This window comes from Bos mutus, chromosome 9, assembly GCF_027580195.1.
Source record: "Bos mutus isolate GX-2022 chromosome 9, NWIPB_WYAK_1.1, whole genome shotgun sequence".
In the NCBI taxonomy this organism is placed as follows: domain Eukaryota; kingdom Metazoa; phylum Chordata; class Mammalia; order Artiodactyla; family Bovidae; genus Bos; species Bos mutus.
Genome location: NC_091625.1, coordinates 43,945,169 through 44,017,257, shown reverse-complemented (window position 1 = coordinate 44,017,257; position 72,089 = coordinate 43,945,169). Strand labels below are relative to the sequence as shown.

The 72,089-nt window shown below is 41.3% G+C and overlaps 1 protein-coding gene across 5 annotated transcripts; it reads left to right on the top strand.

Annotated features, from left to right (window-relative positions):
- Window positions 1-35,021: 35,021 nt before the first annotated feature.
- Window positions 35,022-57,709, top strand: PRDM1 (PR/SET domain 1). 5 transcript variants are annotated; one of them, XM_070376532.1, is made up of 7 exons: window positions 35,022-35,158; window positions 37,091-37,339; window positions 43,720-43,839; window positions 47,350-47,602; window positions 52,643-53,763; window positions 54,232-54,360; window positions 54,706-57,709. In XM_070376532.1, the coding sequence occupies exons 1-7, from the start codon at window positions 35,039-35,041 to the stop codon at window positions 55,276-55,278; spliced, it is 2,565 nt and encodes an 854-aa protein (XP_070232633.1). In that variant the 5' UTR covers window positions 35,022-35,038; the 3' UTR covers window positions 55,279-57,709. The 5 variants fall into 5 exon arrangements, with proteins under 5 accessions (XP_070232633.1, XP_070232634.1, XP_070232635.1 ...); XM_070376533.1 differs by lacking the exon at window positions 35,022-35,158 and adding an exon at window positions 35,184-35,474; XM_070376534.1 differs by lacking the exon at window positions 35,022-35,158 and adding an exon at window positions 36,649-36,814.
- Window positions 57,710-72,089: the final 14,380 nt, after the last annotated feature.

Sequence of the window (72,089 nt, the reverse complement as noted above, 5' to 3'; positions counted from 1 at the left end):
CGTGTATTTAAGGAAAGGATTGTATACTTTTCATTCTTATAATCCTATGATAAATTGTACTTAGAAAACATGTATAAAAATATATTTGGGAAAGGACAATCATAAAATCTTTACATCTGTTTGAATGGTTTTGCTGCTATATCTATAGTGTTGTATCAGTTTTCTAAAAAAACAAAACAAAATTTTTTTCTGGAAAATTCAGACTCCATCTGTCAAAAGACCACAGTGTTAACCATTTAGTTTATATATTTTTTTGCCTTTAAAATCTTTAGGCCCAACTGAAAAGAAACTTAAGAAAGGTCAGAAAGCAAAAATATCTCCTTGATTATACCTAGGAGTAAAAAGCATGGTAACAAGAAAATGTGACATGTAATATGGCCCTTGTTAATCGTTAACTCTTTGAGTTGAACCTAGCTCCTTAAGCAAACATAACCACGGTGGGATGGGTCCTCTTTCCCCTGTAGACCCAGGCTTAGGGACTAAGCTGGAGGACTGAGGAGGCCTCTTCCCCAAACTTAGAGAGTGGACTCTCAGCAGGAGGGCTTTCACTGTCTCTTCAAACAGGAAGGGAAGGAGTCATGTTACTTCAACTGCTATTTTCACATAAAGAAGACAGAGAAGGGGGACTGGTTTTGTAAATGTCTTTCAGATCAGAGGGTAGCTGACCTGGCTTTCTCAGCTGTTATTTTGCTTGTTTAAATGACCCGTTGTCTGAACAGGTGTGTGGTACAGCAAAGGGTTGCTTAGGATAGCTGGCATAACTTTCTTTTCCGGGCTAGAAGTAGACCACAACATGGTTGTCCAGGAAGATTCTGGAGTCTGAACTCTTGAAGGGGGAAATGATGCTGAAACCTGAATTTTCTTTATAGAAGGCAAAAATTATTTTTGAAGAGGTGAGTGGATGGTCTGTGATGGTTATCCTGTATTTGGGAAATGATATTGCCTTTAAGTTTTTTTTCCATATATAAATTAGATAATTAAGATTTACATTTTTTTAATTAACATTATGCTAAGTGAAATAATCAGACACAAAAGGACAAATGTATGATTCCAGTTACATGAGTTACCTGAAATTGTTTGATTTTCAGAGACATTAAGTAGAATACAGGTTACGAAGGACCGGAGGTGGGGAGAAATGCAGAGTTGGTGTTTAGTGGGTTTGGAGATGATGAAAAAGTTCTGGAGATGGAGAGTAGTGAAGGTTGCATACCAGTGTTAGAGGCCTAATACCACTGTACACTTAAAGATGGTTAAAATGGTAAATATTATGTATCTTTTGCCCAGTTTTTAAAAAATAGGCTATCATAAGTATTGTTGAAAGACATTTTTATTATAAGACTTACCAAAGGGACTCTGGAGAAGTTTGGTTCAGTGACATGGAGATTAACATGACTAAGACATAACGAGCGAGTTGCTTGGTTTTGTTTTTTAAGTGAACCGAGTCTTTGGGTAATTTTTTTTTCTGTTTTGTGGAAGCTTTTGCACATCCTGTGTGTTAAAGGCATGGTCGCCTTGAATTTCTAGTTAACAGATGCCTTTTTATCTCTTTTAGGCTTTATGTGCTTTACATTTAATTAACAATTCTAAAAATAATTGTCAACTTGATGTTAATATTTACCTCATCAGACTGTCACAGTAGAATACCCAGCATGTTAAATTCAATAGTTATTTTGGATCCTCATTATCTCCTGGTTGTTAGCCATTGATGATGATTTGGTGGGATGGCAGATTTACATTCAAACACTTCTTAACTAGGTGTGTTTAAATCATATAACATTAAAAATTCATGGTGATCATCTAGAAGTTATTAAAACTTAAAGACTATAACATATTATTATTTTCTACAATTTTACTCCTTAATTTAAAGGTATTGTTTAGAGTGAAATTTTCTTTTAATTAAATTTGAGTTTTAGAATAAATGTATTCCTTATTTTCTTCAGTTTAGGCAAACTGGACCCAATTTCACTTCCTGCTTCCCCCGGTGATTTTATTCCCACCGGTTTTAAGAGCATGGAGGCTCCCTTCTTCTCTCCTCTCCCTCTCTCCCCAAGAAGAAAAGACTTTCTGCACTCTAGGATCAAATAATCTAATTAAATTTGTAGTCAAAACATCTTTGAACCTGAAAGAAGTAAAATCTGTTACTAAAAACTAAAACAATTGAAAATTAAGACAGCCAAATGAGAGCAGAAATGCTAAGTCATAAGTAATTTCTTCTGAGTAGCAGTCTCCTCTTTACATGTGTTTTTTTTCCTTGCACTTCATTTACAATTTAAAAAACAGAAAACACTGTTGCAATCCAGATTATAAATATATATTCTATTCTATTGTGTCCTGATTCCTTTTTATATATGCCTTTTATTAGCACCGAAAGATGCTGACAAAACTTTAAAAGTGCTCTAAAATTTTGCTCTAAAGAGGCTTGCTTGTTTTCACTGAGGCCTAGCTCTTGAGTGAAAGGGTTGAAGTTAAAATTGGGTTCCCCGCCTGAGAGAGGCTTCCTGAATAAAAGTGTCTTGGCTAATGTCCTTTTTTATGGTTTATTTTAGCAGTAGCACTGGGCCTCCCCCAAATGTTTACAGTCCCCTGTTTGGGTAGAAAGTTCAAGCCTCGGAGCATCCTTAGCCCCTGGTTTACAGAGTGGTGGGGTAGTTTGAATGAGTGTCTAGAGTACAAAGGTTATGAACTACTTGTAACAACTTCCAGAATAAAAGCCCCTCTGGGGTTTCGCTGCAGAGCTTGATCATTGGGTTGGTCTCTTTTTTTTCATGGAGACTAAACTCTTGGATCATAGGTCACCTGCTGGAAGCATCAGTCTGCCTCCTGCTCGGTGAAGCAGCCGACCCCAAGACTGATCGTGTCTGAGGTGGCTGTCATTATTCTACTGAAGCAGACAAACAGAGAACAAGTTCATCGAAAAGTTTTGGCACAAACAATTATGTAGAGAGAAAACCGAAGGAAGATACATACTCAGATATTTTACAGAGAAGGGTTTTAAAATGCTTTTTTGCTTCAAGTAAATGAACGCCTCTTAATTCTTCTCATAAATATTTTTAAATCTTTTGTGTGTACGCCTGGTCATGTTTTTGCCCTAGATTGAAAATCAAATTGCTTCTTGTTCCCTTCTGTCTGTCTTAATGTCTCTCAGTTAAAACTAAGTCTGAATTGTGGGGAGGGGAGGGGAGTGTGTCTTTGGCGCTATTCAGTTTTCTTTCAAGATACTCTTCCAAGAAACTGTCAAGTATTTAAAAGACTATTAGGTGGGTAATAAGCGTAGCTCTTCAACTTTTGTGCTTTGCACACCAATATATGAAAGACTTGTACATTTCAGTGTCAGATAAATATATAAGCTTTAAGAAGATAAGGACCATGTGCATTTTAACTTTTTCAGGTAGAGCTAAGAATGTGTGTGGCTTAATCAGTTATTTTATGGTAATTGTAATGAATCATAGCTGTACTTTCTGAAGAGAAATGAGAGAAAAGCTTAGTTTAATCCTTTTCAAACTTTTTTATGCCAGGAAAACGTGTACATTTCTTTTGTCTTTATGGGATGAATGTATATGTGTTCCTTCATAAGCAAAGAGACATTACTTACTGATCTTTTGACAGAGGGGACATACATTTTGAATTTGTAGTAAAGATAGGGTTTTGACCTTTCTATACACACCATTTTACTAAAGATATCACTACCATAAATATTGGCACATAGTTTACACCCTTGGAACAAAATATGTTGAAATGATAAATACTGCTATTGGATTTGTGACCTGGGTTTCATCAACCAATCAGCACTTCTCAATGTGATCTGTCCTGGATGATCTGAGCCAAGAAAGGAAACCATTCATACCCAGCAAGTCTCCGCCAGGGGCTTCCCAACAATGAATGTGTTAGGACTTGGTTCACCACACCCAAACTGCTCACCCTCCCTTCAGTGGGGGTAACTTTGCAGAAGGGGTTGTCGTGAAGGATAACTCTTCCCACTCAACATTTCTTGATTCAAAACATGCCATGGAGTTTGGACCCAAGACTGTTCAACAATTATAAATCACTGCCAGTTGAATTTTCCTAGTACTTTGGCTGGTAGGAGACTGGGTGGATAGCCTTAAATATATATCCAGTAATACCCTACTCTGCAGTTTACTGAAACAGCAAGAAGACTTCGTTTCAGAAGAATATTTCTTTTTCTTTCATTTAGTTATATTTGTGTGAACAAAATGCTGTCATTGTATCTAGAGGATACATACATACCCTGCATTACTATATACATGAGACATATTACTAATCTGGTTAGCAGCCTGATTCACAATTATACCTAGTTGTCTATACATCTCTTATGTTTTATTTACTTGTAAGAACATATTAAGTGGAAAATATTTGTCATTTGAATGTCTGAAACTCAAAAAAAAAAAAAAAAAAATATGTGTCTCTGTGAAAAGCCTGCAGGTTAGATTATCAGCACAGCTAATACTTCAGAGATCTGTGTCTCCCTCATTTGCCAATATCTATTTGTTGAGTGTTGCAAGAGTTTGCTAATTAAACAATTCACAAGGTGTTTTGAGCAGTGCTTGTGGACATTTCGCCAATTAGACAATTTATTGCTGCAGTTGAAAAAAGTTAGTTGCTGTTTATTAACTAACTTTCTTGCCATGTTTATGGAGAGGCATGAGTGCAACTTCTGGCCCCTGACTCAATTTTTAAAGGGCTCATAGTCATTATTGGCACTTTAGTTGCCAAGGTGCTTGTTATTATTCCAAGACACAGCCATCACTTTGCTGAATTTGCAAATTTAAGTGAAGTAATAAGACTCTAAGCCTAATAAAATGAAAGCTGTATATATGGGAAGAGGATTGGGTGAGAGTTTCATTCTTAAAACAAGCATCACATTTTTCACTCAAGGGAAAAAACTCATTGTTATAAAAAGGTAGAAATTGAGGTGTTTAAGATAAAAAGAAAACCTTTTCAAGCTATGAATTTCCATATCATAATTCTTAACAGATGAAGCTACAAAACACTTCTATTTCATTAGGTAAGTGCAAACTTTCATCACCAGCTCTTTGTTGTCACAGCCCAGCAGAATTTAGGGTGCTGACTTCCTACTCTGATGTGCATTGAGCGCTCAGCAGAAAAGTGGAGGAAGCACAGGGCATATGAACTGGGACCCACAGACCCCTAAGTGGATAAGGAAGGGCAAGTTTTGGTCTCTCCACCTTCCTGCCACCTCTCCTGGGCAGGTGACTGAACTCTAATTTGACCATTCCTAAAATGCAGTTAGTAAGAATATTAATCCAGCCTTGACAAAAGTGGAAAAATTGCCTCACTCACCAGATACCATATCTAATCTCCAAGGTGTATACACTTGCTTAGGCTTGAATCCCTTAGACCCAATAGCCTGTTTCATCAGCCGTACATGAACCACTCAGAAGCAACAAGAGAGGCTCCTGCGAGGAAGTGGGTTTGAGTCTATTTGCCCTTTGTTGTGGTCAGTAGAGGAACTACTTGTGCTTTTTAATTACAAGGGTGGGACCAGAGTCTTCTTAATTGCAATTTGAGCTATAATGTAAAGCATTTACAAGAAGAATTTAAAAAAAAAAAAAAAGAAATTCATTTATGTTCTCTCCTTCTTGCAATCCCTGGCCTTTTCTTTGAATGACTTCTCATTTTACATGTTTTACTTAACCCCTTCACCAGAATATATTCAGCTTTCTCATCTCTGAATATGTTTCTGAAGCTGCAACACTGCTTGTGTTGCTTATTAACTTGAGAAGGTGCCCAAAGCGTGCAAAGCCTTGGCTGGTAAGGATGCAGAAACACTGGGTGTGCCCTTTGTTTTTGGAATAGAGACTCAAAAGTGCACACAAAATATGAATTCAGCCATGCACATTTAGAATAGCCAGAAAGGGTTCATCAAAAATTGCAGACAGCTGCTTGTGCTAAGTAGGATTTATCCTTAGAACTAGACAAGGAAATTTGTATTTCCTGTTTTAATTAGAAGGGACTTTCACAACATAAGAATAAAAGGCATGGTTTGCCCCAGAGACACACATCTGCTTTATATAAAAATAAATGCATTATAAGTGTGAGAAATTGCTTGAAGATGGCCATAATATTGAGAATATGCTGTGTATTTACTTTATAGCCATCTGAGGTTTTCTTTTCCAGTAAGGTTAAGAACCTCAAGAATTTTTATGAGTGGTGTAGAGAAAAGCATGTTCAAGTACTCTTGTTAAAGTTATATTTGCACAGAAAGGTGAAAAGAAGCTTTTTACCTCATACACCTGCCAAATATATTCACATAAATGCAGCTTTTTCTTGTAGACATGAGAGGAGGCAATGTTCCTCAGTTTTTCACCACAGTTGTTGGTTTGAGATGCATACTGAATAGAGTATAAGTTGATAAGAATATATGTGTGTGTGTTCTGAATTTGTAGAATAATATACTGGTTTACTGCACAATGTTAATTGTCTTTTTAATAAATCAACTCTACATATATCTATGCCAAATTCACTGTGTGTCTAAGAAAAACATGTCAAAGAGCCATTTAAAATCACTTGGAGTGACAGGATTCCTACCAGAACCGTAAATCATCTTTTAAAATGAAAAAATATAATAATCATTTGACCCTTGGTTCTTACTTTATATAAAACCCAGTTTTTGTTTCCGTGCTTCTCTTGCTCTAAGAAAATGTGACATTTCTTAATTTGTTTTCTTCTTAAATAGACAAATAAATATAAAGGAGATGTGAAGTGCAGAGGTTGCTGAGGCCCATGATGACCACAGTTTGGTGCCTGGGAGGGTTCTCACAGTCCTCTCCTAACTCCATCCTTTGAGTGGTGCGGCTGTGGTCCATGCACAAGGATGCAGGTGGTAGGGGCAGTTGCAGTAAGCTCCTCCCATAGTCACCCATCAGCCATGGACCAGAGTCTTCTTTCATGTGAGTCTCTTCCCCTTTTTCTTGCTGCAGTTTTACCCCAGCCCCAATTCAAAACCAAAAATACAGTGAAATATAGTTAAGTCAGAAAATAAGGAGAACTCATAGTTCAGCTATTGCTGTTAAAAGTAGGTAGACCATGAGGCAAATTAACCTGTGATCCTCCTCTCTTGCCCCATGCTGGTTCCTCTTTGGGCAACAGCACTTCTGGGTTGTATAGGTTTACATTCTTAAACTGCCTTGCGACTTTTCCTCACTTTGGCCCCTCCTTACATGACATACCATCCTGCAGCAATATCTGGCAAAAGTTCTTTTCCACTCTCAGATGCTTCTTGGAACAGCCTCAGGGCGAGTGATCCTGACCTCTGTTTGCTTCCGCTTCAGCATTCTCACATGAGTAGCTGGCACATCTCTCTAACTTCATCTTCATCATGTCAGTGGCCCTGATCAAGAGATCACTGTCCTTAACAATCACTTAATGAACCAAATTTAAATAAGTAGCATTCAATTTCTCCATCCACTCATTCAGTAATCTTTGTCCAACAAATATTTGTGGAGTACCTACCAGTAGTACCAAGCTTAATTCTGAGTGCTAAGGACTATAGGTAAAAAGACAAAAAATAAAAACAAAAAATATATTCTGTAATCTTAATGCGGATTACATTCTAGTGGGAGAGACAGATTAAGTCAATAAGCAAGCAAATTAATTAATGCAATTTCAGGTTTTTCTGAGAGATAGTGAATTAAAACAAGGTAAAGTCCCAGAGGATGATGGGTTCTGGTGCTATTTTATATAAAGGTAGATAAGAAAGGTCTCCCCGAGGAGATGGCATTTGAGTATAGACTGTAATGAAATGAGTGAGCAAATCCATGTAAAATCTGGTGAGAAAATAGTACAGAATCAAGGTAAAAATGATTTTGTCTGTTAGAGAACAGCAAAAAGACAGTGTGGCTAGAGCCTGAAGAACCAATGGGATCATGAAAGGAGATGCGATTTGAGAACTAGAACCCTGAAGGTCTTGAACCATGGTAAGTAGTTTAATTTCATTCTAAGGATGATGGAAAGCCCTTGGCAGGTTTTATCTTTGGAATGATGTGATCTCATTTATGCTTTAACCGGCTCTCTGAATGTTGGGTAAAGAATGGATGGTGGAGGTCAAGTCAGAGAGACTACCAGCTAGTAGAGTCTTTCAACAGTCTAGGCAAGAGATGATAGTGTCTGGGGCTAGAATAGTTCTGGCAGAGATGATGAGATGTGGTTGGAGGACCTGGAATATATATGAGACGTAGAGCTAGTAAGACTTGATGATGGACGGGATGTAGGGGAAGGAACAGAGAGAAATAGGGAAGCATAAACAGTTGATTATTCCTAAGTTTGATATTGGTGAGTGGAGGTACCTTTCAGTGAGACTGGAAGACAGAGAGAAGAGTAATCTTGGGAGGAGAAATTCTATTCTATTTTAGATTGTTAAGATGTAGATTTCCATAAAACATCCAAATAAAGACGTCAAGTAGGTTGTTGGTTATAGAGATCTAAAATTGGGCGTTCTCAGCATATAGCTAATTATTTAAATCTAAGCATTAGATGCTTCAGCTGAACCCTAGTTCACTCCACCTCTTGAAGGAGGAAGATGAGAATTCAACAAAGAAGACTAGAAGCAGCGGCCAGTGAGACAGGATGGAAACAAGAGTGTGTAGTGCTTATAAATTAAAAGGATTTTCTCAAGAAGGACGATTGTGTCAAGTGCTGCTCAGAGATAAATATGATGAGAATAGAGAATTGCTGACTCATTTGGCAAGATGGAAGCCACTAGTGAACATGGTGATTTCAAGTGCAATTCTGGGAGTGAAAACTTGATTGCAGTGGATTGAAGAGAAATTAGGATGAAAGAAAGTAGAGTTGGAAGACATAGACACCTCTCTTGGGTCCTGGAGTTTGGGGTAAGCATGACAGAAGTGGGACTATGTAGTTGAAAACAATATGCAAGGGAGACTAGATCGTAGACTCAAAGTTGGGTAACAAGGGACGTCAGAACAGGAGGTAAATATCAGACAGTGAAAAAGTAGGGCGTCTTGTCATTGGACTAAAAGATCTGATGTGATCCGAGACATTTCCAGAGTCAGGATAGTAAAGTGAATGTGCTGGGAAGACCAGAGAAGGGGAGATTGAGACAGAGGCTTAGAGGAAGGATGTTGCATGGTGCTTCATGATGCGATGTCATTAAGTGGACTGGGAATGGTTGATTGGGGTGGAGTGAAGGGGAGAAAAGATCAGGGGATCAACCAGGAGGGTCTATGAATGATGACAGCAAGCAGAGGTGTGACATATGCATGTGATGTCCTTCAAAAGGAGGAACTGAGGGTGAGGAGAAATGATCTAGAAGCAGTCACAAGAAGCAAAAAAATCTTAACCTCAATGCCAGGCAATCCGCCGCCCTACCTTATTCCTTTTTTTTTGTTTGTTTTTCAGCCGTTGTCTAGAGATTTAGCCAGAATAGTTAACTAGTTCCACTAACTCGGACCGAATGCCTTCCAGTAATTCATATCCACCTGTCCTCTAACACCTGGCTCAAGTGTTACCACCCCAGCCAGATGTCTGAATTCATCTGCCTTGGTCATGATAATTGTGTCCCTCAGGTCAGTGTTATTTCAAATCTATTTCCTACTATGCAGTTAGATTCTGAGTTCCTCTACTTCATTTCAGCCATCTCTAGCAACAAGCACTGTGGTATAAAGATACACTATTTCTTGTTTGAGTTGAGGGTCTTTAATAAGGAAATTGAGACTCAGAGACATTGAGTGATGGGCTTGAAGCTTTCAGCTAATTAGGGGCAGAGGTCTTCATACATTTCAGAGGCCTTGGGAGACTTTAATGCTATCTAACAGGGAAATTCAGCCCTGGTCCATCCATGATCAGTTTCTAGGTTTTAGAGAAGGGATTTAGAGTATACATCTGTCGAAGAAGAAGTGATGTGGACAGGTTTTAAAGCACATTTACAACATGTAGTCCAGAGAGGATCTATCCTGATGGACAACTAACTCATCCCATATCATTTTGCTTATCAGACTGGCAAAGACGATTGCTGAAAAATGCCAATATAGGTAAGGGCAAGGGAAAAATAATGATTGGTGAAGTTATAAATGCATTCATCAGTATTGTAGAGTAAGTGGGACATATATATTACAATAATAATAAAAACCTCTTGGCTCCATGTCTACATATCTTGTTTTATAACTCGGGATATTTATAAAGAGATTTTTGATCATTTCAAATTTGGACCTAGCTATAGCATCTTAAAAACACATTTTTGCTTCATCTATTGGAACACACCTCTGAAATGCAGTGTTACATTTTATTCTTAAGATCTAAGTATTGAGTAATTTTCCATGTCTTTTTTCTTATAGCATTCATTTTCAATCTATTTTTCTTGTCAAAGGAAAGGAAAACGTGTAACCTCTTCTTCCATGAGGTTAATCCGTAACACAAAAGTTTAAATCTTAAAAGTGATTTTTCCATGAATTTATACTGCAAAACAGTTTGAGATGGATTTCCATTGCTCCGTACATCACTGCCAACACAGTTAATGTTGGAAGTACAAAAAGCAGAATCTCAACAAAGTACTTGCAATGTGATATGTACAAAAAAATGTTGGCTACATCTGGCCATTTCTAAGAGTGGACTAGCTTTTATATGGAAATATTCTAACAGAAGTTATTCCTGACAGAAAAAAGTTAGGAAGAGCTTTTCAAATGTTTTAAAGCTCCCAACCCCCAACATACATATCTCCTCTAATTATGGGTTTTGAATAAGTTGTGACTTGCTGTGGTTAATAGGATGGCTGCTAATGTGTGGGGCCATGTTGATTCTTCCCCAGTTGCCCTACAAGGGTTTGGTGGGGGGCACTGGATGGAAATGAATAATCACTGCTGGCTTCTGTTTTTCAAAGCCAAAGGAAATGGCAGGCCCCCTCCTTCCACCACCCCCCTCCTAGAAAGCCTAATGAAGATGGATGGATTCCCTCCCTCCCAAAGGGCACAGAGGATGCCCTCCATCTGCAATAAGAACGGTGGGGTGATTCTTGGGTCCCCGCAAATGCAGTCCTTTCCTTGTGCTGTTTTCCTGGGGTTTCCTGACTGTGGCTGCTGCTCGGCTCTTAAAACCTCTACCTCCAGGTCAGGCTGAGGTTAATGTAAACTAACTCAACACCTCCTTTCCAGATCATTCTTCAAATGGCAAAAAAAAAAAAAAAAAAAAAATCCAGGGGAAGTAAAGTGCTTGGATTCTCAAAAACTGCCTTGTACACCAAGGACTTCACCTCTTGGTTACAGACCAGGTAGTCTTGGCACCAACTAGAATGACCTAAAGTTGGTAGGGTTTACCTGATCTTAATCTATATTCTGCCTATAAATGTCTCGCAACCCCACCCTTGAGAAATGAGCAGTCACATTTTAAAACAAGGACATTAATTGCATCTAGCGTGAGTTTTCTCCTCATTTTGGGGTATTTAGGTATCAAGTTTGATTGCCTGCTTTGTGGGACATTTTTTCTCTAAAGTGTAACATGCTACATAAAGATAATAAATCAATTTAGTAATTCCTGGTTCCCTGAAAAATAATTTCTAAAAAATATGAAAAATTGGCAATATGATCAAACCCCCCCCCAAAATGTTTTTTGGTCAGTTCTGGAAATTTCATTTTAAGTGTACTGCATGTTGAATCAAGTTCTTGATCAAATCATTTGTTAGCCTGAGATTTAAAAAAATGGAGTGAGGATAGTGGTTGAGAAGGGTAGAAGGCAGAAATATGTCAAGAAGCTTTTGTTGTTATGTTGGTTAATTTCCCCCTTATGTGCTAGTCTTATTTAAAGTAAAGGATCTTCATGATTGCATCAAGAGTGTAGCTTGTAGGGATTTAGCCTATACTCTGTTGACTTTCACAGTTTAAAAGAGTTCAGTATAGAGGGTGTAGCTTTGAATTGAAAACAGAAAATTCTAAGCTCACTGACTTTACAAAGGGTAATAAATGCCCTCATATTAAAATTTTACCCCAAATCCAGCATCTGGGAAGGACCTGAATGCAAGAGGATGTAGATGTCTCAAAGATAAAAGGGAGAATTCACTGTCCTGTCTAAAAATAGCATTGTGTCTTCCACCAGTTACTATCAGTTAGAGGAAGGGTTAAAGAGTAGTTGTCTAGGAGAAAAAGACAATAATTGAGTGTGACTGATTCTTTTGCAAGGCGGGTGCAGGTGGTGAAAGTTAAGTATTGTCATTCAGATAAGGCTCAAAAAAGTTTGCCTCCACATCTCTTTGACTCTTCTGCAAAATGTCCTCTCTGGGTGTTGAGCCGTAGACAGACACAATCCAGATCCATTCAAAGGGGTCCCATGGCAATCGATTGCTCTCCTGGGTTCTCAGTGAGGGGCTGAGCTGGAAGGGAACTGCAGGACTGTTAAAACACATAGGCAGATGTTTTTGTTATGGATCTAAGTCCAGAGACTCAAAGAGTATTTGCCAGGTGACTTAAATCTGATATTCTGAGGGACATCTGGGTAATTTGACTCCTGAGTGAAGTTGGAGCAGGGAAGCAGTGCAAGAACCAGGGACTTGGCTTCTGAGAGCAGACAGGCAGTGTCCATTTATCCTGACCTCTACGAGCAGGAAAATTCTCTCTAGTTTTCATGGCAGTGGAAGCTTAAGTTGGGTCCTGATGTTTCAGATGTTCCCAGAGCTGGTTCTCCTTAGTGAAAAGGAAAAGAAAGCACATTTAGCCAGAGTTCTCACAGATGTGGGATTAAAGCTAGCACTGATCAGGGAACTTTCCGCTGGGGTGGGGTGAGAGGGACAGCAGAGGGAACTGGGTGCCTCACAAGTGCCAGTGGGTTCTCACCACTGAGTTCAAATCGGTCTTTAAACTTAGGACAGTTGCCTTATTGAGTCAGTGTTTCCTCACCTGTGGAAGGGAGATGATGCTTTCTGCTATTGGCCTATCTGGTCCTTGGTAGGGCATCAGCCAGCCACAGCTGCTGTTAATGTGACAGACCTTGCACAGACTGCAGGGATGGCTCAGGAGGCCCATCGAATTTATTCTCACTTCCACATGCCTGGAGGATGTCTATGGTTTAAAGGTTTCTGTCGCTCTTGTCTCTTATTTATTCAACAAGTATTTCTTGAGTATCTATGGTGATTAGACCTGTCCCTACACAGATCAGTCCACAAGAGCTAGACCCTAGAAGACAATACATTTTCAGGGAACATCCTATAACTCAGCTCCTTTTACAATGGCTTGTGTTGTTAATAAGCAGAAATGAATAGTGGCTAAAATTCTCAAAGGAGGTTATGGTAACCAACAGTTCATTTCCTATGTGTATCATTAGTATCATGCATCATCCATAATGTTCAGGTTACTGTAATTATATACGAAGAGGGCTATACTTCTGCTATGCAAATAGTTTCAAAAGTCTGTTTTTAATTACTGCACAAATGTTCATTTGTGATTAGGCTGCCTGCCCAACAGTATCATAGAAAATGACTATAATGTCATCTGTAGTTTATCAGTTTATTTTAAACAAAAACTGGGTCAACAGACCTTCAGATAAGAGGTTAGGATAAAAGAAGATTGAGACTTCATTGCTTCTATAGATTGAGTCTTTGACTTCCAAAATCGGGGGCTGCCTAGTAATCCTAATGGATTGACTTCCAAAATTCCTTAGATTTGCCCTGTCGGACTTGTCTCTCTGGGGCTTAGCCAGATCCCTGCAGATAGATATTATGGTTTATATACAGTAATTCCACTCAGTCCAGCTGTAAATTTAAGTCTATTGTATTACTACAGCATTGAACAGCAACCTTGTTCATGCCTGTCTTGCAGACATGTTGAACAGAAAATCAAGGATTTTCAATTAGTTGGTTGGGAGGCCCTTGGAGAAACAGCCACTCTGCCTCACCACACATTAGCTATGGTTTCTGCCTGCTCCTTCTAAATGGGACAAATGAAGAGATTCTGTGCATGGTCATTAATAGGCAAGCTTTGGTGGGGGCTTTGTTCTTAAACGGGGCTTTATTTTATCCCTGCTGGCTAAGCTCCTCCACTCACTCCTCACCTGTCATATCTGTCATACATTTAATTCATCACGCTGGGGACAGGAGCTAGCTGATCATGTCAAAAGGCAGGAGGGAGCTTGAGGAGAGTGGCTTGGTCAAGTGAGTCTTAAAACTTTACCGTCAAAGACGATTAACAGATCTTAATACAAATTTGTAAATAGAATGTTAATTGTAGACAGTTTTGTAAAGGAGAATTTTCTGCTTCATGATTCTTCATCAAAGAGGAATCTAGAATTTCTGAAGTGAGGACAGCAAAATCTGTTTAATTTTAGGAATCCAAATGAAAAATGTGGTGGGTATTTAAAAAACAGCTCTCCTATCCAGTATTTTTAACTTTTTCCCCTAAATATAAAAGTAATATTCATTTTTAAAGATTTTTAAAATCTTAAAAAATGCAGGGAAAAACATTGTATTTCTACCACTTAGTTATAATTATCAATATCTTATGTATATATTTTCAGTTTTTTGGACATACATACACATTTCCACCCAAAATCATTATAGTAATGCTAGCTATAAATCCAAGTATTTCCTCCACTTTTACACATCTTCTGCAAAAGTTATTTATTATAAAATTAGGACAAGCTTATTGTAAAGTATTCTAACCATATGTATGGACATGTACTAAGCACATTGTATGTGCCAGGCTCTCTTCCAAATGTTCTATGCACATTAACTGGTTTAGTCTTTACAACCTCTCAGTAAATATAGTGCAGTTATTATTTCCATGTTGCATATGAAGAATATGAGAAGTAGAGAAGGTCATTAATGTGACTAGAGTCAGATAGCTTGTAAATAGTGGAGACAAGATCTTAACCCAGGCGGGATGCCCTCATAGTCAATTCTCTTAATCACCGCCCTGAACAACCTCATGGACTTTGCTTTTATAAGTAATACATTTATTCTATCCTATGTGATTTAATCATTTGGCTTGTTTCTAATTTTTCAAATTTATAAACAGTGCTATGTTCAATAACCTAGTAGGTAATTATCTGGGAGCATCACAGTTACTTCCCTAGAATAAATTCCTACGATTATAATTTCTCTACTAAAATGTACATGAGTTTGCTTCTTCAAATAGCTAATCAGAGTTGCCATATGACACAGCTATTCTTCTCCTAGATATATACCCAAAAGAATTGAAAACAGGGACTCAGATACTCGTACGTTGATGTTCAGTGTTATTCACAATAGTCCAGAGACAGAAACAACAGGTGTCAATCAACAAATGAATAAGCAAAATGGTATATACAGATGGATAAACCAAATGTGGTAATATCATACAATAGAATATTACTCAGTCATGAACAGGAATGAATTTCCAACAGACACTACACATGGATAAACCCTGAAAACATTATGGCAAGTGAAATAGTGAAAGAAGCTAGACACAGAAGGGCAAATACTGTTGCTTTTTACTTATATGGGAAATTAGAATAGGCACAGCCATAGAGACAGAAAGGATAGAGGTTATCAGAGGCTGGGAAGGGGACAAGTGGGATGGGGATGGGAATTAGGAGTTATTGCCTAATAGATACAGAGTTTCTGTTTCAGGTGATGAAAGTTTCTGGAAATAGGTAGTGGTGATGGTTGTACAACTGTGTGAATGTAATCAATGTCACTGAATTATACACTTAAATAATTAAATTGTTTTATATACTTTATTGTAATTTAAAAAATGTGTAAGTTTGTCAAATTGCCCTGAGTCAAGATTTAGCATATCTTCAGCAACATTATTTTTAAATATAAAGCTATATATACATATATATATAATATTTGATCTATTTTGCATGAGTAAATACAGTCCCATGGTTCAGAATTCAAAAGGTGACAAACATGTACAGTGAAAACTCTACACACACAGTCAGCCACCGAGTTCTCCCCAGAGGTAGAGCCTCCTGTGTAGCCTTCCCTATGTATGTCTGTGTGCAGTGTATATATTCTTCTCCCTTCCTTTTCCTGTAAATTGTATTTCATAAAGCATTTTTGTAAATTTGTATTTATGGAAACCTCGCCCACTTCATTTACTTTTTAAAATCCTGATTAAGTTTCCTCACTCCCATCCATAGTCAAGCAATTGAATATTGTTATTTCCCAGATATGTTGAGTTGGGAGTTTGGGTCAAGAGATGGACCCCCTTGTCTGGAAACATCATGCAGTCTTGGGATAATCTTTCCAACTCTAGATGGAATGATAGCCTCATGGCACCTCCTGTAAAAAGAAGATAAGCAGCCATTTTCTTTCCCTGCAATAAGATGAACGTTATGCTCTCTAGCTTATTTCCTGATGAAAACAGACAAGTTCTTGAGGAATTGGTGCTTGACAAATGTTCTCTACTTGAGAACTGTGGGATGTCCCCCACTTTTGACCATTATTATGTCAGCACAGACAGAGCCTTCTTCAACTGCACGGGACTTCCCGTCACTCCCTGGTCTCTGCGCCGTGTGGCACGGGGTTGCAAAGAGTGCACAAGGACACGGGAGGAAATACCTCAGCTCTGGCACCGGCTCTTCTGCCGGCTGCCACCCCTGGCAGGTCACCTAGCCTTCCTCCTACAACGAGAGGGATGACAGTAGACTCACTTGTGGCAGCTAGAGCCTACTAAGTGTTGATTTGCTTGGCATAGGATCCAGCCAATTAAAAAAAACTTAAATCAGTAACTTGATTTTATCTAACTCCTGATAATGTCTATATTTAAAAGAAATAAAATCACAGTTCCTCAGAATGTATATAAAGTGAAAGTCTCTCAGTCGTGTCCCATGGACTATACAGTCCATGGAATTCTCTAGGCCAGAATACTGGAGTGGGTAGCCGTTCCCTTCTCCAGGGGATCTTCCCAGCCCAGAGATTGAACCCAGGTCTCCCACATTGCAGGCAGATTCTTTACCAGCTGAGCCACAGGGGAAGTAAACTATAATTCAACAAAATAAAGAGAGAGATTTAGAAGCAATTAAATTTGAGGCCCTGAGCAAGAAACAAATCTATCAATAACCAAAATCCTGCCCCTGTGAGCCTAGAGTGTCCTTTTTCTCTTTAGAAAGATGGACACAGAAAGTATTAAAAAACATACAATCCAATAAATGTACTGCATTTCTAGGAAACAAAAATACAAATAATAAATAGAAATCCATGTGATTAGCAATTCTATAACCAGTTCAGCCCTAAATATAGCAGTCGGTTTTCGGATTTAAAGTTTGATGTCTACTTCTTAAGGCATTTAAAACACTGAGGTGATAACAAGACTGTTAACTTTAATTAAACCTGAATGTATATATGAAGGTCCTAAAACTGCCTTATGATGCAGAGCTTTTTTTGAAATCATGGTTATCAAAAATTGTTTATAGACTCATACAACTCTAAAGTGATGTTCAGAGGAAAGAAATGGAAGCACCTTTAGAATGTAGGGGAAACTATTACAGGGTTATGCTTACAATGGTGATAGATAGCTATCTATCACAATAATAAAAGGCTAGCCTTTTATTATTTTATCAGTCACGGAAAGAAAGGCAAACTGGAAGCAGAGTAAAGTGTTCCACTTATAAATTCAGATGACGCTCTATCTTACTCCGTATGAGTGACATTACTCTTGCGATGGTTTGGCAGCCCTCTCTACTGCTTGGATGCCATGGAGAAAGAGCGACCAGCTTCTCAGATATTCCAAATGACGCGTGCCAAACACGTGGAAGGTAAATCCCCTAATTCAGTCCGTTCTTCCAGCATTCTCTGGCAGACAGCCAAGCTAAATATTTCTGCTGGATAAAAAATACACTCTTGTGAGCTACACTCTTAACTGGTTGCCTGATTCAGTGGAAGGAGTTGCCTTAGTGAGGAGAGTAGGAAATAAGGAATTGGCTTCCAATGCCTGTGTATGTTTTTTCACCTTAAAAAATTTCTCTAAGCTATTTATGGGCTGTGATTGGATTAACTTATGGTTGCAGGAGGGAGGAAAATTGGAAAACAGATTTAATGCAATTCTTCCTCTTTCCCTCCCTCCACCTCCCCCTCAATTTGCTTTTAACGATTATCTTTTCAGATTTCCTAGGTGGCTGTCATTTTGTGTCTGTTGCCTATTTTTTAGCTAAATTAATTTTCAAAGGCTGTTACATTTGGTTGACTAAGAGGCCCAACATATGGACCAGCGAGTGCGTGTCAGATGGGGATTATAGTTAATTGTAATTTATGACAACACTACTGACTTCATTAAGACTAATTAGAGGAATAGAATTGGAAATCAACTTTCATATATACTCTTCTAATTGTGTGGATGTTTTTGTTTTACATAAAAGACAGGACACTTTTAGTAGTTGTAAAAAAGAATACACATGGAATCATATCATAGTACAGTTTTGTAGCCTCCTTTTTTCGTCCATTTGGTATATCGTGAGCATTCTCTCACGCCACATTTACTTAAAATCTGTTTCAATGGCTGCGTAACACTCATCACGTGGCCATATTATAACGTATTTGGCAATTTCTATAAATATGACTATTCAGGCTGTTTTCACTTTGTCATAATTCTAAATAATATTGCAACTAATATGTTTACATGAATCTGACTCTTCAAATTATTTTCTTGTCAGTATATCTCCATAAGTATAATCATTTGACGAAAGGTTATAAATCTTTAAACCTCTTCACATATATTGCTAAATTTCATTCCAGAAAAGTTATACCATTGAAATATAGTTTGCAAATAATTGGACATTTAGATTCAACTTAAAATGTCAAGAATCTCCATATTTTTTTATCTACGTAAATATTGATGGCATTACTGATATTTGAAAATTTTCCCTGTGGCATACATGTTTATTGTTTGTTCATTTCACAAACATATTGGACTCTGTCTATGTTCTAGGCACCAGGCATATCCCAAGGAGTAAGTTTGGCTGCTTTCAAATATTTATTCTGAAAACAATTTTCCAGACTGTTTCTTTGAACAATCATGATTTACATTGATAGGTTTGAACCTTCTACATTAAGAATGTATCTTGCTATGACCATATAGTCACCTTTTAATTCAGACTATGACCAGAATATAGTTTGATAAGAGCAGTAATATAAAGATAAAAAAAATTAATACAAGAAGATTACAGTACTGACCCACTTTCAGTAGAATGCAGAATTCTGAGTTGATTTTCTGGTATTGGGTATTGCATTGAAATTTACTTATCCACACTGTTGATGGTAGTTTCCTTTTCCAGCCACAATATTCCCCCATAACTGGAATTAGGGGCACAATCTGTGGCCACAGACCCAAGCCAGCCTAAAGGACCCCTGTGAGTACAGAACTCATGTCCTTGGCCTCATTGCCCCAGTTCTTTGCTAATCTCAGCAGCAGATTGTTTGTTACCCGTGATCACCCCAAGCCATACATTCAGATGCCATTCCTGTGAATGTTCCACAACCGTGGTACATTTTGTTTGCCAGAGGAGGGTTGAAGAAGACAAGATTTTAAATGCAGATTTAATCTAAAAGGTGGGCATCTGATTAAGTAAAGCATTTGGTCCCCAAACTTGGCAGCATATTGGAACCACCTGTGTGTGTGTGTGTTTGTCTGTGTGTGAGTGTGCTCACTCATGTCTGACTCTTTGCGACCCCGTGGACTGTAGCCCGCTGGGCTCCTCTGTCCAGGGAACTTTCCAGGCAAGAATACTGGAGCAAATTGCCATTTCCTTCTCCAGGGGATCTTCCTGACCCAGGGATCAAACCTGCATATCTTGCCTCTTCTGCACTGGGAGGCGGGTTCTTTAACCAGCTGAGCCATCAGGGAAGCCCTAAGGATCTTTAAAAACTAGTGCCAGCTCCAATGCCAGTATTCTGATTTAATTGGTGTGAGCTGTGACCTGGTCATCAGAATTCTTTATTGCTCCCAGCACCATTCTAATATGTGGAAAACTTTGAGTACCACTGAGAGAAGGGTTTTGTGGGGCATTTTTTGGGGGGTGGGGGAGAGGTGGGGTAGCTCCAGGTCTTAATGCCAGCATGCAGGGTTTTTGATTTTTGTTGGGGCATGAAGGGTCTTTAGTTGCAGCATGGGGACTCTTAGTTGCAGCATGTGGGATCTGGTTCCCTGACAAGAGGTCGAACTTGGGACCCCTGCATTGGGAGTTCAGAGTCTTAGTCACTGGACCACCGGGAAGTCCTTGTGGAGCATATTTTAATGACCAACTATCAGTACGTTCCAGTCACTGATTCCCTGGCCTGGGCCTTTTGCCTTTATGTCCATACCAAGTCATAGGCATCCATCTTCTTTACCTACCGCGATTAAAAGCTCTCCATCATACTTAGTTATTTCTTCGGGTTCAGGAAAAGAAGAGAGAAGTTGAGGAATAAATTCATGGTCTAAAACGAAGCAAAATACTGCAGGCATATTTGGGGGACTAATATATGAGTCTAAAGCAAGGTTTCAGATTCCAAAGGAGGCAGTTCTGGAAACTGTGACCTTTGCTCTCTCTACACTCAAGTACAGCACATAATTGGGTGCCTCGTCTGCAACTAAGGTATTTCATATTCCCCATGCACAACTCTCCTATGCTTTGCTGTAGAGTTTGAGTATTGCTTCAATGCAGAGGGGAAGCAGAGAGAAGGAACAGTTCCCTCTTCTGTCCCACAAAGTTAGTCCCATGGTGAATCTTTTCTCTGAAACCCAGTTCTAATAAAACTCAAGACCGGATAACCAGATTTCAGAGTGTTCTATTTGGGAGCCTTTACCCAGATGTGTGAGTAGCTTCTCCCGCCGTCTGCGGTGCCGTCTGCGTGGGGGAGCTCCGGGACAACCTTCTAACCATTTGTGTCAGGAGCCCTGAGTAAATGAGAACAGAAACACGATGGGGTGGATTTAGCCCTTCCCTGGAAAGGGGATGGTTTCAATACTCTCATCCCACACAGACTTCCAGGGGATGCTTTGAAGGGAGCCTTATGCCAGCAGGCCTTTGAGCTTCCCCGGAAGACGAGGATTGTGTTGTGTGCAGATTTGATTCCAGTGGGCCGAGGAAGGGGAAGTGGAGATGACACGAGGGCGAGGAAGAAGGATGAGAACTGGCTGCTGGCTGTTCTCTTCACCACAAGGCAGCCGGGAGCAGGCATCTTAACTCCCAGTGGTCAATGAATTTGTGGGCCTGTGTGCAGTGTATCATTCTAAACCCACCATATCTCTCTTTGAATTGCTTATATTAAGAGCAATATTATATCCTAGCATTTCAGGATCTTTTTAAATCTAGAAAAAAAATGACAAAGCCATTTTATTGTCCCTGTCTTCAAATCAGTTGAGCAGTATTAATGAAGTATTATTTTTATTTATTGTTCTGCCTAGATAATGTGTGGCTAAATATCTTACTGTTTAAAAATTATTTGTGACTTTTAAGTTTGCATAAGAAGAGAAAAGATTCAAACTTTATAACTGACTTCAATTAGTATCTTTGTTGAGCCATGGTCAGTCATTTTATTAATAAACATCCGTCTAGTCAAAGCTATGGTTTTTCCAGTGGTCATGTATGGATGTGAGAGTTGGACTATCAAGAAAGCTGAGCACCAAAGAATTGATGCTTTTGAACTGTGGTGTTGGAGAAGACTCCTTGGACTGCAAGGAGATCCAACCAGTCCATCCTAAAGGAGATCAGTCCTGGGTGTTCATTGGAAGGACTGATGCTGAAGCTGAAACTCCAATACTTTGGCCACCTGATGTGAAGAACTGACTCATTTGAAAAGACCCTGATGCTGGGAGGGATTGGGGGCAGGAGGAGAAAGGGACGACAGAGGATGAGATGGTTGAATGGCATCACCAACTCGATGCACATGACTTTGGGTGAACTCCGGGAGTTGGTAATGGACAGGGAGGCCTGGCGTGCTGCAGTCCCTGGGGTTGCAAAGAGTCGGATATGACTGAGCGACTGAATTGACTGACTGATAGAGTCACAGGCCCAGGGACCAACTGAGGAAAGTGATCTGGCTCTGGAATTGACCCTGGGGTAGGTCCCACCCCTTTATGGACATCTCTCAGGGCCAGGTGTGATTTGGACTTTGGAACTGCTGAGAATTTAGAGAGGTAATATTGATGCATATCCACTCAGTGAATTTTTCTGATTCAAACATTAGTGTTTCTGCAGCAGAAAACAGCATGACATTTCAGTAATGAGGCAAAAAGAAAAGACAGTCTTAGGTCTGCAGCAGCGGGGGCTGTGCAAGGGTCTGGGCCAGGGAAGGGCCTCAGAGCACTAATTCCAGTGGCAGTGATGTTGACGAAAGTTCTAGTGAAACTAGAAATGGAGAAAGCAATTAGAAGACCATAGTATCTTGGTGATGAGAGTAGATACATGGTAATAGGAATAAAAAAGTGAAACAACTTTCAATTTTCAGAGCTGTTTGGATTGAAGACTGGCAGATAAGATATTATGGACCTGGCACCAGTAACTAGGATCAAAAGAAAATTACTCGCTCTGTCTGTGTCAGCTTTTTTCCCCTATAAACTTAGTAAGTTAGATAAGATTTCTATGGATTATAACTTTCCATGAACTGAATGCTCCTGAACTTTAGACTCAAATTGCTAATTGCCCACAGCATTCGGTATAATAGTTTTAAAATATTGTAAGTTTGATGATTAATAAAGCATGGTATGATATACTTCATGCTCTACACTTTAGAATACTCTATCCCAGGTGGCTCAATAGAATATTCTAAAGTGCATATTCATGGCTTATTAGTCATTAAATTTATACCATTAATGTTTTTTTTAACTGTTATAAGAATGCTATGGACAGTTAGCAATTTGAATCTGAAGTTCAGGAAATTCCATGGACAGAGGTACAATCATGGTGTCGCAGAGTCAGACACGATTGAGTGAGCATACATCCCAGGTGGCTCAGGGTAAAGAATCCACCTACCAATGCAGAGGATAAAAGAGATGTGGGTTTGATCCCTGGGTCGGGATGATCTCCTGGAGGAGGAAATGGCAACCCATTCCAGTATTCTTGCCTGGAGAATCCCATGGACAGAGGAGCCTGGCGGACTACAGTCCAACGGGTAACAAAGAGTCGGACACACTGAGCGACTGTACACACACAGAGCAATTAAAGATGACACAGACATGGGAAGATATTTCCAGTAACAGCTGAAAAAAGTGGGTTATGAGACTATTTACAATAGGATGTCGTTTAAAAATGATACTTGGATAGACTCAAGAATCTACAGAGTAATGGTTAACAGTGATTGTTTTGTTGGGGTTTACTTGGTAGCTAGGAATAATAAACCCACCTAAACTGTCTCAGGTATAAAGCCTTTTGTTGAAGATTTACGAATGGGGCACACCAGATAATTTCATGGCCATCTGTCTGAAAAGCAATGCAGAAAAGCTACTGTGATATTGTAAGCAATATTCATTTCTTTTTAATTTAACCATGAGCATTGATTACTTGTGTATTAAAAGGGTAATTTATTTTTAAGTTTTTAAAAACTACTATTTCCTTTATCAGCATCACTGTTGATTCAGTTCTCAGCTAGCATTTTAAGAAACATCTTGCTTCTGCTTTGAGTTCTGCTAGTAACTATTTGTTGTCAAAGCCAATGAAGGCATCTCATAACTCTACCTCTACCAGTGAAAACAAGGACATATTTTTTGTGTGATAACTCTCTTAACTAAGCATAGGCTTTATAGTTTTGTATTATATATACTCTTTTGCTTTTTAGATCAGAATGTTTATTTTATGGAGTCAGTATTTCCAGTTTACTAGTTATTAAAAATCATGTTTCATAGTTGAGAAGAAATATGGGCAATATGAAAAGTGAATAATATTTTAAAATCACAGCATCTTCTTGGTTATACTTTATATTATCGGTTGCTTCAAAACAATTTATTATCCCAAGTGGAGTGATTTAGAAAAATTCAATTATTGGCTGACCACCTAGAAATGCTGTTAACTAACCTCACTCAATCAGCTTGCTGTGTGTCTTCATATTCTTCTTGTCCTCTGTAAACACACTGACTTTTTTATTCAAGAATAAAAGTCCAAAGATGTTTATTGCATTGTTTATAATAACTCCAAATTAGAAACTCATTATTCATCAAAAGGAGACTGCTTGAATAAACCATGGTTTATCCATAGCATTCTTTTTTAGAAATTTTTATTGGAGTATAGTTGCTGTAAACACACATTTTACTCCCATGCTTCTCTATTTGACCCTTCTCTGACATTTCTTGAGACTTTCTGCTTTTTATTTTTTTATTTTATGCTTACCAAGAGATGTTTGTATATGTTCCCAAAGTTGATGGTGCTAGTTGGAATCATGTAATTTAATTAAATATTATATAAACAAATGAAATATAAGTATTAAGACTTGGTTCCATTAAAACCAAGTAGAAATCTTTGGCAAGACTTGATAAATACTAATTGAAAAAATCCTATAATTGAAATAGATGTGGGTGAAACAATTAAAAAATATTGGGGAAAGTGTAAGTCTAAGAGGATTTTGCCTTCACCTTTCTTGGACTGAAAAGCACTGCAATATGTGAGGATGTATGCAGGAAAGACACTGGAAACTTCAGAAGGAAGAGGATCATTTTGAGACAAGAGGCCTTGGCCCTGTATCAAAAGCAGAGAAATTGTCATTCATTGACATATCATCAAATACAATGTATAAGGTTAGTATTTATTGTTTTTTTGTGAGTCTCTGATTTAACTCTTTATATAATTTTAAAAATTGGGGAGGGACAAGATGGGGTAGGAGGTTAAGAAGAACAAGCTATAATCCATGTTTTATAGTAACTATAAGTGGAGTATAATCTTTAAAAATTGTGAATTACTATGTTGCATACCTGAAACCTACATAATACTGTAAATGAGCCATGTCTGTGCTCGAGCTCAGTCGTGTCCCACTTTGCAACCCTTTGGACTGTAGCCCACTAGACTCTTCAGTCCATGGGATTTTCCAGGCAAGAATACTGGAGTGAGTTGCCATTTCTTCCTTCAAGGGATCTTCCTGACCCAGGGATCGAACCTATGTCTCCTGTGTCTCCTGCATTGCAGGCAGATTCTTTACCTGCTGAGCCAATGGGGAATATTGTAAATCAATCATACCTTGATTAAAAAAATTTATAGAAAAAAATTTGATCCCAGTTACACTGAATATGAAAACACCAACTGCATTGACAGTCAACTAAATTGAAAAAAAAAGTAATTTTGACTGTAACAGAACTTGATTTGCATTATCAATTTCTCTTAATATATCAACAGATCTCATTTTAATTTTTTTTTATAAAACCAAAGTTTTACAAAGTGAGCCATATTTTAAAAGCAGGGAAAATTTGCTATTTAGAAGAATCCTTCAGTGACTTCATTTCTCAAGCAAACTAATTAAAAAAAAATCATGATTTCCTATACTAGATTAGATTTCTAGAAGCCAAAATAACATTTTAGTTATTTTTTTTTTTTATCTCTAGCTCTTCACCAATTCTATATAATTTGAGGCAATTGGATTTTTATTTCCAGTAATCTGTGTCATTCAGAATAAAGACCCGCTACTTAGCTACAATGGCTTCTTGGGAAATCCAAGAGATAAAAAAAGCTTATATTAACCGTTAAATGTCCCTGGTTCTGATAAGTCTCTTCGCTGGCCCTCAGAAGCTATTGTGTTTGTTTTCCTGTAGGGTTATCTGAATTTTAACACACTGAGAATTCTATTACTGTCAGATGCTCATCCAAACTTCTAGTGGAAAGGAGAGTTTACTTTTAATTAAATATAGACTTTTCCTTTTCAGGTGTAGTTGCAGAAAGCTTCCTTCATCGTTATGTTCTTATTCTAAAAGTCAAGGGAGTTGGTATAAAACTGTCATAAAGATCACGACAGGAAACAGCAAATTAAAGTATAAAGAACTCCACATATATGCTTGAAATCTTATATGGCACTAGTGTTGAATAATAGGCAAAATGTTGGAATTATGCCACATTTTTGGTGTACAAAAAAAGATTTTACAATGATAATGACTGGAAAAAGAAGTAGACTTGAAATCATAGTATTTTGTGTAATTTGAAAGTAATATGGATAGGACCTGGTGAGGCTGAATAGTGACCGAATGAAAGGTCCTAGGCGATAGCGTTGCTTAATGGACCTAGCTTGGGTGACTAGGTCAAAGCAAAATCATAACCACACTTGAATAGTGTGATCCCCTCACTGATCCCTTTTAAATTAATATGGCACACAAGTAAAGTATTTTGTGTAGAAGCATTCAGGAGATTGTATCATGTTTATAATCAATCTTCCGTTTAAAAAACACATAAGAGCTATTTAGTAGAAAATATGAGGCGTTTGTCTCAGGATCATTTAAAACTCTGTAACACTGAAAAAAATAATTTGATCTGAATATTAATTGAAGAAGCCATAATGCTTAGTAAAATGTAGCTAAAATGTAATGGTAATTTTAGACTTCAAATTTAAAATATGGAATTGTGTTTCCTACACACAATGGATTATATGCAAAATAGTTGCATAACATATTTATCTTTCTTTTAAACTGCTTTGTACATCCTAAAACAATTTTGCAATCAGAATTATCAGCCCACTAAGCAGCAAGGAGTTTGTTTTGTTAATTGCTCTTCTTAAACCTAATTACCATGGGGTGGAGTGGCTATGAAGGGGAGGAATGCCCAAAGACCAGCAAGGAGAAATTTTAGGGAGAGGTCCAGTGTGGCATGAGTGGACAAAAGCAGACCTCAGAAGACTCTGTAAATCACTTAGGTTTGGGAAACTGTTACATTTGTTTTTAGCCAGTGAAGTTATTTTCAAGTGCTGTTGTTAGAGGTAGGTTCCTCCCTTCTTCCATAAATACGCACATTTTTATGTCTGTGGGTTCTGTCCAGGAACATTTTTTAATGTTCCATGAACTTAGGGCTGAGCAACTTTCTCTAGACAAAGAGCCTATGGCTGTGCTTCATTCACAGGTGGGATCCGAGAACCATTTTTTATCCATTCATGAAATGCACATTAATCAGCCATATACGCTCAGCACTGTGCTGAGTGGTGGGTGTTCTAAGATGCCTGGGATTGCTTGCAGGCAAGTAGGTAGCAGATCTTAGAGACAGGTCCTCCCTCAGTTCATGGGTAAAACATGAGCCAAAAAGTGGTACACATGAAGAAATGGAGCCCAGGGACACAGCCTGGCCTGGAAGCCAGATGTCCTAGCCACGCCTGGCACTCCCATCCTCCAGCAGCTCTTTAGCAAGGAGTACACTTCAGTAACCCAATATCCTGTATGAACTGTCATGTTAGTCTTCGCCAGTCGGGGATTCTGAAATTAAAAATGTTTTGAAGAATGTCTGGAATCATATGAATGAATGTGTATATTTCATATGCCTCACAATTTGAAGCGTAATGTCTCACACTGTGTTTTTATTTCTATTTTGGAAAAACTCCTCTCCTAAGGAAGAGAGGACATTATCACCGGAGAAAACTTTAATCTGGCAGAACCTTTTTATATTAGCGTAAACTAGATGTTCATGAAATAGAGGTCAATAAGGAGATAAACCTTTGATTTGTTTAAATATATTCTGAGTAGGACATCAAGACGAATTGGTGTCACTTGTCTGATGAGTGAAAAGCTTTGGGAGAACATTGAACTAAGCAGTGAGGTAGTTGCGATTAGTTCTTTCTTGCTGGGTAAATGTGTTTACGTTTTTCCACTGGTATTTATACTAGTTAATGTGTTGTACCAGATAAATCTACTTCCTGAGTCCATCTCTCAGCTTGTTCTCCTCTCTTTAGAGCTGACAAATGATTTGACTTTGACACAGTTTATCAGTTGAGCCCCTGTGGGGTGCTGCCAGCCGCTGGCTCAGAAGAAAAAGTGAGTTTTCTGCAATATTTTGTTCCCGGTTCCTCTACCTAGAAGTGCATGACTCAGGGACTGATTTTGAGGGCTATGAGCTGTTTTACCTCCTGTCACATATTTATGTTTTCAGCCCAAGACGCGCTCTTGATCATTTCCTGGTGGGGTCACCGTAAAGCTGCATCGAATGAGGCACAACTTTCAGTTTTATCATAAGGCTGAAATCAAACCGAGTTGGTGACTGTTATACCTCTGAGGCTGAAGGGCACTAAAGATGCCTTACACATGCCGAACCATCAAAACCAAAAACTCGTCCCCCAGAACGACTGCAAGCCCAGAGGCCGCATCTCTTGACAGGGCCAGGAGAGCAAGCAGGTGCCTTTTTCATTTTGTGTCAATGTTTCTTCATGTGCATTCACATGAACAGAAGGCAATAAACTTGAGTTCAACACCATGGGTCAGTCAGGCAGAACTTTAAAAGTTTAATTTTTTAAGCTTTTTATTATAAAATTTTGTTTACAATACTAAAGAACATATTATAATGCACCCTTGTGACCCAGTTCAACTCAAGACCTGGGTTGTTTCCTCTGTATCCCAGCATGAGGGGTTTTGACACAAATCCCAGAAGGCACAGTTGCACACATCAGTATTTCAGTGTGTATATCTGAAATGCAAGGAATTCTTTCAAAAACCAAAAAAAAATTATTGTATTTTTAAGAGACCGATTACTATATGTACTGTTTAGGATACTGAGTAAGGCAAGAAGAATACATGGTTCTAATACAGATTTTCAGCATTCAAAATAGAACCTAAGGGCTAAAACTGTATTGCAAAGATAACTTTGCCTTTGCTCCCTTCCTAAGATTCTGAAAGGAGAGCATGCACACGCAGGCGGGCACCAAACTGGCATTTAAAGCTCTGTTGTTGAGATAGAATTATATGCTTTGTGGTGCTGGTTGAGAATGAACACTTTCCTCTAAGTAGTTGGTGGTGGCAGCATAATTAGTGAGATGTCAGCCACAAATAGAATCACCCAGGCAGATACTCCGCACGCATGAGCACATGCAGATTTGGCAGCCAGCCGTGATCTAACAGTTGGATCCTCTGTGCCCCGTGCCACTTGTAGAGTCTGATGCCTAATGCAGTTTACTCACTGGTGTGTCCGAAAGGAAGATTAGCTGTTACCGATTAATAAACTGTCTGAGGCCCCAGAGGTATTGATTTGGAGTTAGCCTTCTGTTCTAACACCCCGCTTCCCTCCAACACCCTTCCTTCTCATCTCCTTGAGTTATGAGGAAGAGGGGGGAAATAGAAGAGAAAAAGAGGTCCAGATGGGAAGAAAAGAATGCTGGAAAGATCCTGTAGGAAGTAGGTCAGGTACTTTGGAGATTAGAGTAGCGTGCTTCATCCTGAATGCTGGAGCCGGGGACAAGTAGCATACAATTAGAAGGAATTAGAACAGCAGCAAGTAGCTTGGGTTTATCAGCTTTAATTGTCTATTGTCAGGACAGAGCTCTCCTCCCGAGGATCTCGGTGGCGGGCTACATCCTAATACTTCTAATGGACCTCCATTGTGGGATTATCTCTCCTAAAGTCCAGTGCCTGTTCTTTTAAAAGGAGCCGTTGGGAAGCCAGCCTGAAAAACGCGAAGCCCTGGCTCTCCCTGTGATTGGTCCCATTCTAGGGTAATGCTGGGCTGCCCTTCTGTCCCCAGGGGAGCACCTTAAGGGGGAAGATGCCTAGTGAACATTAACCCCTCAGCCCCTGCTTCCCCTGCATATTTGCAGGAAACAATGGGCTGTAGATGGAGATCAGATAAGCCAGGACTGCCGGCTGCGATCTCCACCACGCTGTCTTCTCGTTAAAAGGTTTCCTTAGTCAATAACAGAGTTTTTCAAAAGATAAGATGTCTGTTAAATTAGGTTTGTCATTGTATTGCCTTCCCATTCCTCCATCACCTCTCAACCCCTCAGGTGAAGAAAGCATTGAAGGGAGGGGTCACCCAGGCACTGAATTAGGCTGGTTTACTTTTATTCTTGTCACCACCAGTTTAGAAGGTAAAAGGGTCTACAGTAGGTGAGTCTCCTCCCTCCCCCTTTCCCAGCCCATCTGTACTTGGTGTTGGTCCATCAGTCACATTTGACTCGCTGTGATTCCATGGACTGTGGCCCGCCAGATTCCTCTGTCCTTGGAATTCTTCAGGCAGGAATACTGGAGTGGGTTGCCATTCCCTTCTCCAGGGAATCTCGACCCAGGAATTGAAACCAGGTCTCCCACATTGCAGGCAGATTCTTTACCATCTGAGCCACCAGGGAAGCCCTGTACTTTGGGCCCCACAGGTGCTTAAGAATCCGAGGATTTTACACTAAATGGAGAGCCTAGATCTGGTTTTGCTCACTGTCTGAGCAGAGGCTTGTCTGCTGGCTGGCGTGAGCCAGCTCCACAGCTTATGGAAGAGGCAAGTATGGAAGGAGAGCCAGGAGAGATGAGCTTTGTGCTTCCTGACCTCTGCCCCTCAGCTTCCTCTGCAGGAAAATAAAGTGTTGGGCTAGGTCTGGGGTCCTCAAGGCTGGAGGATTATGAAATCCCCTTTGGAGCAGAACGGTGGCAGAGGGGACATCTTTCTGTCTTTAAACAAATTACAAGGGTCTTATCTTTCCCCCCACCCTCACTGTCTGTTTGGCAGGGTGTTCAAAAGATTTCACTATTAATTCTGTCTCTTCCTAACTCACACTAGCACATAAAAATTAAGCTTCTACAACCTCGAATCCTCGCTTAGAAAGGATGAGAAGAAATGCCAATCCCATTTTTAATTAGAAATCATTCTTCCCTGATCTTTTGCTGAACACTCTGGGGCTTCAGAGAAGTAGAGTGTGGCAGGCCCAGCCATGGGGCACATTTTTCCATTCCTTGGAGATGGTTCCTGCTTATGCGGGCTCTCCTGGGCTCAGGGCTGCTCTTCCAGCTACTGTGCTTCTCATCAGCCCACCTTTGTTTTTAAGACAACTTTCCCCTTTCAACTCACTCTGCTGAAACATCCACTCTGCAACCCTCTTTTGTTTGTAAGTCCACCTTGGATCTCCACTCCCCACCTTCAGTGTGATTTCTCCTCCCACTGGAAGGTGCCAGAAGCAAGCTTCCGTCCCAGGTCTTCCTCCCCCTGTGTGACTGCTGCTCTTCCTCTTCCGTAAATGAAGAGAAGAGGTAAGAGGAAGCTGAGTTTCAGGATGGACACCTTTCCTGTTGCGCTCTTACTCCCTTATTTACAGTTCCTATTTTGTCTTCTGTTTGTTTGTTTTATGTCTTTGTCCCATCAAATGCAAGATTAGGAAATGTTTTCCGGTTTCAGAAATGATCTTCCTTCCTGTGTCCTTCCCCGCCGCCTTTTCAGACATTTAAATCCCCCTCTTGTCTGACTATTGGAAAAAATAGATACATAATTAGGAAGAAACACCAATATTGGAAACCCACCTTGTTTGCCCCATCAATCTCATAGGAACGATTATAATTGCTGTTGTAGTTTATTAAGTGACTGGATGTCAAACTCAGGAATAATTTAAACATATGTAACTGATTCAATAAGAACACAACTGTATGTCTGAAGGCTGAAAGGACACTTAGGTAGGATGAGACACAAGTGATTCTGTCAATCCTGAAACCTCAGACATTGTGTGGGTTTTATAAAGTCCTCTGGATACTTACCGGTTCTTTATTCCTAAGAAAGGGAGGGACCTCAGCTTTGGTTCTTCAATGTACTTAATTTCTGTTTCCCTTATTTAAGAAGTCAAAACACTGATCTCATTTCAAAACACCCATGGTCCCCTAGGATTACCATCCCAGGGTTTAGGCCCTGAATAGGTTTGTCCAGAGTCTTGGAGTTGTGAGCTGTATCACCAGAAGGAAGCCTGGTGCTATTTTTAAACTGATGCAACCCATCACTGAAACATATCATACACATATCATACCAATGACACATACACTGCATTGTAACATAGCATGTGTCATACATACATTCTCTCTCACTCACACACATCCTTGCCCTTCTTGTCCGGCTTTAAAAAAGGAAGGCAGCCAACATGCCGAGCCCAGTGATTTGAGTTGAAAGGCTGTTAACGTGTAAAAACCAAGTGCCCTTAGTGCTCAGCTTGGCTTTGAGACGTGTGGGAGGGCTTCAAAGCTGTGGTGCCCCTCTTTTAGAGCTCAGACTTGCAGTTGGTCCCCAAATGTTTACCAGCAGGAAGATGCCTGACTTACAGGAAGTGGGAAGTGGGTGTGGGGGGTAAGGGTGGGTGGGTGGGTAGGGAGTGGGGAGAGGAGGGTGGGGGGTGTTCTCTTGATGTGGTTAGTCTGTCATTGACCTTGTTTGGGTAGAGCAGGAGTTGAATTAGAAAATGAAAACACGTTTCATCTTAGGCACATTTCATCCCATTTTTTACTTTCCTTAGGAAAAAAAAATTTTTTTCCCCCAAGTGGAGTCAGGTCTCCAAATTTGGTACTCAGTTTCCTTTCATTCTACAAGAGTCTTCTCTCACACTCATCTGGCCGCCTACACGGCAACTCCCAGACCACCGAGGATGGGCCAGGCCCAGTAGCTGAGTCCGAAGAGCATAGACTTTTCAAGCCGTTGTGATGACACCATCAAAGGGAATAGATAGGGGTTTCTGAGAGCCCAGCTGTTCAGATCATTTATGATTTTGCTGCCATTGTGAACACTCTTAAGGAGAGAACTCTGCCTGAGAAATGCTGATTAATAAAGGTAACTGAGGTTGGCTTTTTTTTTTTTTTTTGGTGTTCTAACAGGGAGGGAAATAATATAGTGACTAAAAATGCACCAAGGTATTACTTAGAAATGAACATTTTGAGACTTAATATTCCAGACAGTGGCAGCCTCTGATAGCTCTCTCTGCACAGCAGTACCAGTGCTGACATCTGCCTGCTTGTCAGCTTTCTAAATGCTATGCTCGGGCCTTCTAGAAGCGGGAGACCCTCTCTTCTCCTCCAGCACTTTTGTGCTGGACATACCTAGGTGTGACTATATGAACCTACTTTTTCTTACAAGGGGGCTTGCTTCCTTCCTTTATCCTTTCTTCCTTTTTTTTTTTTGCAGCTTTCATTTTAAATTATATTATGGCCGACCTTTGACTGCTATGATTACAATAAAAATGGTCAGGTTTGTGCTTTTGGTATTATTGGAAGGATTTTCTAGTTCAACACTCTGTGTGTCTTTTTTCTTGAAAGCTCCAATCGTGCCTTCTCCAGCTCAGCTGGAGCACCTGGAACTAATTTTAGGGTTGCCTGGCTAAGCCCCACACTGGTATTTGAAGTTTGCGTCCTCCCTAGACTCAAGCCCATTTCACCACCTCTGAAGGTGAGTGCAGGCTGATATTAATTAACAGTGAGTTGATTCACTGGCATCTTCAAGTCATTAAAGTAAATATTTGGTTTAAAATAGCCTCTTCCCATCTAAACTATCCAACTTTTTGCCCCTTTCCTTCCTCCACTGTGGTTGACTCACCAGCCCTTGGAGGGTGTATATGGCCTAAGAACAGTTTGATTCTAAAAGGGAAGTGAAATACTCTAACATCTGCAGGCGAGACTGACTGAACAGCAGGCCAGCCTTCAGTGTGACTACGTCGGGGTTTTTTTGCCCCTTGTGGCGCTGACTCAGCATCAGTTAATAAACCCTCGCGAGAAGGCTGGATTTCTCTTGTTTAATTATCATCTTGGAGCTTTCTGAGAACTCTTTAACAAATTGTTCATTCAGTTTTACACCCCCTAGCACATCTGCCAATTCAAAGTCCTGTTTCCTCTGGGTGCTAGCGTCCCCTCTGGCCTAACATATAATCACAGGTCATCAGGCAGTGATGGGGACTGTATTACTTATGTCCCCTAGTGGGAATTTAATTGTTCTCTACTACAGAAATTGAGGAAGGATTTTAGACACAAACACCATTTCCTGCCAGATAATCTTTTACCTCCCCTCTACCTGCCCACTCCCCCCGCCAAAAAAATTCTAGAAATGTTTCCTAAAAGAGAGAAAAGAAATTTTAAAGATAAATATTTTTATGGTTGAGTTGGGCTTTGTTTGGCTTTGTTTCTTCCTGTAAACAAATACTCACATGTCCACTTCATTGTATGACTAAGTTGGTATCATTAGGTTGGGACTGGGTGTGTGTACGTGGGGGTGTGCATGTCTGTCGGGACGTGGGTGTGTATCACACGTGTATTTAAATGTTAGAAAAGACACTGCAGCCTAAGGTTGAAGGAGAGATGCTTTTAAAAATCACCACGTATAGAAAAGAAGCAGGAATAGTGGGAGACTTGTGCTACAAAGATCTAAACAGTCCTTGTAATGGGGTGTCTGCTCTAAATGGACCCTTTGCATGATTGTTTCTCTGAATTAGAGGATTCCTTGCTGAAGGCACAAGACCATTGAAGGAAGTAAAGCATCTGGTTTGTTTTGTAATGAGAAGCAGGAATGCAAGGTCCACGCTCTTAATAATAAACAAACAGGACATTGTATGCCATCATCACAGGATGTCCTTCCTTCAACAGAGGACTGACCCGGGCTGGAGGAAAAGCCGGACAGGGCTCCCAACGAAGAGCCCCACTAATTACTGCCTGTGTCTATCTTCCACTTGGAGTGATCAGTTCCACATTCTCTTTAAGAAACAGATTAATGCTCTACATTTTGCAAACACACTCCTCTGCCTGTGGGTTTTGGGGAGGGGAGAAAAGGCAAAGAAATTTCAATCTGTAGGATGATAACTTTTTCCTATTTCCCTAAATAATTGAAAGAGGGAGGTCAGTTTTACTAAGTATGAGCTTTAATAATCAGGAGAAATGGACGCTTACAAATTTTGGGGGGGGGGGACGGGGGCGGGAGGAAGGAGTCCTTTATTTCCCAAGCAATAGCTTGAGGACTAGACAGCTCCGTCTTATTTCATAACATGCAAATTAATTGCTCTTTTTCACGTGTTCTTTTCAAGTAAGTTTTGTAAGCTCTCTAACTGGACCTAGGCCGAGGAACTCCAACAAGTTTAGATCCTTTTTAGGTTTCCCTGAATTTAAGGAATGTGCGCCCCCTCACAAAGCCGCAGCAGGAAGGAGGGCGGTCTGGAGTCTTTAGAATACAATACAGTCCGAGTCTACGCGGAGGTTAAGTGCCTTCAAAGGGAAGTCACGATTCCAAGTAAATGTTGAAATTCAGATACGGAGAGAGGAAGCTCTGGGCGCTCGCGGGCTGGGGGGAAAGCCCTAGACTGAGCTCGACGCGGCTTGGCCAGGTGCGGCCACGCCCCCTCTTCAGGCGACTGGTAGGAGTGAATCACGAATGGGAAATCTGCAAGCTGGGAGGGGGTAAGGGCCGAGCCGCCGGCCGGGTTAACACAGACTGTAAGCGCAGCCGTGACACTCGGCCCTCCAGTGTTGCGGAGAGGCAGAGCAGCGCGGCACCTGTCCGCGCCGGGAGCCGGGACGCGGGCGCGGGCGGCCGAGCAGAAGGGCACCGCCGCGGTGCGCGCCAGCCTTCGGCCCGGAGGGGACGCGGAGCACTGCGGACTGTTTAGGCATGAGCGACATTTATCTCAGATGTTGGATATTTGCTTGGAAAAACGTGTGGGTACGACCTTGGTAAGGAACTTGATCTTGTTTTTGATTCTGAAATTGATCTGAAAACTTCGCCCCCCTTTTCGGCTAACGTAGTCTCAGTATAAACCAGAAATGCTTCTGCTTTAGGGCACTTAGCACTGTCAAACATTTATAAGACTTTTTCCTTATGAATCATTAACCCTTTCAGTTCTAGGCATAATTGTCAGTTCATTGAAATTTCAATAGTGACTCCCGCCCACCCCCGTCCAACAAAAGTAACTATTCCGCGTTGGCTTAATTTTAAATTTTGGTTTTATTTTAACACTTATGTGGCATCGTGACTGTACGTGTCGCAACTACGTAGACTTAAGCACGTTTGTTTCAGTCGTGACTGAGGGAAGGACAATTTCGCATCTGATTTTTAAAAAAGGGGGGGGTCATTATATTTAGAGAAGAAACAGAAGAATGGAAAAGCCACCCTGAAGGACTTGGACAGTGTTGTGTTTACATTCTAACGAGGACACGTTCTTACATGGAAATAATACCCTACTCCTTTTTAATACGTTCCTACTTTTTCCCCCAACACGTCTGTATGGGAAAACACTGCAGACGTTGTTTACCTTTTTACCCCCTCTCTCTCTTTGGAAAGCACTTTTCCTGCGTGTGAGGGGGGGATTTTCGGGAATACCCTTATCAGTTTACAAGTGGAAGCAGAGCTTGTCTTCTGAGTCTTCTATATTTGTTATAACTTTAGTTACAGTAAACTGTAGCCCATCAGTGACTTCTGGGAATTCGTACACTTTCAGATTTAAATGGAAAGTGCTATTTGTAGCTGAGGGCTCCTAAAGGAATTCTCTTTAGGGAATTCTGTTGAACAGTTTTATGTTTTGTTTTTGCTTTTTCAATCTGGCGTAAGATACCCACAATCAAAAGAAACTGTGGGGAGTTTGCCCCCTGCCCCCCACCCCCATCTTTCCTCGTCTTTTCCTATGGTCCAAATGATTTCTGAAAAGCTGCAGCTCAGTGATGCTGGCAGGATGCAGTCCTTTTCAGTCTTCCATGTGAGAGGATGAAAGAGATCGCGCTGCAGAGGGGGTGTGGGGGGGGGATAAGTTGTTTTGAAAGTTGTTTTGAGTTGGGAGCTGGTGGGAAAGTTCAGTCTTCCCCATTTGGAAAAGGCAGGCTGGGTTCCGCTCCTGCACCACACGCGCTTTCCATTTTTAGCTTCATTCAGAGGCAGACAGAGCTCCTTCCTCTTCCTCTCCTTGTTTGTGACACTTTTCTGAGGCAGCTTTTCCACAGCGTTGAGGGTCTGGCAGCCATGACCCCAGGCGTCCTGGGACAGAGGACTGGGCGCCCACAACATTTTTCTGCTGTGAGAGGTAAAGCCTGGGATTGTTCGGAGGTGGTTCTTTTCTTTTTAAAACTTTGTCTTCCAGTGAGGTTGCCACACTCTTTGTTGTTGTTATTGTTGTTAAAGGATAGCATTTAAAAACCTTGCTTCTCCAAGGCAATCTTTATACGGCTTTTTGGCTCTTACTCAACTGTACCGAGCACTCTGCATCTGCTTTTAAAGTCTTCAGACGACTGTATTAGTCATAGCCTCTCAGAGGAGCCACGGGACAATGGGGATTAAAGGCCTTTCCCTTCTCTTCCAGGCTGCCCCCAAGTGTAGCTCCAGTGCTGTGAAGGTTCCAGGGTTGGCAGAGGGGACTGAAGGGACCATGAAAATGGACATGGAGGACGCGGATATGACTCTGTGGACAGAGGCTGAGTTTGAGGAGAAGTGTACATACATTGTGAATGACCACCCCTGGGATTCTGGTGTGGAAGGAGGCACTTCGGTTCAGGCGGAGGCTTCCTTACCGAGGAATCTGCTTTTCAAATATGCCACAAACAGCAAAGAGGTAAGCCTCTGGTTTCTTGCTGAAGAAGATTGGCACCTGATGCCAAATCTCCCTACTTGCCCTTGAGGCCTTGTATATCTGTGAGAATGTGTAAGTATCAGTAAATAATTGATCACTTAATTCACTTCTTTCATTGCTTTCTCTTGCCCTAAGTCTGTCCCTGCTTATTTTCTCCAGCTCTTGACTATTCCATATTAATCAGTAAACAGTTAAATTTTTTGGCAAGTTGACATGTCTTAGAAAAGCCGAATTGCAGCATGGGGTGGGTGAAATTGTCAGCAGCTTCGAGAAAGTTTCCTGACCGCTCTGGACTCACTGGCCCTCATCACCCAGTACAACTGCTTTGGAGGGAGAAAACTTTTTCTTTGAGAAAAATGTTTTTCATGTTTCTTTTGTCTCCTTTTGGTCATGAGATGGCTTTAGTCTTTTTTTAACGAGCCAGCTTTATTAGCTGGGTTTCTAAAATTATTCTCAAAACCTTGACGTGTTTATGAACAGAAGTGATGGTGTAAATTGAGAAGAGGTTCATGTAAAAGTGTCCTCTGTCCGGGTGACTTCAGAGCTAACCACTGTTTATCTGCAGCAGCTCCTTTGCTTTGGCAGGGCTGGCAGGCTGATTCCTTCTTAGCCTCTGAAGTGGGTACACTCTTTGTTGTTTCAAAGGGGTTGAAAACCCAGACTTGGAATGAGCAAAGGATTTGTGTTTACCCTTTTATATAATGATTATAGCAAGGCGTGATGTTTAGCTGTGAAAAAACTTGCAGAACCACCTCTTGTTTTGAGAATTCAGCTACTGCAGTTGCTCTCGTGGGTCGACTGCAGGGCTGAGTTGAAGGAATCGACCCCACCACAGACTTAGCACCACCATTCCCGTCACTCACTGTCAATCCTATCACTGCCTTCAGAAAGTCGTGAAGGGCGGGGGTCTTTTGCTGTAGGAGTCCAGAATTCCATCCCGAGACTATTTATTAACAACCATGTCAAATCACTTTCCTCCTTCCCTAAGGAACAGTATTTGAAGGCGTTGAGAGCTGATTTGGGAAATACTTTGTCTCTTTCCTGTTGGTGTGTCTGAGTTTAGTGTTGTTAGTGAGGGGGTGACACAGCTGTCTAAAATTAAATAGAGCAACTCTGCTTTGGGTTTCATTAAAACTCAACTCCCCCCCACCCCCGCTCCCCGTTTTTCCTACTGGGAGAGAGGAGGCTGATTTCATAAAAAGCAAAATTTAAATTGTGTTTGTATGTGAACATTACCAAAAACTTGACCCCAGAAGTCAGGCTTAATTACACCTTTTTTGTGAAAGTAAGACCCTTTTCTATAGAAAGTCTCTTAGTTTGTGGCCCATGGAATCAGTGTAGGATTTGTTTGGGTCTGTAAGGTTTGTCTGTGGCTTTAAAAACTGTAGCATTTTTTTCCCAGATCAAATTTGACCAAATACTGGTCTGTTCCCAGATTTTAATTGTGTTGTGTTGCCCTGTCCAGCCGTTTGGGATTAAAATCAAGACCTCTACTCTGGTTCATCCTTGCCTTTTAGTTCTGTAGTATTGTCCTCATTTCAGCTCTTAGCCTGTCTTTCAATTTTCATTATTCTATTTAAAATAATAGCTAAATAGAAAAAACAATGCCCTTAGATCATTAGTCCAAAGTTCAAAAAACTAGGCACGGACTTAAGGTGTATACTTGGAGGCAGAGCAAGACTTGGAGCAAAGTTCTTCAGACTTTCCAACTAATGCTTCTACATTGTGCTACACTGGCCCCTCTTGGTGTCACTGTGGTTTTATTTATCGTCTTAACATACTTCAGACCAATCCTTTCTTAAGCTTGTTTGGCGTTTTTTCACTGCATGTGTAACTCCTTATTTCGTATGTTCAGCACTGAAAACGCATACGGTACCTGTATTCCTAAGGAGGGTCCTTCAGAACAAACCTAGTAAGAGGCCAGGGTTCTTTTATTCTATTTTCTCCTATTTGATTTTACCGAAATGCTTGAAGAGAACAGTATGTCTTTAGTCCTTCATCATAAAAGTCAGCAGGAAACCAGCTTAAATGTAATAATACTGGCTTAAGCTCCCTCTGTAATGCGTGCCTGCTTTTCAGTTTCTCCTTCCTTTTTGCCTTTTGGAAAAGGACAGCTCCCTCAAGATGGTGAAAGAGAACTGTGAAATTGAGCCATTGAGAGTATGATAGCTGCAAACCAGTTCTAGGACAGGAACCTTCAGAATGGATGAAATGTTTACATTATCATTATTCAGTTCTTTCAGTCCCACAAGGCGTGGAAAGAGGAAAAAAGCCTTTGTACGTGTAGTTTTTATCTGACCGATGTATCTTGCCCTTCTTTAAATGTTTTCATTTAAGTAGCAGAAGATGTTACATTATGTACTGATGTGCTGACATCCTGGGGATTTTTTTTTTAACAAGACCATTTTTCATTATGAATTTGTGCTATGTGTCAGCACCTTTTTTTTTTTTTTTTGGTTAAAAACAAAACATACAAACCGTATTTCTGATCTTGACCCTCATTTTTAGATTTAGTTTAGAATCATTTTGCACCTTTAATGAGGCTGTTCTTACTTCCTATTTCCAGAACCCAAACCAAATATAGATGTTCTATTCAAAAAAACTTTTAAAACTTTTTAAACTGCTGGGTTATTCTTTTAGGGGGATTTTCCCCTTGATCTCCTGAAATAATCTACTGTGAATACTTGAACACAGAAAGATTGATTTAAACACTTCTGTTCTAGAAGCCGTAGCCTGAACTGAGGTTGCTTGCGTTGAATTCAGAGGCTCTGTGGCTCTGAGCCTGAACTCCAGCATCATGTGGCAATTAAACATCAGGCCGATGATGGGGACTCAGTGTCCATTTTGATTGAAGTCCATTATTAAGTCATCTGTAAAAAGTATCTCGCCATAATATGCAATTCCCTCTTCACACTGCCTTTTATTGGGAGACCATGTAACCAGGCATTTCCTTTAATATAAAGATAATTAAGGAAACTTTCCAAAAACATCTCTTTCCACTCCACCCCCTTTTAAAAACAATGGAGTAAAGTGCAGGCTGAAGTCTTGGTTCACTGCAGAGCACTAACCATCTCAATGCAAATATCCTTGTATTCAAAATAGAATTTTAATCTAATGAGTCATTTCTTTTGAGGGGGAGGGGAAGAGGTAGCTAGTAATTAAAATGATTTTAATATAATTTGGGGTGAGGATACTTATCCCATCGTTAGACCTGAATGATATTTCTGCTTGAAACTCAGTGAGATTCATGTGTATTCATATATTCCTGAAGAGGGAATTCGCTTTAAAAAAAATTATTCTCCTTTCTATCAAATTTTGATTCAGCACTCCTAGTCCACCCGTACTAAGTTGTGACATCTTCATTTTGTGAAATGGAAAACAGGCCCTATTTTTTGTCTGCAGGTCTTAGACTTCAGGGTATGTTGTGTAACTGAGGCTGTTGATAGATCTGTAGGGGTCAGCCCAGCACAGAGCACACAGCTGGGAAGAGCGGGCAGGCGGGGAATTGTGAAGGCCAGCATCCTCTCGCTGGGAGATTTATGGGAGGCACATAGGAGTCTGGGCCCAGCAATGATGCTTTAGGACCCTGGTCAGTTCCAGTGAAGTTTCCTTCCTGAGCTTAGGTGAACACATTCTTAATTAGTCCTTCTAGTTCTGGGAAATTCAAGGCACACACCAGGTTTCCCTACATTATGTGCTGGCTCCAAGGATAGAATGTTGTTGGTTGTTGGTTAAGATTCACATCCAAATCTTTCCAGGGCCAGAGGGAGAAGTATGACTTAGTCTCTTCCCATTAAAAACTACCCTGGTTCTGATCCCCGCTGTAGTTACCTGACTGAGCTCAGGAGTCTTAGAGCTGGAATCTTAGTTATAGCTCTTATGTCCTCTTTGAATAATTTCTCAGATAAGGATCTGAGATGAAGGTGCTGATTGTGAGATAGGGTGCTGAACTGGGAATGGATAGAGATAGTATATGAGCTAAACGGTTCCTTCCAGCCTCAAAATTCTGATTTGGTGTCTCTATTTATTCATGTGTGAGTATATAAGTACCCAAAGCTCTATGGATCACAGAACTTAAAATATTAGTGTTCTGTCTCACTTGTAAAGATAAGCTGGTATTGAGGCTCTTTTATTTGTTTGGGACTTGAGGATTTCTGCAGACCTCCTTTTCCAGACAATTGTTCTCCTGTCTTGTCTGGTGAGTTGCATTTGTATGGCTATTGATGGCAGGAGCTCTTTAATGCCCTCTCATATCTTCGCCAGTGACTTGCCTATGGCTGCGCTCAAAGATGTTTGGTGGCGTATGTCTTCTGCAAATTCTTTTGTAGGAACAAGTTGCTAGTTGACTTCTTTCGGACCATAAGAAAGTGTTGTGTATTTTCTTAGTGTAAGATTGATAGCTGAATACGAAGCCCATTGGTTAAAGAATGGCAATTCAAGAGAAAAACCCTGACCTCGTTGTCATACTACTTGTTGGTAATCAAGCTCTGACTCCCAAGACATTGTCTGCAAGAGACTATAATTTAAAACAAAGTTGATAAACCAGTTGAGTACCTTTTTTAAAATTACTGCTTTAAAGTGGATATGTTGAAAATATCAACTGCTTATTATTGGCTCACCAGTGAATGCCATTATTTGTTTTTCCTGTTTGTCATTTTAATATTATGGAATAATCACTCAGATATGAATGCCAAATGATTTCTGTCATAAAAGCCGATTCCATGAATTTTTCAAATTCATTTCAATAATACATAATAAACAGTAACCTCTGAATAAGTCTACTTAAGCTTTAGGATGCGTTTTAACTCAAGGCTGTTATAAGGTACTCCGCAGAGCTATACTGCCAACATATACCAATAACGATGAACTGTTATTGAAAGGGCAGATAGATGTAAATGAGGCAGAGGAGGAGAATGAAATGAACATCTGCTTTTTTCAGCTCTTGCCAGAAATTCATAACGGACCAAAAATAACACTCTAGCTTACCAACCTTGTTTCAACTTGTGTTGGGTATAGGAAATTTTCTTTTTTTCTGTCTTTCCAGTCTCGGTATGCTCCATTGGCTTGTATATTGAATATTAAATTTTTAAAATTAATTTTTAAGTCATGTATATGAGAAAGACTGGTCTGTCACAAGCGTGTAGGTGTGTTCTATATCTTTTTAAACAAAGATTTCGGTTGTTGATGAGATTTAATGAAGTATCAGTGTATATCAAAACCAAAATCTTAGATTCCACTGCAAACATTTATTGATTCATATATAAAGGCCTACCATTTCAGGTGCACAATTAGAAAGGAGCCACCAGGGATAATAAAAACTGGAGATAAATATGTTTTTACCTCTCCTCTTGGTCCATATCAATAAGGCATTCAGTAAGTGATTTGTAGGCTGTTTTGGGTGAAAAGAAAATCAAAATGGGAAAGTGAGTGAATAAAAAACAAAATGTACTGCACAGTGTTGTAAAGGACTGTTACAGAGTTCTTTTGAATAATGACGAATTGCTTCCTGATTCATGGTTGGTGACTTTTTTTTTTAAACCCCACCCCCGACCCCAAGAAATTTACCATCAGGGAGGAACTGGTATAGTTAACATGTTTCTTTTTAGCAAGGCCCTCCAAAGTCAAATGTGTGATCCATCCAGTCTAACAAAGCCATTTCCTCAATCTTAGAACCCACAGCTCTCCTAGGTATAAATTCCATTTCAGAGGAAGACTTTTGACCACCGTTGAGCAGAAGATGCTAGAGAAGAGCAAAGTTACTTGAAAGAATTTCCTTCTACTAAAGAGAACTTACAAATTATAAAGAAAGAAAAAAAAAAAAACCTCATCTGGAATGAAAAAATATATTATGTTTTGTTTCTGGTTCCTTAGGCCTTTGTGGAACAACCAAAGAACATTACTTTGGTTTCTGAGGTTAAAACTATTTTATTCCCCTTAAGCACACTGTGTTTATGGTTTGAGGGAGAAGAAGAAATAGGAAACTAGGAGCGGGCTAAAATGGTCTAACCTTGACTAATTCTGCAGTATTCGAAACTCATCCTAAAATGGAATAGTTTTACCCACTCTGTTCTTCTAGCATAAAAAGTATTAATAAAAAATATTGGACCCTCAGTCACCAGAGAACTAGACTATTATACTTGGCTGAATATTTATTTGCTTATCATCTGTGAGTTTAACAGATAGTCTTCCCCAAAAGTCAGGCTCGTTGTTAATTATGTAGGCACGATTAATGTCTGCTCTCCATAGCACAATTTTGTTATCATTGGTGGTATTACCATTTGACAATTCAACTCATTGAAATGAAAAGATCGATTCATATTTTACTGTTGAACTCACTGTTCAATGTGTTTTACCCCCTTTAGATTACTGGAGTGGTGAGTAAAGAATACATACCAAAGGGAACACGTTTTGGACCTCTAATAGGTGAAATCTACACCAGTGATGCAGTTCCCAAGAACGCCAACAGGAAATATTTTTGGCGGGTAAGTAGGGAAATTTTTCCCAACTCATTAAGTATCAGGGGGAAAAAATGAAACTAAAATTGCTGGGTCACTTCCTTCTTCAACTGTCCTGGAGCTCCCCACAATATTCAGGGTCCCCACGGACACAGGGAATTCTAAGCAATTGTGACGAAACGGGTTAAAAATTCAGCCTGGGAAACACAGCTTGAAGGTAGTTGGGGTGAAGAGGTGGTCTGTGTGAATCTTAACTTTTTGCGATTCATTGGAGTTTTGTGATGAAAGGAAACAGTTTGCTGCTTGCTTCAAGGGTAAGTTCATTTGCATTTCTGTGCAAGGAAGTAGTAATGAGTCACCAAGTCTTAGATTTCACCCCTTCTTGATTTCTTGCTGACTTAACTTTAATTGAGTGGACGAGTAATCACAAATGAATTACCTTGAAAATAAATGCCATTTAGGAAGGATGGTACTGGAGGAATGGAGATGGACTACAAGACTCATCCTGTTTAAATGCATCTGTACCATGAAACTGCTGGATTTGACAGCACATAAGTTATTCCATAGTGTAAGGAAGATGCTTACAACATTCAAGAGGATAAACTTCCCTTTAACATCCCATCTAGTCAATCCAGTTTCCTTTGGAATATCACAGTTAGAAAAAAAATCTCACAGGTGAACTAATTAGATAGAATCTTTAGGTAAAAGACCCTGGATGAGAATGAATAGAAAAAAGCAGACTGTTTTCCATTTGCCCATCCATCTCTCTGGATACTCCGTTTCCTCAATTAGAAAATAAATTTAAAAGCAATTATATGTATGTATGTATATAGACTTGCATAAAATGTACATGATTACTGGGAAACCTTTATTGAAATTCTTTCAAGAAACAGTTGCATGGTAGCAACAAAAACTGTATTGTACTTACTTGTTTAGTCGCTCAGTTGTGTCCTATTCTTTTGTGACCCCATGGACTATAGCCCACCAGGCTCCTCTGCCCATGGGATTTCCCAGGGAAGAATACTGGAGTGGGTTGCCATTCCCTTCTCCAGGGGATCTTCCCAACCCAGGGATTGAACCTGTATCTCCTGCATTGGTAGGTGGATTCTTGACCACTGAGCCACCAGGGAAGCCCATATTATACTTATTCTGGTCGGATTTACCTAGAATGCTTATATTTTTTGGACAAGTATTTTTATAAAAGACCTATATTTTGTGATCACCCAGAAGCTGTTCCTAAGAAACAAGCTTTTAAAAAAAAAAAAAAAACAGGAAGTTTTGTATTTTAAGAAATCTACTTTACTATTTTCTGAACAAAAGAGATCACTGAGAAGTTTCCACTATGAATTGCATGCTCAAAATTTAATAATTACTCATACTTAAAATACATTTAATACCTGACTAATAATGGGTAAAATGTGAGTGCACTTTTGCCTTTATTGCCAATAAGGTCTTCTGAGAAGTGAGCCATAGATGTTTGTAATTCTTGAGTCTAAGGTCTGAATTAAAACAATCCAGCACAAGTGTGGTTAATGCAGGGTCCTTTCCAAAAAAATGACAAATATTTAAGAACCTCCTATCTCTGTCTCAGTTCCCTAGTTTATTGAAGATTCACTCTAAGTAGCTGAAATGCTTTCCCTGAGAGGATTTATTTGAATTTGGTCCTTCACATGCAAAGGATACTGTAGGAGATAACTCCCCACATGTTGTTAAAAGCATCCCGATTTTGTTGGCAGGAGTATGAACATCTGTTGTGAGGAAAGAAAAAGTTTCATGCAAATTACACAAAGAAGAGAAGGGATGTTCAAGTTGAGAAACCAGTGACATTTCTTGTAACTGTGCTATGAGTCAGCACGTTTTTAATCTTCTTGATAATATATGGAAATAAAGTGAGGGTGATAGGCAGCAGTGTTCATCTGACGTATCATTATTTTATTTTCTTGTGGGTGTGTGTGTGTGTGTGTGTGTGTGTGTGTGTGACTTCATGGCATCGACATTTCTGTTTTTAAATGAGGATACAGTAAATTGTAGTCTGTGGAAGACTGACTGGAATCAACATACCCGTAGCTTTAGAAAGCAGTTTCCGCCCAGCGAAGAGTGCAAGAGCGATGGAACCCCGTGTTCCTGGAAGTTTGCACATCAGAGTAAACAAACTTGAAAACCCCTCTTGATAGCAGAATTCACCCAGCCTTGTTCCATTTTCTCTTAACAAAACACACCGCAAAAGCTCTCATAAGCTGCTTTGATGAAGCCACATGTATTTCCCCCTTCACAATTTACAGGAAGTTACTCTTAAAAGAAAGTGATTCTGGTGTTTACTGCCTGTGTTAAAGGGACAGAGTTCCTTTTTGTCTCTGATAACGTTTGAGCGAAATACAGAAACACTTTAGAGATTAACATAGTCAGTATGTGACTAAGAACAAAGCAATGACCTGCTGTCCGGTTAGAGCAAAACTTCTGCTGTGAATCATGCCCTATGACTTGGAGCCTCCAAGTTGCAGAAAACGAGGTACTGCTTGTATATGTGTAAGGATCTTTCTTAAGTCTTAAGATGAGATGGGTACATCTTAAAAAGAGGGAAAGAGAAACTTTCTGGGGAAGGTAAAGGGTCTGTTTATAAAGTCGTTTCAGTAAGACTTTACCTTTTTACTGAGTGGCCTGAGGATATCTGCTAACCAGAAGTAGTAGTAACTTTAGGACAAACTTTGAATTCCTCATTTTGTATTGCTTTTAAAGAACAACACCGTTTTTTCCTCTTCTTCCAAAAACAAACCCTATGGCTCTGTGAGTGGTGTCTTAGCCACCGCCCTCACAGATAAGAGGGTTCCCTCTCCCTTCCTCAGCCTTGAAAGAAAAGCACAAGGCCGAACACATTCATCAAGAGGAAAAGTGACTTCTCAGTAGACTGTCAGATGCTGGCTTCTGTCCCAGTGTTCACTTTGTTATGGCAGGTGAAGTTCACCTTGGCCCCACCCAGCGTTTCCACAAAAAGGCAAAGTTCCAAGTATTCATATGAACAAGTGTTACTGCTGGACTAGGAGGCTTGGGGGTGGAGGATGTTTGCAGAGTTTAAGCCTTGGGCGGGGGTGTAGGAAACGGGCAAGTACAGAGGCCATAGAAAAAGCTGAGAGACTCAGTTTGACGTACTCAGTCGGGTTGGTCTAATACCTAGTGACTCAAAGCATTAAAAGTCAGAATGATCGGAACTCAAGCCAGCCCTGCTGCCTGTGCGCCATTCACTCTGCTAGCAGATGGAGTACTAGGTGCGGCAGCTCCTTAAACGAAATCTTGGGTTTCATTCTTCTGTAGGTTTTCCCCAAACATGAAAAGACCCTAAAACTGAAATGGAAAAGGTAACTGATAAAGCGTGCCTCCCGTTTCCTCCCTTATTTCTGCTGATTCAAGACAACTCCGGCTAAACTGATTTCCTTTTCTAATGAGGCAGTCAGGGACCAGAAATCACACTTGCCATGTGCTGGCAAGCTTTCCATTGCATTGGGGGCTTTATTTTCCACGTCTCTCTTCTCTTTTGCGCAGATCTATTCCAGAGGGGAGCTTCACCACTTCATTGATGGCTTTAATGAGGAGAAGAGCAACTGGCTACGCTACGTGAACCCAGCGCACACTGCCCGGGAGCAGAACCTGGCCGCCTGTCAGAACGGCATGAACATCTACTTCTACACCATTAAGCCCATCCCTGCCAACCAGGAGCTTCTTGTGTGGTACTGCCGGGACTTTGCAGAAAGGCTTCACTACCCTTATTCCGGAGAGCTGACAATGATGAATCTCAGTAAGTGGATTACAGAAAAAAAAAAAAATTAAAAATGCCAGTAATGTCAGTTCTGCCCCTTTGCACTAATAACATGTTGTTTAATTACATGGCTTCATTTGATGGGCCAAGTAGGTGGCTTAAACTCAGCACTGGGAAGAGAAAAACAATTTTTTTCAGTCTCTACTCTATTCCCTATAATGAAACTTGATCATTTAAAAAATACTAAGAGCAATTCTGAATGTACAGGAAGAAATAAAGGTCCAATGTTAATCTGTCCAAAAGGGGGCAGGTAGGATTATATTGTAATAGAGATTAGTTCTGACATGCCAAGGATGAAAGGTATAGTTCCTTGTTTGTGGTAATTTCTCAGTGCTTAAAATAAGCTTTGAAATGTAGATGCACATTTGGTTATCAAGTTATGGTCTGATGTGAAACATAATTGTTTTAGAAAAACTTGGAGCTATAATTTTTCAAATCTTATTCGAAATGGATAACCCTGAAGATTTTATATCTTCGCTTCCTTCCTTATGGTAAAAACCTAATTATCTGATCTCCTGATCGGTATTACAGTAACCACCTATCACTTTTATCTTAACAAATTTTCAGTTCCTTAGGTTTATAAGCTTTTACTTTTCTATTGGTTAAAGTTACTGTCGTGACCTCTCTGCAAAGGGCTACTTTGTTTTAGTCATTCTCAAGTGATCTCTAGGAATGATGTAAGATTTACCATAAAATTCCAACCTGTTGTAACTATAGTTGTATGTTCTCAGACTGCTTTTAAAGCAGGTTTTTAAAATCCGCTCCTTTTGGTTTCAGAGTTTGGCATCTAAAAGCTGAAATTTTTGTAACCTTTTGTTTTGATCTCATTTCCAACATAAGGAGAAGTTGGAAGAACAGTACAAAGAATTCCCAGAAACACTTTACCCAGATTCATCAATCATCCATATGCTGTCCCATTTGCTTTATCTGGAGTCTAAATTGTTTTAGTTCACATTTTGGCCTTTGGGACCTTTGGGATGAATGTTAATATTAACATAAATTAGAATTTGACTTAAATTTTTAGCCAATTAACAAACCAATTACTTATCCTAGTCAGGCATAATCCAACTCTATAGCTATTTGGTACTCATCCCAATGATCTCCCAATGATCTCAAGACTATATTTGTAGTTTTCTGAAAAGCTGAGGCTATAAAAGCTTAAAGACCTCTACCATAATATCTTTACATTTGTGTTTGTGGTCCTTATGTACACACATATAGTTACCCTTGAGGTTTGGGGAAAAAACCTTGAAATGTTTGGAAACAAATTGGCTTCCAGCTTGAGCATAGTAGGTATAATCAGGTCCTGGCCAATGGTGGTGGGTCTTTTCCCTCATCTCTCTAGCACTTGCAAGAGTCCCATTATATCACTAGTACCCAGCATCCCAAGAGCCCTTCTGCTCTTCCACACTCTGTAGGTGCCAGGCCCAGTGGCAAAAGGCAACTTACTCTCCAACAGGCCATCTCCCAGGAAAATGTGCTGCTGCTTCTTGAGGGTCTCCTCACATTCCTTGAGCTTCATCATTCATGGATTCAGAAAAAAGACTTTGATTTTTTGTTTTCTTTGAACTGTAACTCCATTTTAAATGACCCACCTTGGTGACTTTGCAGTAACCACAAAGCAGTTTTTTCACATACATCCCTCACCTTCTTCCACACAAAGAAGGGTCCTAAAGGCCTTGAATTTTTATTCCCCAACAAAAGGCTTCAGCACAGAATTTTCAGGTTCAAATGGTTATTTTTTAAGCTCTGAAGGAACAATCATGTTCTCTATGAAATGACACCTTTGTTCCCTCAAATATCTGTTGATGTTTATGCAGAGTTTTTTCTAAATGGTGGTTGAACATTTTCAGGTACCCACTCACTGTCCAGTATTTGTAGTACAGAATGAAAGTTCACAATAACCAGTCACAGTAAGCCAAGACTTTGCTGCCTGTTGTGAAACCAGTTGTCTTAGGTGTGGTAACTGATGATTGAGATGCTGATCAGGAAAATTTCCACTATTTCATCAGGTCTAAAAGGTAGATTGTGTCTTCAGATGAGTTGTGTTGGGTTCCATGTTTCATGCACAGTAGAGGCCTGTATCAGAATCTCTGTGAGGGCTTTAAAATGGCAGTGATGGTTCAGTTGGTAGAGTTTTGAGGAGAACAGATTTGAAGAAAACTGAAGTCAAGAAAAATAAATAGCCAGAAATCACAAATAGTTATTAAAAAAAAAAAAAAAAAAGGAGTAGGAATTATTAGGTTTAACTCTTACTCTCCCAAGGTTGTGTGGTTTTTTTTTTATTTTTTTTTTTTTCAGTCTATCTAACTAACCCATCTAGAAAACAGTTGACCAAATTATAGACTTCTAAATGTTAATCTGCTTTCTCAGTTTCAGTTGAAAACAGACTTTGTTTTGCCTACTGCAGAACTTCTAGGTTCTTTCTTATAGTCTTGGGGGTTCTTATTATAGATCGAAAATGTGAGTCGGCATAATTAAGCCATTCAGAGCCTTCAGAAGCAGTTCACTCTTGAAATGACTCCGTCCGCCTACAGCCATTAAAGAATTAAGAACAAAAACAGATCTTGATTTTCTTTTTCAAGTTAACTCAAGCTGCTGCTGAGTGGGAGAGTCAGAAATGACACCAGCTCCACTGATTACTCAGCTACTGAAGGATGGTTTTTTTTAATATATCTTCATATAGACTCCATGAGGGCTTCCCAGGTGGCACTAGTGGTAAAGAACCCATATGCCAATGCTGGTAGATATAAGAGACGCAGGTTTGATCCCTGGATCAGGAAGATGCCCTGGAGAAGGGCACAGCAATCCATTCTAGTATTCTTGCCAGGAGAATCCCATGGACAGAGGAGCCTGGCAGGCTGCAGTCCATAGGGTCGCACAGAGTTGAACACGACTGAAGTGACTTAGCACACACATGCATAGATTCCATGATTGACACATTAGAACACCTGAGGGGGGCTGACATTGCTCTCCAGATATTGTTTTTTTTAATAGGAAATAAATGTGTTTTTATGAAGGTGTAAGATAGTGAGCATTTATCGTGGAGCTATGATACGCTAGGTACACTCTGCTCAGTATTTTGCATAGAAAATAATAAATTCCAACTTTTCTTGTTGTTGGCTCGATTGTTAGCTTTGCAACAGTTCAATAATTGGATTATGGAGGTGCTCAGCAATAACACCTGACTATAAATAGGAGGGCAGTGCTATGGACAGATTAAAACTTCCTGCTTATAACTTTAATTTATTCAATATTAGAACCCAGAGAGTGTGGAAGCTACTAGAAAAAATTAGGAGACTCAGATGTAATTTGCCACATAACAATGGCAGAAAGTTGTGATGGTGAAGCTTCTGTGTTTTCTTTTTTTTTCGGGTTACGTCTTTTTTTTTTTTTTAACCTGAGCCTATATGGTTGCCTCCAAATCATTCTTTTTTTGCCTCAAAATCCCCTCCTGTGGCTGAGATGCCTTGCCCATCAGTTTTCCAACTTAGTTGTCTCTCTTCCTCTACCATTTCAGCTTTAAAAAACAAAAGTGACAAGCTGAACTTCCTGCCCGCTGAGCCTCACTGAAAGACTGGTATTGGCCTGATAAGGGGGTATTTATTTTGGTTTAGTGGCCTCAGAAATCCCTCTCCCTCAACAAGCTTTCCATCACTGCCCCCATCACATCTTCCCTGATAGTGTCTGGGCTGTGTTTATTCTGGGGCTTCGGGCTCACCCGGGAGTAACTGATAACAGCCAGCAGAGATAACATTCTGAGGGGGCTCTCAAACTGGAACCGAATCCCTCAAGCCTGTCAGCCTAGAGAATGGATTTGAAGAGTTCAGACTCTGGAGTCCACAGAGTTCATTTCTAGACCTATCGGGTATCAAGCCTAGAGTTCTTCCTCCATTAAATCAAGCAGGGACAACAAAATGATGCTTTTACGGAGGCTTAGCAAGGTCCCCCAAGCCTGTCCTCTTCTAAGGCTGAGGCCAAGAGCTCTCCTGATGGCATCTATACAAACCCACAGCTGATCATCTCTCCCTACACTGAGGGCAGGTGTGCAGGCTGGAGTGCTTACCAACCAACAACCAGAGCTCCAACCAAGCAGCTTGTATTTTACTTTTGGTTTCCAGGGAAGGCTGAGCAGGGAGTGGTCGGTTTTCCCAGCTCTGGGTGGTTGGTGTCTTCCTGAAAGCATCTTTCGTTCTGCGTGTTTGGAGGGAGCAGTGCTGGCCATGACCTGGAGAACCTGTCGTAAACAGGCTCTGTTTAAGAGCATTGCTGCTGTTCCTAAACAGTCTGTTTACCGAGTAATAATATGCCATCTTTTGGAATACGTGTGTTCATCTTCGCTGCCTGTTTTCTTTGGTGCTCTAAGTAATTGAACTGGCTCGCAAAGTGCCATTTGTGGTTTGGCAGCGATGACTATGTAACGCCTTGTGATTCCGGGGGACAGCATTACTGGGAGCCTGGTGAGACCCGGAGCCTCAGTGAAATTCTGGTGGTGTCAGCAAATCCAGAGGAAGGGTTTGCATCACCTTGCTAATATGTTTGACAGAGGCAGTTTGAACAGGATTTTATCAAATTCGTATTAAACAAGAATGGAGGTGAAAATTGATGACTGCTTATTACTTGAAATGAGTCTTCATCTTTCACATCTAGTTCACAGGGTGTGCTGATTTCCTTTAGGTAAACTGTGACTTTTATTAACCTGTGACACCCCGCACCCAGTATTTCGTGGAGGCACGCTCCTACTCTAGGTTGAACAGGACTGTTCTATCATGAGGATTTTACCAGTGGAAACAGTCATCCAAACGATGTTATTCATTTGACTGATGCCACCGGTGACCCGGTTTTGCTGAGGAGGAACTGGAGTGGCATGAGCCTTCCAGAATGAGTGGGTGTTGAGAAGCCAGGTGGCCCTCTTGGGGCAGCTGGGGCTCAGGTTTGCTCAAGGAGAGAGCAGCCTGGGCAATGTCGCTTCAATTTTCTGTCTCCCTCTGAGTAATCATCTCCCTTTCTTTATTTCAGCACAAACCCAGAGCCGTCCAAAGCAGCAGAGCACTGAGAAACATGAACTGTGCCCAAAGAGTGTCCCGAAGAGAGAGTATAGCGTCAAAGAGATCCTAAAATTGGACTCCCACCCTTCCAAAGGGAAGGACTTGTACCGCTCCAACATTTCACCCCTCACTTCAGAGAAGGACGCGGAAGACTTCAGGAAAAACGGGAGCCCGGAGATGCCCTTCTACCCGCGCGTGGTGTACCCGATTCGCGCCCCGCTCCCGGAAGACTTTCTGAAAGCACCCCTGGGATGCTACGGGATGGAGCGGCCGCCCTACATCACTCACTCCCCCATATCGTCCTCCACGACGCCCAGCCCCTCGGCGCGCAGCAGCCCGGACCGGAGCCTGCAGAGCTGCAGCCCGCACAGCAGCCCCGGGAACACGGTGTCGCCGCGGGCCCCCGGCCCCCAGGAGGCCCGCGACTCCTACGCCTACTTGAACGCCCCCTACGGGGCCGCCGCCGAGGGGCTGGGCTCCCTAGCCGGCTACGGGCCGCCCACCCACCTGCCGCCCGCCTTCATCCCCTCCTACAACGCGCACTACCCGAAGTTCCTGCTGCCCCCTTACGGCATGAACTGCAACGGCCTGGGCGCCGCCGTGAGCAACATCAACGGCCTTAACAGCTTCGGCCTCTTCCCGAGGCTGTACCCGGTGTACAGCAGCCTCTTGGGCGGGGGCGGCCTGCCTCCCCCGGTGCTGGCGTCCGCCTCGCTCCCCAGCTCGCTGCCCTCGGAGGGGGCGCGCCGCCTGCTGCAGCCCGAGCACCCCCGGGAGGTGCTGGTGCCCGCGCCGCACAGTGCCTTCTCCCTCCCCGGGGCGGCCGCCAGCCTGAAGGACAAGGCCTGCACCCCCACCAGCGGCTCCCCGACAGCCGGGACCGCCGCCACGGCCGAGCACGTGGTGCAGCCCAAAGCTACCTCAGCGGCCGCTGCGGCCCCCGGAGGCGAGGAGGCGGTGAATCTCATCAAGAACAAAAGGAACATGACTGGCTACAAGACACTCCCCTACCCGCTGAAGAAGCAGAACGGCAAGATCAAGTATGAGTGCAACGTCTGCGCCAAGACTTTCGGGCAGCTCTCAAACCTGAAGGTAGGCCTGGCTGGCGTGGTCACCCCCTACCCCCACCCCACCCCACCCCCACCCCCACGCCCACCCCCCGATGCGCGGTCTTTCCCCGGGAGGGCACACAGCGCGCCTGGGTACTTAAACCTCTTGCAGGTTGTTGATTGCTGTTTCCTCCGTGTAAGACCCAGGCATGGCATCGTGGGCCAGGCAGCTTGGGACCTGTTACTTCCCCTCCCCCCAGTATCTGATTAATAAACATCTGGGGTTTGGGCTAGAGGATCAGTGTGGAGTCCCTGCTTAGGCTGTGAGTTTTCTTTAGCTCAGACACGACAGAGTGTTCTGAAGCCCACATTGGAGTTTGATTTGTTCTAAGACTTCACCTTGATGCTTAAGAGGTTTGCATCCTAAATGCCCGGAGTACTTGAGCCGGGATGTTCACTCTTACAGCCTGCAGACTGGGAGCCAGGCTAATGTGTTGTGGCTTCTTCCCAGGTCCACCTCAGAGTGCACAGTGGAGAACGACCTTTCAAATGCCAGACGTGCAACAAGGGCTTCACTCAGCTCGCCCATCTGCAGAAACACTACCTGGTACACACGGGAGAGAAGCCACATGAATGCCAGGTGGGCAGTGTTTTCTGGGTAGAACTTTCGACCTTTGTACACAGTGTCTCAACAGTCACCCTCTTGGTGTCCTAAACCAACGTAAGAATTCTGCCTTCCTTCGGCTGCTGATGAGATGACACAGCCGGCTTCCACTGGGTGGACAATGGTCGGGGAGGGAACCACCACCCTGTGGGAGCGTCCCCACTTCGCCCTATTCACCTTGCGCTGCGGTGAGGGGCCACAGGGAGTTTTCTTTCCCCTCCCAGTTTGTCCTGCGTGGGTGGGCAGCTGGCACCTCCCCTTGGCAGCTCTTAACCTTCTGGTCTCCATCCTCCCTTCTCTGCCTCCCTCCCCACACTGCAGGTTTGCCACAAGCGATTTAGCAGCACCAGCAATCTCAAGACCCACCTGCGACTCCACTCCGGAGAGAAACCTTACCAGTGCAAGGTGTGCCCCGCCAAGTTCACGCAGTTTGTGCACCTGAAACTCCACAAGCGCCTACACACGCGGGAGCGGCCCCACAAGTGCGCCCACTGCCACAAGAGCTACATCCATTTCTGCAGCCTCAAGGTCCACCTGAAGGGGCACTGTCCTGTGGCCCCGGCCACTGGGCTGCCTCTGGAGGACCTGGCCAGAATCAACGAAGAGATCGAGAAGTTTGACATCAGCGACAATGCCGACCGGCTGGAGGACATGGAGGACAACATCGACATGACCTCTGTGGTGGAAAACGAGATTCTGGCCGTGGTCAGAAAAGAGAAGGAAGAAACTGGCCTGAAAGCGTCTTTGCAAAGAAACCTGGGAAATGGACTGCTCTCAGGGTATAACCTCTATGAGTCAACAGAGCCGTCCCTCCTGAAGTTGCCTCACAGCAACCCACTACCTCTGGGACCTGTAAAGGTCAAAGAAGAAACAGTCGAACCTATGGATCCTTAAGATTTTCAGAAAACAAAAGGTGTTTTGTCTTGTTTCTTAACTTACGACTTGGCGAGTCAGGGTGCCTGTCGCAAGCGCTTGTACATAATTCCAATTCTGCAAAGCTCTCCCTGACGGCAGATGGTTTCCCTCACCTCTCTGGAATTAAAGAAGGAACCCCAAAGTTACTGAAATCTCAGGGCATAAATGAGGCAAAGACAATATATATACCTATTATATATACTTATTTACACCCCATCTATATATTTGAACCTGTTGTATTTTGAATATTTGTGTGAATATGTTTGCATAGCCTCCCCATTGCTAAGACTATTGCCTAGCCATAATTATTTTTTCAATGATAATCCTTCATAATTTATTATACAGTTTATCATTCAAAAAGCAATAATTAAAAAAAGTTTACAATGACTGGAAGAATTCCTTGTAATTTGAGTTAAGTGTTATATTTTTGTCTGGTGGCCATTCTTTGTAGATAATTTCTGCACATCTGTTTTAAGTATCTCAAGATTTAATAAACAGATACATTACTTCAAGTCAACCTCCCTCTATAATAATGGTTTGAAAGTGAGGTTTGAGTATTGCCAAAGTTAGGCAGTTGATGTGTTCATTCATAGGATTATATTATTTGAACAGCCTTGTATCATTTGAACATAATTTGGGGGTATGTTTGCAGAATTACCCAGTAATAGGTGGAAGAAATAAAAACCTTGTATGTTTCTGTAGAGAGTTCAGCATTCCTGCCCCCAATCACAGATTTACCAGAAAGGTGATAAGGCGTTGCCAGTCTGTCTCCCTCTTCAAAAAAACAGGGTTGTCCCATCCCCAAAGTCATGTGACCATTTGCAGTGGCCATGAGACTTTAGCATCCCAATGTATTATCTGAAAATGTGAAGAAGACAAAATGCCATGTTTAAAACCACTGCAAAATGTTTCCAAAGCACAGGTGGTTTTGTATGGGTGAGGTCTGGGGGCATGAGTCCAGGTGTTTTTGTTGTTGGTCTTTTGTTATTACGTCAGAATTGCACAAGCATGGTGCTCCACCAGGAAGGATTTGAGTTAGATAGGCTCAGGCCACACTTTAAAAACCAAAAGCCAGAAAACGGGTATTCTCGTTGTCTTAGGGTCAAAGCGGGTAATGAACATTCCTGTCCCCAACACATCAGTTGTATTTGTTTTTTCTGTGCAACTCAAGACTTTCCTCAGTATTTGTGTTTTTACATTTTATGGTTAATTTAATTGAAGAAGAAAGGGCATTGCAAAGTTGTTCAACAACAATTACCTCATTGAGTGTGTCCAGTAGTGCAGGAAGTGATGGCATCTTTAATGATTTGCTACTCAAGAGGAGAGAGCACGTGTGCACCAAAGAGATGGAATGCATCCCATTCTGCCTCGTCCTCTGCTAAGCCCAAAGATGACACGTTGGCATTCAAGGTGTAGCGGACAATGATGTATATTTATAAATCTATTTATACCACTATACCATGTATATAGAATATATTTATAACCACTTAAAATTGTGAGCCAAAACATGTAAAAGATCCTTCTTTTCCTAATGGCAAAAAAAAAAAAAAAAAAAATCAAACCCTTTCTGACTCTTTGCTTAATTAGCACTCGATGACCTCACAATTACATTGGTGAGCTTGGGCACCCCCTTGGTATTATAAGAGATCCTAAAATCTTGGTGCAAAGGTGGGGACTGCATAACAACCAGGGAGAAAGAGACATACCTTTTTTAACTATTAAGGACAATCTAAGATGGCTTTTTTTTTTTGTCACATTCTGATGTGGTCACACCCAAGTCCCAGAAATAGAAATCCCATCAACCACTGTAACTTTTCTCTCTTCCTCTCCTTCCTTCTTAAATAACTGATGGATCACTAATCAATCTGGTTTATATATTCAGCATTTTGGTCTGTGGCAACTAGTATCAGCCTACAGAAGAGAACAACAAATTTAGGATAATCCAGGGAAACCTAAGAGCCTTACTGATCTGTTCCTTTAAATAATGAAACTGACAGTTTTTTTTTATATTTTTTTTAACAGTGTTTGACAAACAGTCCTTGATTATAAGTAAACCAAAGCATCATACTGACACTGACATCAAATATTTTCTATTCCCCATCACTCATTTGTTCTCTTTTTTCCCTCTCATGCTTTCTCGTTAGTGGAAATTTTTACTGAGACCTGCACAGTGGCTTGAGACCCCGTAATTCTCTACCATCTGACTTTCCCTCTGAGGCCTCTTACATGTGAATGTTGAGCCCACAATCAAGAGTGGTTTTGTTTTTTTCTTTCTTCTACTCAAAACTGACCAAAGTTACTGGCTTTTTACTTTGCTAGAACAAACTATCTTATGTTTACGTACTGGTTTACATTGTTATTTATGTGCAAATTGTCAAAATGTAAATTAAATATAAATGTTGATGCTTTACCAATGCTTGTCTAATGTCTTGAGTGGAGGGTGAGGGAGCAACACCTTAGCCATACTGTAAGGGTGGCCTTAGAACAAATTCCGAACGTGACACAATTTGCCTCCATCCTGCTCATGTCCCCACCCCCATCCTCCGTGCCCCATAGAGATGATTCCCTAGTTTTCCCACCTCCGTTGGTGACTGCATTTGTCAGTGATCTGACAGGGTTGATCGCTTGCCTCTCATAAATCGACAGTGTAAGATCTTTGTCTTTAATTATGGGCCATAAAAATGTCCTCTAAGAAAAGCATTTCAAGCATGAGCCAGCTATTGTTTGCTTTTGTTGGACTTTTTTGTTTGTTTTACTTAGTTGATGGGCAGTGGGGTGGTAGCGAGGTGAGGAAGACTTGGATTAAGTCCAGAAATGCCATCCTAGCCTTGATTCAGGATGTATGTGTGTGGACCCAGCCAGTTCATGGGTGAGGGGCTCTGGGGAGCCCTGGGAGCCTGAGGAGCATTTTACCCATTGGTGGCATTATTTTTGCTTCAGTAGCCAACACTCCACAGGGAACCATAGGGAATACGTCTGCATAGTTTTTCTGCCCTATGTGCTACAGTATTTTTTTCCCCTTCACATTTTAACTCAGGAAGTAGATTTGCCACTTGTGCAATTTAAAACAAATTTCAAGAAAGCTGTCTGACAGGCCTCTGGGCATTTTTAGTATGAAGCCCAGGAATCACAGTAGCCTGGCCATGTGGTCCCAAGGGTCATGTGTTGGGAATGGATCTACTTGTTTGTCCACTGACACTCCAGACACTAACCTTTCTCCAGTCACAAACAAAAAGCAAAATTTGAGTTTCACTTGGTAGACATGAATAGGAGAGATACTTATAGAAAAGTGTTAGTGCCCTCAATGAAAAAAAAAAACCTAAAAGCCCTTCACAAATGGTTTTCATGTTTGCCACTTCATCCATTAGCAAGTTCATGGTACCATGCATGTTAAGAAAATAATGTTGCTTATATTTAGACACTCAAAACTGCCCAGTGTTTTTTTTTTTTTTTAATGTTTCTTCTTTATAGTCACTTAAACATCTGTGCCAAGAATTTGAAATGCTGCCAGCATTTTACTGTGGAGTTAAGAAAACCAGACCCTATTGTCATAAACGTGCCAAATGGTGCTGGATGCACTACTAAATTCTACAGAACCATTGTGGTAATAATTTTTCAAAACAAAGCCCAATCAGATCCAGAGTATAACAGTTACTACCATTAATCATTGTTCTTTACTTGGCAAAACATACCTTTTTTTCTTGAGAGTTATATGTCTTGAGCACACTTGTGGACTTAGCTGTTTAATGAAACATTACATGAGAAGATATTCACTAGGAGCTCAAGTCTCCCCTGCCGTCATCTACCCTGCTGAACAGAGACTTCAGGCAGCTGTTTGTATGGCAAGGCAAAACCAAAGAAGCCACCTTTTTAAATTTTTCCTTAAAAGCCCTGTTCAGAAATGACACATTCAATTCTCTACCGTAAGAAAATATATAGAATATAGAGTTCCATGGGAGCTTATAAGGACATTTCTAAATTTTTTTCCCTTGGGGGACAGAAAACCAATTTAGAACCTTTAAGTCTGTGTAAGTGAACTTATTCCTTTATGTGTGTGTGTCTGTGTGTGTGTGTGTGTGTGTGTGTGTGAAGCCTTCTTTAAAAGAAGATAATGGGAAAAGGCCAGAGCAGAGAAATGAAAGTAATTAGAGGCACATGCTGGAGGATTTCTAATGTTTCTGGGATAATCTGGTCCACAAAGGAAGGCTGCACCACAGAGGGTGGCAGCTAAAAACATTAATGAATAGAAGCGAAGTTACATAGAATGGGATCATTGAACCAACTGAAAAGACACTTCTATTTCCTTTATGAGACCATAGAGTTCTTTGTCCATAACATGTCTGTTTCATTATCAATGTCTGGCCAGAAGAAATCAGACCATTCTGAGCTCTTCTGGGTATCCAGCAGCTGCAAGAAATGTTTCAGTACACATAAGCCTCCCATCACATCCATTTCTAAGTTTCATGTCCTTAGGACTCCCAAGTCCTTTTGCTTAAAGTGCTGCTGACAGCTGCTCCTTCAATAAGTGAGAAGTGATTTTAATCTCAGTATAGCTTTAATCATGTAATTTAGGCCCAAAACATAGCAAAATTCCAAAAAGTTATTTTTAAGCTGATTTACACAAATACTCCTCATGCTCAGTTTCACAGAATACTATAACAAACCCTCTCCTGGTTTGTTCTTCCTTCCAGGTTTGATAAGTAATGAACCACAGTTAGTCATGTACACATTTCCTCCTCTGAATTTGAGACAGAAGCTTTTGTTCAGCATAAATGTGAGCACAACCACCTTGCAGTTTTCTCCTACCCCCATCAAGAAAGAAAGAGGAAGTGACAGGTAAATGCCAGTGGGTGGTTTGGGTAAGAAATTCTCCAGTGTGTTAACAAAAGGAAAATTGTCCTCAGGGAAATGTGGCACAGCTTCCCATCTTTAGGTAATCTGAAGGATTTGTATGTGGGTTATGGCAACCAGTGTTCCTCCCTGGATGAGGGGCAGAGCAAAAGAAACAATTAAACCATTAACAGAAGTGACTTTGGTTTATATGATAAAGGTGAACAGCCACCTTTAAGGATGGTAACACAGTGGGTCCCTTTTGGGGGAGGGAGGAAGTAGTCTCCTTCCTGGGATGGCCTAGAGATGAAGAGCCAGCTTGTCTAAAAGCACAGGATAGGCAAGATGCCTGGCAAGCCCTTCCCATGCTTATAATTCAAAGACTTCCATAACCGTGTAAGTGACGGTGCACCCGGGGACAGGACAGAGCCAAGGCTCTGGTGGAGAACTTAAGTCTCCTTAATGTTCCGGAAGCCTCGGAGGAAACTGTGCATATCAATATGTAAAACTCTATAGAAGACAGATCTGGAGAGCTCGTCTCATCCAGAGGAAGAGTCCATGATACCAAGAAATGAACTGTGCTGTTATGTTTTGTGAAATATTTGAAAATGTATTTCCCATTTGAGTCCTTCCCAGGGATTCTGTGAGGGGGTGGAAAATAAGACAGTGCCACTATGACCCGACACCCGGCGCTCTGCAGAGGAGCATCCAGGCTAGCAGCCTGCCAGCGCAGTCCTGTCTTGGGAAGAGAGGGACTGTCTCCATCCTCCCTTCTTCCACAGCAAGGCGCCCTGGAGTACTATTTCCCGTCCATGCAGGCAAAGGAAGTAGGATGAAGCCTTATCCCTTTCCATGGAACACTTTCTTGCCGCCTCAGTTTTACGATTAACCTGACAGTGATCTGCAGTGAGACTCACCATCTAAAGATCATGAACTGGGTGACTTCAGTCCTTCTTCTGTGCTACCCAGGCCAGAGTCTAAATATACCCCCAAGGTAGGAACTGAGATTATGAGCTCCTAGTCTGCTGGAAAGAGTGAACCAGAGATTTTCCTAGTTCTAGTCCTGGTTCAGCTGCTACTACCTGAGTGCTCTCAAGAAAGTCCTAGAATTTCCCTGGGCCTCAGTTTCCTGATCCATAAAATGAAGGAGTCATTCCTGGGCTTTCTTTGTGCTCTTTCGGAAGTATTACATCTCTTAATATGCTAAGATTCCATCATTGTCTCTTTTTTCCTTTTGGTTTGTTTCCCTTGGAAGTCTGATTGTTGCTATAGGCAGTTATTTGTAATTTAGAGAGCAGATGTCAGAGGAAAATGGAAATGAGGGACAGGCTTGTACGGAAAAAACTATTGTGGCTTCTTTTGGCAAAAGAGATTCGGCTCACAAAGGTCCTGCTAATTTGTGAGAATCATGAACTTTCCCCAGGAATTAATATGCTCATCTGAAAGGAATCAAGATTCTTTTAATGGAAATAATGGCTTGTGCTTAAATCAAACCTCTGCTCAAGTGAAGTACCATGAATTCTAGGATGTTTAGTTTAGTGGCTTTTTGTTTTTTCTTCCACATCTTTTTTTTTTTTTTTAATGCCAAGCCTTACTTGCATGAAGAGTAAGAAAGATTTAAGTTTGTTGCTGCAAAAAGGAAAGAAGATAAAAAATATGGGAGCTAAAGAAGACAAAGCCAACCAAGAGAATCCAAAAAGACGTTGAAAGGAAACATTCTGTTAGCAAAGCAATAGAGGCCTCGATACTGTTCTAACGGTTCAAGGTTTAAAAAAGGGAATAAAGACAAATGAAGCAGTCAGAGGGAGGAGAGGGAAAGGTTAAGCCAATACAGAAACTGTGAGTAGATAGATGTGAAAGGGGCTGAAAATAAGTGAAAAGTGAAAAATTGCTTTATGAATAAACCGTTAAAAAATAGTGAGTGAAAAAGCAATCGTGCTTCCAGTTATTACTGAATCACCCGCTGGTGGCAGCCAGAGGCTGACCTGAGCTGCGACTCCACGCTTAACCTACATGCAGCAGTTGGTGCTGGGCTGCTCCTGTGGGCGGACACCGTTTTCTACTTGAGTGTCAGTTTCACTGTGATTACTTGCCGTCAAGACGCATGTGGCCCATTTTACCGCCTTGAACACCAAAAAACATGACTTGGTCATCTCTCCAACCTGCTGACATTACAAGGCAGGACATACAGCCTCTTGGTACATTCAGGACACCAGCAAGGCAAGGAGCTAGAACCGAGGGATGTGAGGACAAGCAGATCTTCTACGGGAAGGTGATGGGGCGTGAAGGCTCAGCCTGCTTCTGTGTTTTTCTGAAAATGAGGCCATGAGTTTATACTCAATGATCCTTGTCATTCCTGATGGCGTGTCTGTCAGGGCAGGGACACAGCAACCATCCCACAATCTCTTCTGCGCTCGGAGTCCACATAATACTCTTCTCCCGAGCACATTCAGGCCAGCAAACAAAATGCCAATCATAGCAGACCCGCCTCCGCCCCTGCCTACTTGAGGAAGCACTGGAGCCCTAGGAAGTGAACCGGTTCCACCAGTTGACTCCGCCCTCCGAGCCGCCGGGAAGAGCAAAGACCGGAAGTGCTCGCACCCACCAGAAGATTGGTCAAGCATCACAAGGAAGGGCTAGTGCAGATGGTACAGGCAATTTCCAAAGCTGCAGGGTCGCCCTCCTCCTCATTCCAAGTGTAGAGCACACTTCTCTTTCCGAGCTGCCTGCATGCAGAGCTAACTTTTGATTCTCTGTTTCAACAGAAAGGAGGTGGGAGATGGGTGCTTACAAATTCCAAGAAAATTTTGCATGGCAGGGCTTCACTGGTTGTCTCTGGTGGACTGCAGGGAGGCAGGTGGCCCTCCGGTGTTCTAGGGCCCCGGGGAAGTCAGTTCTGGGGAACATTTGACCCAAGTGACCCATGGAGCAGTGAGCCCATGCACACAGATGGCATGGCTGTGAAATCAAAGAATGAGGCCCAGTTTTAATGAAACTGTTTCATTTTTAAGAACCAGGATAAGACTGTAGTTCTGTACATCTGGCCAGTTGGGGCTACGATTTCCTTCAAAGCTTCACACAGTTCTTGGTATCTGTTCTTGTTGTTGCTGCAAGAAGTACCTAGCCTTGTGCTGGTGGAAGGAAGGTTTAAGGTTTTCATCCTTGAGTGTTTTCATGGAGACAGGTAAGGATGGGCTTTGAGCATCTTCATTTTATAAATGGGTCTGTCAAAGCATGGAAGGTCAGGAGAGAGGCTCAAGCCACGTGACTAGTTCCTGCTGGGCCTGGAAACCGAATCCCAGCTTCCTGACTCTACTTCCACTTCTCACTTCCGAAGTCAGCACTTTAGAAGATGCTGCTATTGCCCAGCAGGCAGGGCCCACAGGAGTCACTGATGCTGTTTGTATTTAGGTCAGGCTTGCCAAAATGGCAGGGTTTCACAGCATTAAATTGCTGTCTTTTGCCTTGTCAGGAACTTGACTGTTAACAAGTTCTGCAGACATTTCGGGAAAGCAAGGTGGGGATGGCTGGCCTTGGAGAACCGTGGCCTGCTGCAGCCCAGTATTATTCACCAGTTCGACACAATCATTCACATCTCTGAAACCAAGCTTCTTCCAGATGCCCCTTTACTGAAAGGCTTTCATCACTCTAGGGTGGCCAGTTCCCCTTCAAAGCGCCAGACTGAGCTGGCGTTTCCACGTGCATTCACAGAGGCAGGGGGTGTGTGTCAGGCTTCAGTGGTTCCGGGTCAGCCTCAGGTCAGCAGTGCTCCAAAGAGAAAACTGAGGCAGGGAGCTCCCAGGCCCCCATCAGGACATGCCTTGGGGGCCTGGCAACTGCAGCTGAAGAGCACATAGATGCTCAGACAGAAGGCACTGGGCATTTGCAAACATTCAGATGCTATTTTGGATAAAGTGGGTAAGTTCATTCCACTTGAAAAGCATGGGGGCGAGGGGGCGTGTGTTTTCTACAAAGGAGAGGAACCGCATAAATGGACATCTTTTCTGCTTCAAGTGCACATAAAATTTTTTTGTTGCTTCTGAGTTTAAGGAGGTATGTTCTCTGTTTTAAATATTGCCCATACATAGTTAACCAGCATACCTGGACACAGAGTTGAAAGTTGAGAAAAAGCAGTCTGTTGTACCTTTTTGTTCCCAGGCAATGTAATCCCAAAAGGCACGATTCCTCTAAGAATTATCTGAAGACTTGCAGTTTACCCACCTGTTAGACAGCTTTTGCAACCAACAGAAACCTTACAGATTTATAGTCATATTGCTTCAAATTGGTAGTTTTTGTCTTCTCTAGTTCTGACCTGCACGTGGATTCCAGACTGAAAATTACATTTATCTGAAGCAAACCATTCAGCCCATCTTAGATAGGTTACAGCTGTTTCATCCATCCTTCCAACTTTAGTGTAATAACCTCATATATTATGGTTCATCTATAGCCTGAAGAATTATATGCTCTTAAGAGGATTGGATGGGGAAAAAATAAGAAAGAAAAGGAAGGAAGAAAGGAATCTTTTAAGACTAGCTATATAACTCAGACATGAGAGAAGCATCTCTTAAATTCAGGTCCCAATCTTGCTCCCATCAGAGTAAGGAGTTAGAACGTGATCAGGTGGAGATGAACACCAGCTGGCAGGGATGCTGAACCCCAGCTCTCCGTGAGTTCTGCTGAGGGCCACAGGGCACCTGGTGGACTGCTCCAAAAGAGAGGCATATATTTCTTATAAACAAACAAAAAAAAGAGGCAGGGCAAAGTCTGTGCTGAAGGTGCACAGACTTCCTTCCTTCCGTACTTGGGTTTTTCTCCCTTCTAAGGGGTGTTTGAAAGTTTTTCCTGTGCTTCTAACTGAGCAGAAACCACATCACGTCTTTTGTCACCGTCTCTGCTCACCACTGGAGACCCTGGTGGTTAGAGAGGGAAAGTCCCTTTCGATGGGGGTAGAAGGTGTTGGGGGCCTGGGAAGGGGGATGGTGGGGAGAGGGGAGAGGAGAGGTCACTAGGGTTTCCTCCTGGCCTAGACAGTGTACCCACCCCGACTGGACCCTCCAGTCCTCCAAGCAGCAAAGCATGTCTTTAATGCCCTAATCACCGTAGAGTGATGGAGGAAGAGATCGTCCAGTGCGGGAAATATCATCCACTTCCAGAGCTCTGTGGTTATGGGAAGTCAGAAGAGTGGCCACAGGGACCTGTGTGTAGCCTGAGGATAGCTGCCACCTGACTCCTTAGCACTGGTCCTGACAGATGGGTGATGGACTGGGAGGACAAGGAGGGACGCTGGGAGGCTGGGGCAGAGCTGTTGTATATTTGGTTTGAGTTGTTACAGGGCCGTCTTTGTAGTAACCATTCTTCTTTTTATAAATCTTGGTAAAAAAAAAATATAACATGAAATTCACCACCTTCACCATTTTTAAGTGTACAGTTCAGTGGTGTTCACTCCACTCGCATTGTTGTGCACAGATCTCTAAACATTTCATCTTGCAAAGCTGAAACTCTAAGCCCATGAAATAACAGCTGTCTTTTGGTCTCCCCTAAGTCCCTGCATAACGACATTTCCTGATCACGAGTGCTTTTCTTTGGTTAAATCTATAAACTTGATTTCCGTACCAAAGCCAGTGCCAAGTTCACGCACCAGCTACCCTGTCTGGGGAGCAGTTCAGATTCACTTGGCTATGAATATTCATCACTCGCTGGGGATCAGGTTCCCAAATGCCTGTCCTCAGCACTTTGCCTGGGCTTTAGCAGCTTATAGAGTTGTTATTGGCACCACCAAACTGGTCAGGAATGAAAATAACAATCAACTCCTTAAATGTTTACAAGCCTGTTGGGCTATTGCTCATGTAATTTTCAGCTGCCATCTTGTCTCCTCTCGCTCAGTGGAATGGAATGTCTTCTCCAGCAGTTTGATGACTGCAGGACCATGGGGGAGGACAAGACCACTTGCCCAGTTTTCTAATGGAAACTGGGTTGCAGTCCTCTCTGGTGGCAAGTTGTTTGGGCTCTTGTTGCTGGGCACCACTTCCTCATACAAGTCACTTCTAAACAAATCCTCCCAGTAGGGTGTCCTCCAAGCCAGAGAAGGAGGCAGGGAAGTACTCTCACCCAATCAGCACAATCAATTTGTCATTCCCTGAAAATAGAGTCGTCTCTCCAGTCAGTCCAGTTTCCCACCCCCAGCGCTTGGTGGTGGAGATGGGGAGGAGGGAATAGGGAGGAGGAGATGGGGAGGAGGGCTGGCCTTGGAGCAAAGCCACATTCCAGGGGGAGGGTTCCTCCCAGCCACCACACTGGGCAGGCGTGTTGTGCCTCGTGCTTGCAGCCACCCTTGAAGTGTTGTTGTTACACAACAGTCATGAACTCTGGAATGTCTCTGGTCATTTACAGCATGACTGTGTCGCTCCATAAATGACATGGTCAAGCTTCAAGGCCCAGAATGAGGTTGGCTTGTTTTTCAATAGGTCATTTTCTCCCGCCCAGAACAAAGCTTCCAGGCTTTTACGATGTCCTTCTTACCCTGAGACTCCTGAGAGTGGAAATTCAGGGGAAAGAAAATACAGGAATAGATTACAAGTCACACGCCAATAGTCCTACAGATGTTTTAAAAACATACTGAACAATTTGACCATACTATCTGCAGATAAGAAGCTTTCTAGAAATTAGCTGGGCACTTCTTAGAGAAACTTTTCATCTTCTCTCACTCTTGCCTTGACTTTTTCCTTCTTTGGTTCATTTCCTTCATGAGATAAATGAAGATAGCAACAGATTAAGGTTCCAAAGAACATATGATTCATGAGTCATGTCTATTTTTCTCTACTGTATTCAGTTTAAATGGCATTGGTCCAGTAGAAGAAACAGAAAGTAAAATATGACTTTGGTGCTTCTGTAGTGCAATAATCATTATGAAAATAATGCCTCAATTTGATTTATACTGTATAAGTTACTGGGGTCTGTAGCCACCATTTTCTAATTTTATCTTTTGAGATGGGTTCTATTATACATACAAGGAAACAGAGGCCCAGAGAGATCAATTTGATATTGAAATATAAATTGGATAATGCAGGAAAAAAACACTCAACCCAGTGTGCATAGAAAAGTACTCTGAAACAGTAATTGTTCTTAAGTAACTTGCTTAATATCACCCAACTAATAACTATGATCAAAACCTTCCTAAACCATGGCCACTAACTTCTCTCTTTACCTCAGCATAGTAATCTTAGTCCATAGAATACAAGAGATTTAGTTTTAAACATTTTCTGGCATCTCCACTTTGTTATATAGAATTAGAGAGTTTGTTGAAGACTCACTAAATGTAATTCACACAGCCTTGTGGTTTTTAGACACATTTCCCCCAAGAAAAAAAAAATGCTTAGAAAATCCTCTCTACTGTTCCTCTTATTTTTAAATCATTTTATCAGAATGATTGAGCTTTGGGCGGTGGGGGGGAGAGGTTGTTTTAAACTGTGAGGCTTTCAACACAATAATGAAAGGTAAATCCAGCATTTTGACTATGCATTCAATCATTTGTTCATTCAACAATATTTATTGCCTGCCTATTATACTTTAAATATTGGGCCAGGCTAAAGTAGCACAGCTGGCCAAACCAGGAAGAAACCCAGGATCAGGTATGAATAAGACCAGACCCTGAGACCCCTCCAGAGATAGAGAGTGCATGCTATGTACAATTTGATTAATGCTATTGACCTCTTTCAAATAAATTAGTTCTATTAATAACTGTTAAGAGGGATCAGATTGAATTAGAAACATGAATTCCTAGGTTTCCTTTGAAGCATTTAGTTTTATAAGTATTTTGGGTATCTTCTGCATATAATTCATCTTTGGCTCAAAAATGATACTTTAAGTAAGAACAGTACATGTCCTGACTATATTTGAGTTTGGATGAATAACAGAGAATTTCCACGTTCCACTTGTTATATTTGTACTAGCCTCTATGGGGCAATACCAGAACTGAATTTCAACAAAACACATCGTTAAACCTGGCTATGCCCATAAGGAATTTTTTAATTCCAAAATTTTTGTTATAAATCAGTGATAATTTATTAGTAGGTGGTCAATAGGACTACAGTATCATTTCTACATTAGACCTTCAGAAACATGAGTTTCTGGATGAGACCATAAACAAAAAGAGCTCTAAGTTATTTGTTTTTAATATTATATAAAACACACTATGCTGAGATGTCCTAGGTTTAACTTTTAAATATCCAAGCATCTCATAAGGATTCAGACAATTCTGTCAGGTCATTATTTCCTTTCAGAAAGATGTATTCCCATTATAGCAATAATGATGGGAGGTCTTGAAACAAAATGAGCACTATGGGGTGGGAGAGGGAGTTGTGGGAGGTGGGGCAGGTCATCAAGAGACCTGGGTTCATTCCTGGTGTGGCCAGCTGGGCTACTTTCACAAGAGGTATAGCCTCTCCAAGTCTGTTTCTACATCTGTAAAAGGCAGTAGTAAAACCTCTAAGTCCATTTCTACAATTCAATGGATGTAAAGCTCCTTGCTCGTTTTAATAAAGCTGCGTTAAGGGAAACCTCAGCGGGTGGCCTCCATTCTAGCCACTCTGGGTTTAGCCAACACAGTGTTTTGGTCGGTCAGGTGGCAAAGGAAAACAGGGTGGCATTGCCCTGCAGCTCTTGGCTCAGAGCCTTGGGAAGTATTGATGATTCAGCACATGGCACTCTGCCCTGTGGTCAGGGCTGCAGGTGCCCAGGTGGGTCTTGTTAGGAGGAAGCTGCCAGCACCTTGGGGTGAGGCAGGCACTTGAAATGTGTACCATTTATAAGCATTCAGATTCCAGGACACTTTACTCAAGCTTAGGAGTGTCAGCCTGCATCCCTTCATCAAACTGCCACCTTGGATAATTATGCTCCTCAATTACTCTCGCATTGCAGTGCCATGTGGCATCCATACTCACTGTTCCCTGTTGTGCAGTTTTCTTGTTGTCACCGAATCCATAAACCTGAGGAGAAGGCTTTTATATTGCTCGAGGGTGGGAATAGGGTGAATTGGGATGTTCTTCCTAGACCCAGTGACTCTGCTCTTTCAGGTCACTAAAGAGAAAAGAGAGGAAGAGCAAAGAAAATAACCCAACACTTCCCAATCTGAGGGCAAAGGAAACTTCCTCAAAAACGCTGGTGTCGATACTAGAGTCACCCTCGGCAGGCAGGGGTCTTGGAAATCCTAGAAATGCTCTGTAAAAATGAACACAACACTTATTTGTATGGAAAACTTTTTTTTTAAGGGGGTAATAAGTTGTGAAACTACAAGGCTGTATATATAATCTTTAAGCTATGAGATGTCGACATAATTGTTTTGAGATCAACCAATCAGACCACACATTTTGTGCTACGAGGTTATAATGAGTGTTCATTAAATATCATGATAACAACACCCTCCTTGTTTGCTAACAAAGGGGCATTCTCTTCATGTATCACTAATGACAGGTGATGTGGCACAATTAAAGTCATCTACTCATTCCCTTTTTTCTGATTTATTCCAGAGCAGTCAGGTGGTCAGAGAGCATTTCTTCTTCCTCTTGATTTTTCTCCTTCCTCTCCCCTTCCTTTTTTTTTTTTTAACCTTCCTCTGGGCTGAACTAGAGCCCCTAATGTGAGGCAACATCTCCCTCCTGACCAGTCAGGCACTCTGGGAAATGCTTGACTTTTCCAGGTCACTGGGACACCATTGGGTGGACTGGAGCCAACATTTATGGAGTGAAATTCTGGCAGCTGGAGACAGCTGCCTGCCCGCCTCCCAGGATGACCGGGGTTGCCAGAGGAGTTATTTACTCCCCTTGTAGAGCTGGCCAATGGAGCGAACTCTTCATGTGTGCATGCAAATCTGGAAACTAGTCTGCTTTTGGAACACACTTTAAATAGCTGCAAATATTTGCATCGATTTTAATTTATTCAACCCACTCCAGTACTCTTGCCTGGAAAATCCCATGGATGGAGGAGCGTTGTAGGCTACAGTCCATGGGGTCACAGAGAGTCGGACACGACTGAGCGACTTGACTTTACTTTTACTTTTAATTTATTCATGTGTCCTATGCCTGACTGGTTCTCTGATGTTAGGCAAGTCACTGAACCTTTGATTTACCATTTACTTATTTCTGAAGTATCGTTGATACAAACAAGGAACTTTAATTCATTCTTCCAAAATTTATGAAACCCAACTTTGTGCATGATGCTGCATTTTGAGTTTTCAGAGGCACAGGACAGCACAATCTCTGCTGTTCTTCCCTAGGATTTACAATCTAATTGAGAAGATGGACATTTACACATAAAAATAGCACTAACCATATGTGATTATGTCCAGTAAGACAAATATATGTACAAGGATATTCGCTGCAGCACTGTTTATTATAAGAACATTTTGGGGACTGTCTAAATGTCCATTAATATAGAAGACTGGTAAAATGAAGTATGGTCATCTATACAACAGAATACTATGCAGCTAGTAAAAAAGAATGGGCTGGCTCTCCACGTACTAAAATGGAAGTGCTGTAAAACACAGCTTTAAGAGAAAAAGGAACCGCAATAGTGTGTCTTGTGCTATGATTTGTCAAAAGAAAAAATAGGCATTTAATGCAAAGCATTATGTATTCATTGGATATCTTTGAATAGATATACAGGAATCTGAAAAAAGCAAATGGCTTTTGGGAAGAGATGGGAGGTCAAGGAATGGGGAAGGAGGACAATCTACTTCACCTTTAACATCCTCTTATCACTTGCGAATTTTCCAACCAGGTACATATAATATTAAATTTTACACAATTTGTACAATATTATCAAATTAAAAATAAATAATTAAAATGTGTACAATATTATCAATTTGTACAATATTATCAAATTCAATTCAGTTCAGTCACTCAGTCGTGTCCGACTCTTTGCGACTCCACGAACCACAGCACACCAGCAATCACCAACTCCTGGAGTTCACCCAAACCCATGTCCATCAAGTCGGTGATGCCATCCAACCATCTCATCCTCTGTCATCCCCCTCTCCTCCTGCCCTCAATCTTTCCCAGCATCAGGGGCTTTTCCAATGAGTCAGGTCTTCACATCAGGTGGCCAAAGTATTGGAGTTTCAGTTTCCACATCAGTCCTTCCAATGAACACCCAGGACTCATCTCCTTCAGAATGGACTGGTTGGATCTCTTTGTGGTCCAAGGGACTCTCAAGAGTCTTCTCCAACACCACAGTTCAAAAGCATCAACTCTTCAGCGCTCAGCTTTCTTTATAGTCCAACTCTCACATCCATACATGACATTACCAAATTAAAAAATAATAATTAAAATGTGCCCTGGGACTTTCCTGGTGGTCCAGTGGTTGGGACTTTGCCTTACAATGCAGGAGCTGCAGGCTCCATCCCTAGTCAGGAGTTAAGATCCCACATGACTCGTGGCCAAAAAACCAAAACAGAAAACAGAAACAATATTGTAATAAATTCAATAAAGACTTTAAAAATGGTCAACATCAAATCTTTGGCTTCCCTGATGTCTGAGTGGTAAAAAAATCTGCCTGCAATGCAGGAGACACAGGAGATGTGGGTTCAATCCCTGGGTCAAGAAGAGCCCTTAGAGGAGGAAATGGCAACCCATTCCAGTATTCTTTCCTGAAAAAATCCCATGGACAGAGGAGCTTGGTGGGCTACATTCCAAAGGATTGTAAGGAGTCAAACACGACTGAGCACAGCACAGCAAATCTTAAAATCAGATAAAATTTGCCCTAATCCCTCCCTGGAAGATCTATTTCTCTGTCCTCCTCAAGTCAGTTCCCATCTGATGCTTCTAACATGGAGAGTGGGCTCGAAGGGATTTCTATAACCTAATACTCCATTAAACTTGGACTTATAGGGAACTGATTCAATGCGTGATGCAAAAGGATGTGGGACAACGTTGAGGGCAGAGATTTGGAGGATGCAGGAGAGCAAA

Excerpts from the sequence above, each read along its gene's own strand:
- PRDM1 (XM_070376532.1), top strand. The coding sequence starts at position 35,039 with ATGTTGAAATTCAGATACGGAGAGAGGAAGCTCTGGGCGCTCGCGGGC. Across the intron at positions 53,764-54,231 it reads GGCAGCTCTCAAACCTGAAG|GTCCACCTCAGAGTGCACAG; the intron begins GTAGGCCTGGCT and ends GCTTCTTCCCAG. Across the intron at positions 54,361-54,705 it reads AGAAGCCACATGAATGCCAG|GTTTGCCACAAGCGATTTAG; the intron begins GTGGGCAGTGTT and ends CCCACACTGCAG.